Here is a 72,089-nt window from a genome sequence, read left to right as displayed (position 1 = left end):
AATCAAATGTATATGTGATATTTAGTTCAGCCAACAGTCTTTATTAAGATAATAATCTAAGATTTCTTTTTAAAGGATTTAAAATTTTACAAGTTGAATAAGCTCAGCATATAGAAATGTTCCCTTGAGATGGAGACATTTTTCTTGCCAAAAATGGAAGAAAGTTCTGATAAGTAGACTGTACCATGATTGAATATGAAAAAGGCCTATTTTTCTAAAACCGCAATGTTCTAAATGCGAGCCTTTTAATTCAAGGAAGTGTGGGTCCACGGCAGCTCCACATTTGGTTGTAAAGTGAATGCTTGATGCTTAGGACAGGCCCTCCTCATCAAAGTGATGAACACCTCCATTCTGAGCTGCTTTTCCACTGAGTCAAATAGTGCACAAAATTCTTGAAAACATGCTAGTTTTTCCATGGAGGAATCAATTTATCTCCTCGTTTTGGTGCGGGTGAATTCACTAGATCTTTCTGCCTTCTATATGGGGAGAAATGTATTTCCCTAAAATCAAAATCAGTGTTTGGACCCTCGATGGCAGAGATAGCAGCATGAGTGTTTTTGATATTGTTCATACAGATGCTCACTTCTCATACAAAGTTTCTCTTGTTCAAAAACTAAGCTGTATAATTAATAGTCAAATCTGGAAATATTTTCACAGAAGCATTTTAAATATTGAAAAGAATTAGAGAAACAGCAGTTTTTCAGTTAGTGAAATTTGTTTTTTCTTGGTAGTCAGGCCTCACAAGAAGAAAAATATATATTTATATATTACCTTAATCATACATGGCAAATGTGTTACAAGATAAATAAGCCTCAATTTAGAATCAGAAGTCTCAATTTGAATGCAGAGCCCTCTTTTGACTGGTTTGGTGAAACTAGGTATAGTTACTGATTCTCAGTTCTGCTGTCTATAAAATGGTTGTTACTAAGGGAATGTGTTCAAATTAAATGTATGTGAAAACACTTTTTAAAAGTAGATGTCTTACAAAAGTGCTAGTTACTGTTGTATCATTAGTAGAATATTAATAAAGTGTCAAAAAAAAAATCCCAACTATTATAGATCAGGGCTGATGTACACCATACATTATCATTTGCTGGAGTCTATTCCAAGTGTTAAGTATGTGGGCCATACAGATTATTAAATACTTTTAAGAGCAACCTTTCTATGGAGCATTCTTCTTCCTGTCATACTTACAAATGTTCATTTAGAGGTAACTGAATGTTACTTCTCTTAAATATCAAGATATCGAAGTTTTTACAAGTTGCATTGCCATAAATTAAATGAGCTGCATTTAGACATTCTAAAAAATTGTGCCGGTAGTAGTCAGAACCCCACTAGATTTACAATAAACCATAGGAATAAATGAGGTATATTGGATCTCTTTTAATATGCAAAAAGCTACACAAAAAATTGTGTGAATATATATAATTATATTATACAATTATATATATTTTGGCAAATGTGAATTTCTGTACAAAAATGTTAATAGTAACATATAACATTAGCTATATTTTTATTTTATATTGATACTCAACTAGCAGAGATTCTGTTTTCAGCCAATTATATTCAAAGAAGTATCTCTAAGTAGCTGTTCCAGTGGGTTAATTCTGTCAATACAAAATCTGCCATGAGCTAAAACTTCTCCACATTGCTTGCTTATAGGACATGTGATTGAAATACAAGATGAATAGCACATTAAAAAAGAATGACCACCATGGCTTCAGGAAAGAAAGATTTCAAGCCTCTGGTTTTAAAATGCCAATACAAAGCTTGAGCATGTGGAACATGCAAAAACTTCATTTTATAAAGCTTTGTTCAATTGCCATTGCCCAAGTAATATATTTCAATAACTTAAAATTATTTTAAAAATATTTTGAATTTCATAAGTAGTTAGACATATGCTGGAATAAAATAGACTTTTTTTTTTTTTTTTGGTGTAATTTGTACATTTTTCTTGGTCCTGAATAACTACTTGTATTTTTCATCATGTTATGGATTTAGCTAAAATTTTATTCTGTTCTGGTCTGTAAAACTTAATAAAAAATAATTTTCATTTCTGGGCCAAAAGCCTAGAAAAGTTCGAGACACAACAGAGTAGTCTTTGGGAGCAGGGAATGAAGAAAACTTCTCACTGAAATCGCTTCTAGGTAAAGAAATTAGAGAAACATTATCTTAAATAAGGTTTGATGACAGAATTTAGTAATTTCTCATTTGCTGGACGTGGAATACATGGTCTACATATATAATTTGATCTAGTTATCACTATAGTCTTGTAAGGTAGTATAATCTACTCTGTTTTATAGATGAGAAAAAGTTGAAAATTTAAGTAAATTATCTAAAATATCAAAGCTATTAGGTGGCAGTATCACCTCATTATCCCTCACTTCCCTGTATTTTTATCCTTGGTTTAGATAATGAGGTCCATTATCATAACTAATGTCTTGTAAATACCTACACCTCTTTCGATTTTTATTCCATTCCACTCCAAATGGATGAATCCAGTACCTTAATTTATTCAATCCTGAACTCAAGAAATAAAATTTCTGAACAAAATGGGGAAGTTTAAATCACTTCAAACAATTTCTCGAATACAATAGAATACAAACATTCTATTGTTTTTTTGTACTACTAAGAAAGAAAAGGAAGGAAGGAAGGAAGGAAGGAAGGAAGGAAGGAAGGAAGGAAGGAAGGAAGGAAGGAAGGAAGGAAGGAAGGAAGGAAGGAAGGAAAGGAAGGAAGGAAGGAAGGAAGGAAGGAAGGAAGAGGGAAGAAGGGAAGGAAGGAGGGAGAGAGAGAGAGAAGGGGTCAATTAAACACTGGCATATTGTTTTAATTTTCTATTGCTGTGTTACAAATTATTATAAGTGTAGGTGCTTAAAACAGAACACAATCATTATCTCACAGGATCCAGGAGTCTAGACACAGATTAACAATGGCATCTGCTCAGGGTCTCACCAGGCTGAAATGAAGGCATCCGGGTGCTGCCTCTAGTATCTGCCACTGCTGCTTTTACAAACTGGATATTGTGTCTGCTGCCGTTCTATCTAAAACAAAGATTTCCACTTCTTTTTTTATCTTTGTGTCATTAGATCCTGATTTAATCCACAAAGCAGATGGCTCTGATGGCTCACTCTAATTTGTGTGTCTGTGCCTTTGTTGCAAGGGAGGCTGGAAAATCTAGCATATGGACTGTGGTCTTTGTTACATACAATAGAGTCTCTTCTGCTTGTTTGAACAAAAAGGAATTTACTAAATAATACTAAGTAACTATATATACATATATACATATGTATATGTATGTGTGTATATGTGTGTGTGTGTGTGTATGCCTCTGCCGCCAGGTGTATGAAAATGTCTGATCATTATGCACATAGCCTTTAATTCATATGCATCCAAGTCTTATATGAAGCTATAAGATTGGTAGAACCTAGGTTATATGCCTGCTCATTAGTTGCAAGAAAGTATGGGGAATATTTCAATTTCCCAACTTCTAAAATAGAAGACAATAAACCCATTAGAATGGATGTCGAGTGAACCAATCAATATATTATAGACACCATAGACGTAGTTGGCATTTTTGTTTGTAATGAGAGGAATGTTCGGCTTCCCATCAAGACATATGAGGTAGTATAGTGTTTCCTGAACATAGAAATAGGTTTCAAATGCTAGAGAGATCCCAAATAATCTGTGTTCTCTAGGTGAGGTGAGTAAGACACTCATCTCACGTATAAGATTTTAGTATCGAAGAACTCAGAAATCAAGATCAATAATATTTTAATCACATGAAAAAAATAAAATTAATGCAAAGAAATCCATAATGCACTAAAGGTCAATTTTTTAAATAAAAAATCTGTGTTCCTAGGGTGTGAGCCCTATTGGAGGCTGAGGCAAAGGAAAAGCCAGTAATACTGACCCTGGGTAAATCTCGTGCCTGAGGCAAGTGCTTCTGTCACCTCCCTGCCCAGCCCTGAACTAGACTAGTCCCACCCTAATTCATATATATTTTTTTTAAATGGATGCCAGCTCCACTATACTTTTGTAATCACCAGCTTAGCCACTACGGTGAAAAAAAAAAAAAAATTCTTTTCTGGCATATATATGTGAATCCCATAGAATATACTCATCAATTCTGCTTGAGTCATTGCCCTTTTGTGAACCAAACACTTTGACTGAAAGAAAGAGGATACTCTGAATAACCAATCACCTTTGGGCGCTAAGACTAATAGTCTCATCTAGGATATTTGGAAGGGGAGGAGAAATTCCCCAAAGGAACTAGAAGAGAAATAAATGTAAAAGCAGATTGGGCAGACGAAAACTGTAACATGACTGCCTAATGTGTTCAGATTACTCTGAGAACCTCTGTCCTGACCTTTAAATGTCTATTCTTGCCTTTTACTCTCTATTCTCTATATAGTATCCAGTCAACCTTTAAAATGCAAGCCTGATCACGTATTTATGCTCAAAACCCCTCAATAGCCTCTCACTGTACTTAGAGTATAATATCAAATCTTTGTGTGATCTACTAAACTCTGCCTGACCTTGCTTCAGCCTTACTTCTCCAGTTTTATTGTATCCCACACTCCAACTTATTCTCTAGGCTCCAACAGTCCTGTCTTTACAATGTTCTGGTACACTGACTTCACATTTCAGGGAATTCACACGTGCTTCTCACCTTGATAACCACACATTCTTTACATCTGAGTTTAAATGTCACCTCCTCAGCTAAGTTGTTCCTGACATGCTAATTTAAATTCTGTTATTTCTCTTTCAGAGCACCCTTCATGGTACTTATATTTCAGAAGCACATAAGTGTTTTGGAGATTATCTCATGTATACTCTCTCCATCCCCAACTCTACTAGACTCTAAGAACAGTAAAGACAGGCACATAAGTATTTTATTCTCTTTCTCCAGTCCCCAGCCTTGTACAGTGTCTGACACAGTGATTAATAATAATTTTTTTGAATTAAAATAGAGCCCTGATTGAACATAGAACTATTCTTTCCTGCTTACTTCTGAGGTTAATTTTATATCCTTCCTATTTTTATTCTATAGGCCACCATCATCTTTCCAATGAATTATCTTTTTTTTATATTATTCAGAGTTGGTTTCTATTGCTTGTAACCAAAGTAGTAACTTTGAGTGTTAAAATCTTTAACAAGAAACAGAGATTTTGGGGAGCAACTTAAAGGCAATGGGGAGTCATTTTTCCTTTGCAGCATTCTCTTTGGTCCCTCAGTCTCTGTTCTCACTTGTTTCCCCAATCCCTTTCTAGAATATCACCACCTGTTACCTTAGAGAAGACCCCAAACTCATCCCAGTGGAGACAAGAAGAGTGTCACACCCTTAGCCCTCTGGCTCCCTGCTCACCAACCTAATTGAGCTAAATGCAACCATCGGAATGTGCAGGATGATCTCAGCCATCTAGGCACATGTTCCTTCTGTTTGGAAAGACCTCATCCACTTCTCTCTTCCATTGGTTCACTTTTCGCTTATCTTTTGAGTCTGAGATTAGGCATCACCTCCTCTGGAAAGAATTATTTTTTTCCATCAGAGATTGTATTCAGTGTCCTTTTATGTGTTCTTACAGTTCCTTGTACTTATCCCAATTATAATACTTACAAGCTGTGTAATTGCTTGTGTACGTGTCTTCACCCATTCTCTTCTGTGGACACAACACTGTTGCAGCGTACATGTCCAATGCCTCAGACCCTAATATTTAATAATTGTCTAATAAATATATATACAGAATACACAAAGTAGAAAAAACTTTCAAAATTCCTCAGTGTTTATTTATCTATTTGAATTCTCAGTTTTTGCAAAACACACACACACACACACACACACACACTCACCCCGCACAGCTTGACATTGTCAATATTGACTGGCATATGCTTTTCTTTTCTTGCCCCCTGCTTCATGGTCAGCTGCCAATATCATACACTTTATCAACCATTTAGGTGGATATTCTCAGAGATCCTAACCCTTGCCTAATATACACACTCCACTCACTTTAGTGATTTGGTAAAGATCTGTGTAATATGATTGGCAGTGAGAATGTGCAGGAATGAACATTAGAAAGTTCAGAAGAGAAAATTTTGGTGACAGAGTTTCAGATGGATTGAAGAGGAAAATAATTAAATGTAGGAAGGTCTGTGGAAGCAGGAGCTGTAGAGTACAGTGATGTTATATGTGCACCAACCTAATAAAAAAGGTAATAAATGCACATGTTTCAACCTTTTGCCCAGAACATCTTTTTATTCTTGCAAAATCTTCATTAAGAGATTTCCCTGTATTGCATATTGCAGAACTGCTTCCCAGTGTGTCCATTTTAGTTTAGGTTCTCTCTGAAAGTAATTGAAGATTTGTTAAGATACTACTTCAGTAACATACTCCTTGTCCAGTATTTCTTAGTCCTGTATTTATAATAACTTACTCATAAAATGTATTTGTAAAACTTTACTATTAATTCAAGGTTGTTCCATTTATTTTTATTGAAACAGTATAATTAAAGGACCTATTGAAAATGTAATTGTAAGTATTAAATATTAATTTCATGTGAGTATTAAATATTAACTTTTAGAAAAAAGTCTTTGCTAATTTATTGATGCCAAAGTGGGCCTAGGTTTAAGCTATATAACAATTCATATTTTTTTCAGGAAATGAGAAATAAGAATATTAAACAAAAAGAATCCAATGCTTTCTAGCATCGAACTATGATAATTGGCAGTATATTTTTTATAAGTGAAATTATTTGAAATTGTTTTATTTTTCTTTTAGTCATGAAAAACACTGTACATTATTTTTGAATACCTTATTTTCTTAACTTACCTGTGCTATATGACAGTGTGTTCTAAGTAAAACAAAATAATTAGGGTACCCATGGTCTACATATCATACAAAAAGGGGCCTTTCCATCTTCTCTCTTGATCTAAAGAGCCTGTGGTTAAGTACTTTAAATCCCCTTCCCTTCAAAACCTTTTACTGTGTATTTTATCCTTGGGACCACTCACATGTTTTGCTATATTGAAATCTTTGTAAAATAATAAAATGTGTCAGAACCATGCTAATGTTATAGAATACCTCGAAAAATATATTTTTAGTAAAATTCACAGTAAAACGTTTATATTTTCAAAACTGTTTTTTATTCTATCTCTTACTGGTAAACACAGTAAGGAGCTAAAATATCCTGCCTTGTACCATTAATCTTACAAATAGACTCTGAGTGAATAGCAAGCTATTGGTGTTACTTGGTGACAGACACCAGAGCTGGCTAGCTACTTAAATTGCTTCCGTGTCTGTGGCCTAATTCTTAGCCCAGTGTTTCTCGACTCAGTCAACCACTTTACAACAACACATCTACAACAACCAGTGAGTTTAGGGTGAAACAGCAATGATACAGCTCTCTATGATGTTTCTTCATGGCGAGTTCTATGAGATGTTGTAAGAAATACATTCCTGAAAAAGTGAATCTGCAATTATGACAGCAGAAATTTCTTTGAGATGTTGCTTAGAAAGAATATAACTTACATTTAAATTCACCACAGCACGAATTTGGCAGAATAATATTCAATGTGCCTATTTCGGAAACGAGCGGTGTGCTGTCTTGCCTACTGAATATGGAACTTGGTAATTTTCACTGTCTTTCTTTTTTCTTAATGAGAACCAACTTAGGTGTTTTATTTGTCACACGGTTTTAAGCAGAATGGTGAATGACTTTGTGATGAGATCAGTTGAGATAACTGTGTGCGTGTGCACATGCGTGTGCATGTGTGATGACAAGAGACTAAACTAAAAATTTGGAGATACTTTTGAGACAATAAATATCATAATAAAATATTGAGACTATACACTATCTCAGGCTATGTTCTATGTGCCTTATATGCATATAACTCTATGGGGTAGATGGCATAATTATACTTATTTCATAGAGAAAGAAGTGGAAGACTAAAGGGACCAAACACCATGCTCAGTGTCATCTGATCAGTTGCAAAGCCGGGGCTGAACTGATGCCGTCTGCCTTCAGTGCTGATGTTCTTAAGCTCTTAGCAAAGTAAGCTGTACATTGTGCTCATTTCTGAGATGCTGTGTTTTACAGTGGAAAGATTGCAGACTTGCAACTTAGTTAAAAGAGCTAGAATGCAGAAACAGCAGCAACAAAATTTTTAAAAGAACATTCAGATTAGGATGCTATCACTCAAATGAAAGGGCATTACCCATCTCTTCCTTTCCTACTTCATTTGCTGATGATTCAGTGTGCTAGCAGAGAACAGCATCCAGCCAATCTTAGATCAGATGCCTGCCCCCGGTATGTGCCAGGCAGTGAGAAGAAGGATCTTCCACTGAGAGAGTTGAATGCCTTAGTTATCACCCACTAAGACCATACATAGTATTTGGTGAGATAATTTTCCAAAATGAAACCAGGGTATTATTTAGAAAGAGGTCATGGATGCTAAGTGGTTAAAAACCAACAAATATTCATGACACTGGTTATCTTTCCACTGCCTATAAGCACTGGCATCAGTTGGTAAAATGTCTAAAATAAACATCTCCTATCTACTAAGATAAGTTACTCTCTTAAATCTGAATCAAAGTTCATTACTCTTTTAAAACATTCACTGAGTAAGCAAAATGTAGTTCACTGAGTAACTAACATGCCACAAGGTTAGTAGACAAAGAAGAAAGGAAATCTATAAATAGTCTACATCAGCCAGTATTTGATCTCAAAGCTCCCACATTTTTCAACAGTGTTCTGCCTTTTTCTATGATCTTTTAGTTCTTCTGGCTAAAATACAATTAGGTGCTAATATGCCGTTACCACTTCAGCTTAACATTGTTTAGTGACTACTGATCTCCTAACAAGGAGTGCCAACGTGCAGGGTGCTTATAGGCGGTAGCAGTAGAAACAGCTCCGAGAGACAGAAAGAAACAGGGTGAAGCAGCACTAAGGAAAAGTTCAAGTGAAACACATTCGAAATGCACAGTGTGCTACTGAAATAACAATACTAAATGGCTTAATTAATAGAATATACAAAAATACCAATTTATACACAAGACATGTGCCACATGTATTTATTTCATGTCTAGGCATAAATGATTATTAACTAATTGATTATAAATTTACTTTCAAGCATGTCCGTCCCTTCAGATTGTAAATTGCTATGAAGCTTGTATAAATTGCTATCATTAGAGAGAAATGTGCATTTATTTCAAAGTAATTTGCAATGTTAAACTGGAAAGAGCCTGGGTGAGAAGAAGAAGGTGAAAATCAGGAGATGCAACTGGCACTATTTTTCATAGCACTTTAAGTTGTTAAAAAGAATGTGGCAGTCCTAAGTCTAGCTCCAACTAAACAGTAGAAGTATAAAGAGAACAATAAAAATACATGTCATATTGGAAAGCTAAAGTAATAGTTGAAGGGTGACTAGGAAAAAAAATTGATGAAGACATGGATATGTAGTTAGATATAGAGAAGAGTACAGTGGAAAAGAAAATGACTGCTTGGCAGAATAAATTCAAACATGACAGCCTTATAAAATAAGCCACAAAAACATGAGAATCTGATAGAGTTGCAAGGAATAACACTGTATCTAGCAGCTCTGCTTGAATTCCCATTATATCGTTTAAACACCCTGGGTCTGAAAATTTCAGGCATCTTGCTTTTGCAATGATTCTTTTTTGAGGACTCCCTCTAAATGCATGAGAAAGAATATACTCACTTTCTAGGTAATTGTTTTGTTATAGGTTTTCTTTCGGGTGGTTTGCTTTCTATTTGGGAACTTCAATAGGAAGTAGAACACATTTATTGAATGACAGTAATGCTTTCTTCTTCATGCACTGAGACAATATATCCTCCCCTTTGTGAGTCAGTGTCTCACCAATTCAGAAGCAGATGCCAGGCAGAAAGGAGAGTTAGGGCAAGCATTACTCTTGCAGAAAGTGGAGTCCAGGTTGGTCACAAGTCAAGTTTAAAGTTCATAAATTTTTTCGTTCATGGATGGGGAAGAGCTAGGTTTATAGAGACCAAACCCAGGGTGTCATTGTGAATTAGGAAAAGGCTACAATACAAATTCAAGAAAGCAAACAGAATTAGAAGCCGAGGGTATCCAAATAGTTAGGGACACTGAAAGCTAGTGCTTTGCATGTAAGTCGAGTCCACATTTTGGGTTTTGTAAAATCAGCACAGCAGAGGAAGCAATGAATAGGGCTTTGTAATCTGATCCAAAGGCAGAGGTTGTTCTACTTCTTTCTCTATGCTCTTCTGACATGCAAAGACAGGAACAGGATTGCGAATGTGTATTTACAGACAAGGACGACAGAAAGACTAATCGCTAAGAGATTCCAATTATGCAGTAGTAGTGTCTAAAACAAGTATATAAAAGAAGGTTAAAGACAAAAATGACTACACAGGTCATGTAGGTTTTAGTGCACGAAGCCAGACTGAGAGCACAGACCCCATTTTAAAGGGGGTAGCTCTGCTTATGACCAAAAGGGATAGTGAGCCCAATTTATCAAGTCTTCTGATTTTTCAAGCAAAGCTAAATATGTATTATTATAAATTCTTATTATAAATATATATTCTTATTAAAAAGAATTGAATATAAATTCTCATTTATATTCAATTTATCTATCTATGAGGGTGGTTCAAATATTGTGGCCAGGATGGAAGTATTGATTATCCCAGATAATGTATAGTCCAGATGAATAATAGAAAATCAATAACACACCCAGTGGTTAACCTGAGCAACACAGGTTAGTCTGGGCATCATGTTTTTTGTCAAAGTTATCACTGAATCCCAAAAGACTATAACCAAGGGCTAAGGGGTACTGGCATCAATAAAATACAATCCAGAGAAACTAAAAATAAAATAATGCTTAGAATAATTAAGAGACAGATGCAAAAGGTTAGTACAATTGATAAGTTTCAGATAAAGTCAGATGCATTTCAAATACAGTATAATTAGTCATCTAATGCTACAGCATCAAACCTATGTATTGAGATCTTGTCAAAATTTTGACAGAAACACAATTATAGGAGTGTTTAACATACCACTGTTGTTTCATGACAAGTAAAGCAAGTAAAAATTTTTAAAAGACTGTAAAGGATTTGAGCAATATAATTAATAAAGATGAAATAAAAGACATATGAAAGATTGTCTCCTACAAATAGAAAAATATGCCTTTCTATTAACTTTTATATATAAACTATAAAATTCATTTGTACCACTCTAAAAAGAAAAAAAAATGCTTCAGAAAAGAAAGACATTATCTAGTCTACATTCTCTGATCAAAAAATCATGAAAAAAGTAATTGAAAATATCAAATCAAAAAATGGATTAAAACTGAACTAGTAGTTGAAGAAAGGAAAAATACTCTTGTAAGTAACTACTAAAGCCAAATAAAAAATATAATTTCAGCATATACAAGATATATTAAGAATAAGAGTTGTGTTTAACAAACTATGAATTCCCTATACCTCTCCTCAGACTTAATATATTCTTAATCTTTCATTATAACATAAATAAACATTCAGTTCAGATCCTAAGATACAGAAGAGAAACTCCAGTAACACTAAAAGGGTGGTATTAATAAAGATATTATTCGATGAAAAAATATAAAAAGTGGAATAAAAAAATTAAAGTCTAATTTTTTAAAATAAAAGGGGACATTAGTAAATCTAATTAAAAATAAGGGAAGCAAAAATGAATGAGAGATTAAGGAAACTATTAAAAACAAAAAAGTAAAGATTCATGTGCACATATATACACACAAACATCAAATATTATATAATTAGCATGTATTGTGTGATTTTATGGTCAGAAAAGTAAATAAGTATTATTTTTCAAAAGGAAAATGTATCCATTCAGTAAATATAAAATTTAAAAAGTATCTTTGTGTTTGTGTGTGTGTGTGTGAACACTTAACATAAGATACCCTCTTCACATATTTTAAAGTGCACTGTAGCATATCTCTAACTACAGATTCTACGTCAAACAGCAGATCTCTAGAATTTATTCATCTTGTGTAAATGAAACTTATACCCACAGAGCGATAATTCCCTGGATATGTTCAGTGCCTTGATTGTGATGATGATATCATAGGCATATGCATATACCCAAACTCACAAAAAAATGTGTACATCAAATGTGTACAGTATTTTGTATATCAGTTACAACTCAATAAACCTTTAAAATATGAACTCCTTAAGGATCCTAAGAAGAATAGTTTCATAGGAATAGGATGGGGAGCTAAGAGGTTAGAAGACACACTTAGGTTGAAGTATGAATGGATGATAAGAAAATGAAGACTGTACATTAAGACTTGATACTTTGGCTGTAGATTTTGTGTGTGCGTGTGTGTGTGTGTGATTGAGAAGCCAATAAATCGATTTAATATGGAAGAGGCCTATGTTTTCTTTGGTTAAATATATAGAGGGAGAAAAATGGTTAAAGAAAAGAATGTAATTGATTGAACTGTTCTTAGAAAAGGCTGGATAGGATGATATTCATAGTACAAATGAGAAATAGTTTTAACAAGATGACTGCCTATTTCGTGCAGCTAGGAAGAAAAGAGAGATGGAAATACCATTGAGTTAAGGTGGGGAGGAGGTGTGGTAAAGTAAATTGAGGAAGTTTTGACTAAAAAACTTACTCTTAGTAATACAGGCTGTGAAGAGTAAGGCATGGGCATGGTGTGATAGTAGGGACAGTGGCGATAGATGGCAAGCAAATGGAAGAAAGTTGTGATGATTTAAAACATTGAAAGGTCATATGTCCTGTCATCTAGACTGGATAGGAAATTAGCTGTGGGATTAGGAGAATGTAAATGCTGAAAGTTTTTGTATTGTCTGGAAATAAAACACACACACACACGCACACACAAAAGTAAATATTCTTCCCTATATAAAATGTCATAGCTCTTCAAATTGACATAAGACCAGCATAGCCCTCAGCTTTGGCATAAACTAATCACTATCTCTTTGACGACCTTGCGGCATGGCTCAATTGAACGCAGCAGGATGCCAAGGAGCAAAAATCTGACTTTCAATTTCAGTCACTCATGTTCCAAAGTGTGTCTTCCTAGCTCCAGGAAAAGTAAGGATCCAGGTTTCAAGAACCCTGGCTATAAGAAAATTTAAACTTACAAAATCTATAAATTAGGAGACTATTACCCATATCCACATTACAAAAACAAAGCAAAACAATACAATATTTCCTTAGCAAAGTCAATCTTTCTAATAGAATGACATACTATTGAATATCTTTCAGAAATGATTTTCAGAAGTACATCTGTGATAGAAGAGCCTTAACATATGACAAAATATGCAAATGTTCAGCCTTTAAACTTCCAAACCATTTCTGGAATTATAAAATTTCTAAGTGATTTAGTATTGAAAATTCACTTACTTTTTTTTTTTGTCTATTTTCTCAGGGTCTCCATTTCCAGCTACTGGAGAATGATTTATTGATTTTCATTAATTAGCAACTGTAAAATGATGTGAGCCACACTAAGTTACAAAGAATAAGCTATGGAGTAACATGCAGTAATGAAAAATCCATAACCTAAAGAGCTAAGAGTCCATCTCTACCAGTTATGTCGTAAACTTAGGCAAGCCCTTCAACTAAATTCAATCCCAGTTTCCTTATCTGTAAAATGGAAACAATAATATTACTTACCTGAAGTTCTGTGAATTATTATGAGAAACAAGGTACATAAAATTATTTTCATAAATTTCAAAACCTTAGATAAACCTTAGCTGCAAACCACAGGGGTGGGAGGGGCTAGAAAAATCACAAATCAACAATTCTAAAATCAGAAAGGACTTGTCAGCAGTCAAGGTTATCTAATACATTCACCTGAACAAAAGATATTGAACTCTTTCTTTTTTTTTTTAATTGTTCAGCCTTGGCACCCACTAGACAGAAAGGGTCACCTTCATCCTTAGTTAATTGAATATTTTGGCACAGGCTAGCACCAGCTTTAGCTTCTTCCTGTGGGGGCTAAAATGACAAAGAATTCTATCACAGGCAGAGTTTAATAACAAAAAACTGAGTTACTTAGATTTTTATTTACATTAAGCCTTCAGGCCAAACCAAAATTCTCACTTCCTATCAGTAGTGTCAGTTATACAGAAGAAAATAGTCTAACTGCAATTGCTATTGTTCACGCTGTTTTGTTATTTTAAAGAGTCATTCGGCAGGGATTCAGCCGAAAGATAGGAGAAATAATGTCTAAAACAATAACCATAAATAAAACATGAAACCTACAAAATAGAGTGTTTGATGCATATCTGACCTGAATACTGCATCAACCTTGAAGAGAACAGCTGGATCACAAAGCAAGCAAAGGCTTCACCAAAGGTCTACCCATCAAATGAAATAGAGAAAGGTAAATTAAGGAAAGATTACTATTGTTCCCGCTTGCAAGTTTTTCATTTATACAATTTCTACAATGCAGAATTTTTCACAATCTAATTTTGCATGGCCCAACCAAGTAAATTTTAGAACTTATCCTCAGGAGTGCTGATGGCATGTGGGCTGTTAGAGTTACACATTTAAAGGAAGAATTTCTATTTTTTATTTAGTGCATTGCACTTCAGATTTTATGTTAAAAATGTTAAATTATCAAAATGTAAAATACAAAAAAATACTATTGCATATAAAGAGAAATCACTGCCAAGAGCATGTAGATGATTATTTTTAACATTTATGTATGTGTGTGTTTATTTCTGGCTCTTGTTTTTTTATTTCTCCTGATATATATGCAATTATATACATATACATATACACCTACATATACACATACACATATATATACATACATACATGTATAGAGAGAGAGAGGGAGAGAAGGAGATTAACATATAGACATTCTATATTTACATATATATGTAACCTATATTAATAATGTTTGAAAAGATGATTTTTAATGGCTGCTTACTATTTCATTGTATAGATCCACCAAGTTTCAGTCAATTGTTTCCTTCTGTAAGGCATTATTTTCTGTGTTAATCATTTTTAAATTATTGCAGGAAGCATCCTTTTACAGGGAAACAGAGTTATATTTCCTTAGGATAAACTTCCTAGATATGTATACCCTGGGATGAACTCGTTCAAGGCTCTTGATACAAGAGCCATCTGCTTTTATACAACATCACTATATAATATAAAAAAAGGGTATTTAAAGAAAATGGGGCCATGCCAAAGAGGGAACAATTTGGTTTGGTTAAGACGAGTAGGATCAGCTGGATCAATAAGGCAGAAAGGACATTAACAGTATTGGGAATAGTTTCGAAAGAAAGAAACAAGATTTTTAACCTCCCCCTTCCACTTGAAATAACTGGAATCCTAGACATGTTAGTGTCCAGAAAGTCTGCTTTCTAAAGAAGTTTATGTACCTTTTTATGTTTATGTGTACAAGTTTATGTTTCTGATACTTCAAGGCAGTAGAAAATTCATATTTATCATTTGCTCAAATAAATGGATCCAAAAGTTCACAAATTTTTTAGAGCAAAGTTTAAAGGCTCCAAAGTTATCAATTCTGAACGTGTAGTGTATTTATCGTGATCGTGGTAGGAAACATGTGACACGCTCAGGAGAAAATGTAGAAAAAGATTTCAACGAAGTTAACTATTTCCAGAGGTTGGCAGAAGTAAAGGGACTAACAAGGGTTGAGAAACCCTCAGGCACTAGTAAGAATGGGACCCATTACAACTCAGGGCAGAAAGGTTCTGGAGGAGAAAGCCATGCTACCTGAGCCCAATTCAGAACTGTGCCTGCTGGAGAGAGGCTCTTGTCTGAGGACACAGCTACTGTCAAAACCACAGCTCAAAGAATAGGTTTAGGAAGAAGATATCGGCACACACCTTGATCTCTCTTTCTTGCCCGTTCATTTCCTGTTGTGGTTTCCACTGGTGTAATCAAACCAGAAGCCAGAGTACAGTTAATACTATCTGTAGAGCTTGGCTGTCTTGAGAATGGATCAGGGGAGAGGTAGTGGGGTTCCTTGGAACTAGATCCATAACTCTGACAAGACCAAAGTGATAAAATAGAAAGTAGAAAATAAGGTCTACAGCCATGCCACCCTGAACAAGCCCAATCCCTTTTGATCTCGGAAGCTAAGCAGGGTCGGGCTTGGTTAGTACTTGAATGGGAGACCACCTAGGAAGACCAGGTGCTGTAGGCATTAAAACAAACAAACAAAAAAGTAGAAAATAAGAATGGAATTAACTTTCTAATGAATACAGTTTTGTTTCATCTCATGTACTTAAGACCCTACATCTGAATGTCTTGCTCTTAATTAATGCAGTCGGGGTCCTTTAAAAACCCATGACTTCAGCCCCATGGCCAAAGCAGAACTCAATTAGACAATTTATAAAGCCCAGTTTTGTACCAGTTTAATCAGTAGATTAATATAACAACCAGTTTCAATAACTGGGCATTTGCTTTGTTCTATGTAACCAAGAATTCATCTTGTATGAAGTTCCAGTAATTGCCTCTGATTTGCAGCCCCCACTTTGTGCCTACCTCAATTCCTACTTGGTACATTAGATACATACCAGAAACACCAGCTAAAATTTAAAAAATAATGAGAAGAAATTTACTGTAGATGTAAGTGTATGTGTGTGGGCGGTTCATAAATATACACATATATTCATGCAATTTTATATCTATCCATCCATTCATTAGTTTATTTGAATAAACTATTATTATTCATTAGCATATGTGTTGATTAACATATGATGTATTATAAGTGTAAAAAAAGTGAGGATTAAACAAGATAAAGACATTGCCTATACGCAACTGAAACAGCTAGAGAACGGCAGGAAAGGTAAAGAGGAAGTTATTATATACCATAACGAATATTTGGGGGAAAATAGAAACTACTATGAAAACACATTGCTCAGACTTCAGACTTGAGTGATCAGAAAATGTTTTCCAAATGAGGCCATTAGGTCACTTAGCCAGAGACCTAAGGATGAGGAGGGGAGTAATCAGGAGAAAATGGAAGTGATGGGCGAGATTTCCAAGAAGAGAAAGAGGAAAAGAAGGAGGAAAAGGGAAAGGGAGGGGAGAAGGAGAAAGGGAGAGAAAGACACCACAGATCGATTCTAGGCAGCACTGAGAAATTTGTTAAGAGTCTTAAATTTATTGTGTGGTTGACTTCTGAGAAATTTGAAACTTCAATATATACCTTAGGAAGAACTTCGCTCTTTTTATATGCGTGACGGAGATATTTTCCTGTATTCTCTGGCTGACCTCCTTATTATCTCCCAAGTATTTTGTCCTACAGGAAGTTCTCCCTGATGCTACACGCTGATCCTTGCCTTTCTTGGAGCTCCAGTGGAATCTGTGTTGTACTGCATTTATCAGTGTATGTGTCTGTCTCCCTACGAATCTGTGAACTTTTTGAATGTGGGGATATACCACCTCCAGAGCAGTTCTTGAAAAGTCACCATTGATCTGAATGGCAGCTCCTTAGGCCATCAAGATACATGAAGATGTCTAATGTAATCATCCTGGCTTTTTCCAGATGGGTGATGGGAGCTTGAAATATACTCCTTCCTCTCAGGAGATCTACCAAGCCATCTGCCTGAGGAGCTCTGCATACCAAGGCAGCATTTTCTGGGTTGAGGCCAATGGTTAGTCAATCTTTCTCATCAGACTAGCTTAGATTAATGATGAGCTGCTTGTTTTTTTCAGACCAGTGACTGGACTTACACCATTATGAGGAGAGAGTTCATTTCTGGACTCAGGCAATCCTTTTAACAGTACCAACAGGTGTGGTAAAGGAAAACTGAAAACTACTCTCGAAGAAAGAACTACTATGAAAACACAGTTCTTATACTTTTGAGAAGGAGTGATTTATACTCATGTCTAAAATTAGTGGAACTGAAATTCAAAGATATCAAATAAGTTACAGCTAATTTAGTATTTGGGATGGTAACAGATGAAGAGCTGTCTGATTCCAAAGCTTGATCTTCTTCTACTCTGCCTAGACCACACTGCCTCCCAAATCAATTAGCTTAGCCACCTGCTAGCTGATGGACGGCTTCATCATCACAGCGTGATGAGCTAAGCTCAAATTCTTGGCAGGCAACAGTGCAGGGAGTTTCTCAATTGTAGGGAATCTTCAGAAGTCCTGATCTGTGGAAACTGTGTGTGCGCACACGTGTGTTTGTCTATGCACCTGTGTATGAGTTCACAGGCTCTTGTGGGAGCTCTGGGGTGCTTCATTCTTTTTGTTTCTTCTGCATAGTTTTTAAATTTTTTTTTATATTTTCTTCTCCTATGAAGCTCTCAAGTATATAAGGGTCACTGCCTGCCTCAAATATTTTTAATCTATATTTGCTACACAGTTAACTAATCTTATGCCCCTTCCTTACTAAATCTCTTTTTTTCTGATTCTGTTTAGAAAAAGGGTACAGAGACTAGGAAGGAATCTAATAAAACTATTATTTATAATATTCTATTCAAGACAATTGGTATGTGAGAGACCACATGCAGGGGAGACAAGTTATCTAAGTAGAGGCCATATGAAACCATTCAGCCCTGAGCTGACCTTCCAGCTGACTACAAAATCATAAGCATATTCAGCTGAGATCATCCAGGTCCAAATCAGTGGAATCACGTAGCCAACCCAGAGACATATAAGCTCAATAAATTCTAATCATTTTAAGCCACTCAGTTTGGGGAATGATTGTTAATGCAGAATTATTGACTCAATTGATTTATTTACTTATCTTGATTTCTCAGATCACCTGTAAAACTTTGAACCAGAGTTACCCCTTTTGCTCTTTCTGCTCCAGTCACTCTAAATAGAATTAGCTACTGACTTTGCTTTTGTCCCTGAGTCCCAAACTCTATCTAGCCCAGCCCCAATTGGTGAGGATCTCATAAGTCCTTTCCCAAGCCCTGAGAAGAACAGGGTTGTTCAGTAATAAACTATTTTTCATAGTCTTCAAAATGACCTATCTTTGTTTATAATAACCATAGTTTTGATTAATGTCACAGTCTGAAAAGGTCTTTATAATATCTAGTAATAACACTTATATAGATAGGTCAGATTTCAAATAAGTAGGCTGTACAGCAGTTAAATTCATAGTTGAGACTTGGTCAAACTTTCCATGAGGACTTAAAACTTGAAATCTCTTAAATTTAATGCATGGAAACCATCTGGTATTCATGTATTCTAACCCATTTTGGCATTGTTCTGGCCTTGTACTACAAATACAATATTTAAATATGCTGGGCTTACTGGTATTTTCAAAAATTTATTCTATCTTATTACGTTTCCTGAGTACCTTGGTATTCCTTCCCCCCTCTAGAATGAGTTAGTGTCATTCGGCTGATAAATAGTTCACAGAGGTACAGGATACAAGTAAGATTGTTACATGAGATTTGCACGGAGTGTCCTATGGTACAAGTTTCATAAACTAATTTTAAATGATCTCTTTGGAGATTTATGAGTATAATAAATATCCATTTTATTCATTGTTTATATCTATTTATACTATTTAAAGACTATTTAGTATCTGATTAATTATCATTGGAAAAGAAGACAGGAGATACGTTTTCTAGTTCTATTTCTCACATTTACCCATTGTGTCAACTAGGACTCTTCACTTAAGGTCTCTAGGTCCCATAAACTCTAAAATTCTATGACCCGTGTCTTCAATAGTCTGTACTATATAACGATAGAAGAATTAATGCAGCCCTAAAATGCAACTCTAAGATTATTCTAGGAAATAAGGATATCAGAGTATATCTGATGAGAGTAATAATCATAAACCAGAAAACCGTGGCCAACAACCTGAATATTCTGCTGTTAATAACAAACTACCAGATGACATGATATAATTATTCTATTTAGTGGCAATATTAAGCCAAGAAATATAAAAGTTTCTAAATAAAATCAATTTCTGGTAAATGGTATGGTGCCATGATACTTTCATGTTTATTAAGAAACCATATTTATTTAATGTTTTATTAAACTATGGAAGGGAATATTGTAGCATGCTTAATTCCTCATCAGAAAAATTGTACACCAGCAATAGAATGCAGTGTCTTTGGGCATAATCTCTTTTATTGGACCTCTTTGTCTACCTGTCGCATCTATTTTGTAGTTCTCGCTGCCCTTCATGGAACAACATCTCTTCTTATGTAACCTTCTCTCAACTATTTCAGTTTCTCTCGGGAGGGGAATAGGTACCTTTAATTGTAGTATACTACAATAGAAATAAAACATTTTATTTCTAACTAATGGTTTAATCACACCACCCGTAAGTTGATGACACAGAAATCCATGTCTCTAGATCATCTTCTGCCAAGGTTCCAGACTTTTATGTTCACCTTTCTATTGAACATGTCACCTGAAATCTGATGGCCACTTCAAATTCACCACATCTACATCTAAATTTGTCCAAACATCTCTTTTCTCAATTATTCTTGATACACACACACACACACACACACACACACACACACACACACACACTCATACATACACATATATGTATTTGTCATCTTACTACTGGATACCAAAGCCAAACCCTAGAAATAATGAATGCATTTAACTTTACTCCCCCTCATTCCTCTTATCTGTCCCTTTCCAAAATCTTGTCAATTTTTACATTTATTTTTGAAATCTAGCCCATTTATTTTTACCTGTTACCACTGCCTCCCGAAAGGCTTTAGGTATCATTACTTTGATAGCATCACCATCTAGCCTTCTGACTAATTCTAGATCATGTGTTCTATTACCACCAGTGATTTTTATAAACCATGCATTTAACCATGAACTTCCCCTGCTTAAACATTTTTCATTTGGTAAGGCAGAGTGGCAAATGCCTACATAGGTCAACCAGGTACATAATTTAGTGAAAAAAGGAGCAGGTTAACTTTGGCCATCTGGAAAGCATTGGTTCCACCTAAAGGGGGCAGTAATTACTCAGCTCCAGCCATTGTCACAGAAATGTGGGCCCAGTGTAGCCCGATGATCTGATGTATCAAGAGAAGCCAGAAATTTGTGTGACGTCTCCCAATTTTTAAATGATTGCGGCGAATTAATTTTTTGATGTGTCTGGCCTAAAGGAGAAAGTTAAAACTCTTTAGCATGTTAACAGGAATCTGCATGAAATGGTATACCTCTTTGAATTTCCTTTTTCAGTGCTATTCTCACAATTTACTCTTTAGTTAATGGATATTATTTGTTGATACCAAATAGTTCCAAGGAATTTTGTGTTTCCTTGAATGCCTCTACCCTTCCAGCTGTCTGTTAACCATCTGTGTATTCCTCATAGTTAGATGGGACAACTTCTCCTTAGCCCCTTGAATATTACCACTCCCTAATGTGTGCTATTTCTATATTTTTTTCATAACACTTGCAATTCTGTAATTACAATTACACATTGGCATTTCTATCTCCCCATGACACTGTGAGCTCTTTGGAAAAAGAAAGTGGGTCTTACTCTTCTTTGTATCTCCAGCTTTAATACAGTGACACTTTATAGGTACTCAATGGATAGTGAATAAATGAAGTGTCAAAATGAATAGCATAAATATTCTCTAGGCCCTGTTTAGAAAATAAGGTTTTCAGGGACAAATCTAAAGAGAAAATTGGATCTCAAATATTTTTGTGTTAATCAGAGTTCTGTTGGCAGACAGAAACCACACTGATTATTTGAGCAGGTATAAAGTTGTTAACTAGGTATCAGAAAAGACAAAAATAGAACTGTAAGGTATCACAGTGGCTGCATTATCTGGACGCAGCCCTGACTCGTAAGTCTACAGAAATAAAAGGAAGAAGTTTAAAATTGCTAAAACTTAGCAGCTAAGAAGAGGAGGGGGTCCCACAGAGTGAAACTCAGATCTTTTTTTTTTCCTTTTTGGCCATATTTTATTTTTTTTAAATTTTGTTTTATTATTAGTTTCAAGTATATAGCACATTGGTTAGACATTTATATAGTTTATAAAACGATCTCCCTAAAGAAGTACAAATTAGTACCTGATAGATGGTCACGGGGGTGGGGAGCACGGCATAGGGAATGCAGTCAAGGAAGGTAAGGGCTGTGTGGAGAAACTCAGATCTTTGAGGAGAGGGTTTGGCAGAGCTGGTGCTGAAGCCTCTGAGCTGAAGGAGGGTTCCTCGGACCTGGGACCTAGATCTCTGAGGAGGAGGGTCCCAGTCTGGAGCTGGTGCATGTGAGGGTGTCATGATGAGGTCTGGTTCTGTGAGATTTTGAAAAACCATAATCTGGATTCAACTGCTGCTTCTGCAAAGAATTGTTACTGCGGAGTGAAGAGAGGTTGAGTGAAGCTGTCAGGAGTGGGGGATGGGGTGGGGAAGGGGTGGTAAAGAGAGAGGAGTGGCACCTTTTGCTTCCTCTGGCTTTAGAGTCTCTCTCTCTAGTGCCTCTTTTTGGCAGAGCCAAACACGGGGTCAGCTGACAAAGAAGATACATGGTTTGCAGAGTCCCATCCTCAGCATCAAACTGATGAGTATATAGGGGTGAATTTGAAGCCGAGATAAGGTAAGTGGTATAAAGTCTTGAATAGATAAATGGAAAGACTGAGATAAAGAAATAAGCAGTTTACATTGAGTAACAGCTCAGCAATGACACAGCTAAGGTATTAATGATTGGCTTTCTGCTTTACTCGTGCAGTTTTTTTCTATCTTTGTATCTCCTTATGTGAGATTGAAACTTATCATTTCAAAATCTACCTCTTCCACAAAACATTTTTTAGGATAGCAAGGAAAAAAAAAATTACCCTGCTCCAAATTCCATCGAATCTCTTTATTTTGTTATATTATTAAAAATTAATTACCATAGGGTAAGGGGGAGGGAGGAGGGGGTAGGTAGATTGAATGAAGGGGGTCAAATACGTGGTGACAGAGGGAAATCTGGCTATGGAAGGTAAACACACAGTGTAAAATATTTACTGTTAAAGTGTACAGCTGAAACTTATTGGATTTCATTAAGCAATATTACCATAAAAATAAAAAATAAACAGACAAACAAACAAATAAATAAATTTATTTTTAAAAAAGAAAATTAATTGGTACTACTACTTCTTTTTGGATCTTGGATCTCCAGAAGGAAGGATAATATGCACATTTGGATTCAGTTATGTATAAGATATAGTCAGGCTGAAAATCGGTCAACATAATTCACCATAATCACAGGCTAAAGAAAAAGAGGAGAAGAAAAAAACACATCACGATATCTGGGTGAATCTCCAGAGAATTAAGCTGAGTGAAAAAGTTAATCTCAAAAGGTTCATGTTGTATGATTTAATGTATCTAACATTTTTGAAGTGACAGAACTAGAAAAACAGAGATGAGATGAATGATTGCTAGGAATTAAGGACTGAGTAGGGAAAAAGGAAAATGGGTGTGGCTACAAAAAGGCAATATGAGGAATTCTTGTGGTGATGAAAACATCCTATGTCCTAACTAACTGTATCCATGTCAATGTTCTGGTTGTGCTATTATACTGTAGTTCTGCAAGATGTTACCATTTGGAAAATGGGTAAAGCACACTGAGAAACTCTCTGTAATATTCCTTAAAAGTGCATGTATCTCAAAATAAAGAGTATAATTAAAAAAATAAAAAACTTCCTCAGTGATTCTGAAGTGAAGACAAGGTTAAGAACCACTGAAAATTTAATATATTCCTTACCAATTCCAACTGTCTCCTCAACGCCCTAGTTGGAGCTATCATTTACCTTAGATTAAAATTACCAGCAACTAAAATGATTACCTCTTCCCTTTCTATCAATTGCAATTGCCATCTGATCTTTGAAAGCATTAAACTTCGTAAACTCTGGTCTAGCCATGTGGAGTGTGTGTGTAAAGGCTGGGTAATATAAGAGTTAAAATGCTTCCATGTTCCTTTGAAGAAGAGGAGAAAACGTGTAGTTCTGAAGGATACTTAAGACAACGGCATAGAGCAGACTAAAAAGGGAATAAAACAGTAATATTAAAATATAGAAAGAATGGAAACATACCATTTGAAAATTTTCTAGGCTTAGTCATCAGTGCCAATGTTTGTATGTTGTAGTGGCATATTGATAGAAGGAGTAATCTTTTAATCAGAATAAAGGAATAGGGAGCTAGATAAATACATAGATACACAGATACATAGGTACATGGATAAGCATGTAAAAATATAGTTATGTAGATAGATAACTAACTGTTCCAAGTTAGTTGTATAAAGGCCAGTTATGATGAAATGATGGATGAGCTCATATGTTATTTGGGCTGTGACTTTTAAGACTAGCTGCCTGAAGAAGTCTACTACTTGCTAGGGTCGAGTTACTTAACCTGTTCAAACTTCAAATTCTTTATCTTTAAAACTGAAATAACATTAGTATTAATAGTAATTAATTTATCATTTAGTACAGTGCCTGAAATCTAATCAGCACTCAGGAAGCAAATTACATTTTAGATCTCAATAATTCACTTTATTTTTCTTAGATATAGAGCAAAGATCAAACAACAGACAAGAGACATGAGTGAAAATAGAATTTGTTCAGGGCCTGGCTCTCTGCTTGTCAGCAGGCAGCAACATGCAGAAACAGTGTCTGGAATGAGATTGAAACCCAGGTATAGCTTGCTTATGCAAGAGGTAGTAGTGAGGAGAAGTAGGAGGTCCTAAATGCCTACAAAATAGCAGGCACTTCATAATTATTTCGTTTAATTATCACAAATTCTTCTATCATAAATATCTTTATTATTATTTCTTTATGGGTGATGAAACTGAGGATGAGAGATATTGCCTCAGCATCATTGTGTCTATAGGTGATGGGAGTCTAAATGGGAATTCAGATCTCTTATTCCAAAATCCACATTCTTAATGCTAAACTTGGGTCTTCAGGAGCAATATATGCTTCCAAGCAAAGGATTAGTTCTCAGTGTGTTTTATCCCACTGTGTTGGAGAAGATAGAGTGAGTAGGGGCAGGGTATTTCTACCAACTACCAGTCTGAAAGAATGACACTGGCACCAGAAATACAACTGAGATTATAAATCAGCACTTCGCACCTTGAGTGAAGTGGAATTTGAAGTTCAATGTATTTTTTCTGGACAGTTCTCATAAAGTTTGTGATCTATTCATTGAAGACCTGAGTAGCACTGTAGTACAAAATAAGTACCCAATAATTAGTACCTACTCTGTGTTCTCTTGGCATTCTGTGCATATTACTGACACAGTATTTATCTCAGTGTATAGTTACTACCTGTTTACAGGCTTGTCTCTTCAGCTTTGACTATGCATTATTCTACTAAGGCAGGATTGTGCCTTATTCTTCTCCTATTTCCAGTAAGTAACTCGATTCCTTACACATAGAAAATCAATTACTGTTTGTTGAACACGTGGGCAAAACCACTATAACATTGTCATACGAATCTAATAGAATAATGTTATGGAAATGCTTTATGAATTTGGAGAGCTAATAAATCAGAGGTCAGCAAACTATAGCCAGCCCAGACCCATTGCCTGTCTTTGTGAATAGTTTCATTAGGACACAGGCTAAGTTGCTCATTCATTTACATACTGGCTATAGCTCTTTTTGTATTGCAGTAGCAGAGTTGAGTAGTAGCTGAAGAGACAATACAGACCACAAAACTGAAATTATTTACTTTGCGACTCTTTATAGAAAAAAAATCTGTCCACCACTGTATTAGATGCTAGTTGTTTAGATGTAACATATTTGGTAGTTCTATTCTTAGATGCTGGAAAAGGGAGAAACTGGGATTAAAGAGGTTCTACAATAGCCTAAGCAAAAGGTAATTATTTATTTCCACCAAAGCTGAATAAAAAGAAATGCATTCTGATTCATTTAACAAATATTTATTTGGTACCTACAGTGTTCTATTTCAGGCATTCAACAAGTTTGCTCAATAAATAGTTTCTGAGTACCTACTATGTTCAAGCACCATTTCAACTCTCTTGGAGCATATGGTCATTCTAGTGAAGGAGAACTAATACTTAAAGGAAGAATTACCTAAATAAAGTAACACATTGGATATAAGCGTTGAAGAATTGGAAGACTCATATATTTCTATCACATGTAATGTATTAAGCTATATTGTATCAGCTGTATTTACATATATGTTTCCTTCTATTTGGTTGTAAGATCTCTGAGGACAGTTCACCCACATATTTGTCTTTATAATTCCAAACTTGGGACAATGCCTGGCAAAAAAAAAAAGAAAAAGAAAAAAAACTTATTGAATGAAATAAAAGGTTGGAAAACTAGAGAGAAAGTTGATGGTAGAAGGGAAGACTATGAGATTCTATTGCTTGAGGCAGTTAGGTAATCTGACAAATTAAAATGCTCCTTGTACAAGTGTAGATAGAGAAGAGAAAGATTCAAATCAAGAGGCAGAGCCCATATTTTCTGATTTTCAGATTAGCACTGTCTTTATATGCATTCACCCAGTGAGCAGCAGTCAGTACAAATGCTTACTTCTAAATGGATGGGAAGCCATGCTGAATTCTCACTAGCATAAAAAGTTATAATCATTATCATTACATTATTTAGAGACTATGGAAGTTATGAGGTATTGGCTTCAGCTTCCCTATTCTTGCTTCTGTTCTTACCACCCAGTCCATTGGCCTTAATGGTTCATTGAAAACATCTTGCGTGGCTTTCCATTGCCTTTGATAATGAGAGAAAACACAACTGTCAGTGAGAAATATTATTATTCACTAATTGTACACACTTCAACACTAAAATCAACGTTATCACAACACACAACTTGTTAAAACTAAGACATTCTTTTTTCAGTCAAGTTTTGCTGAATATCAATAGGGTAATAGCTATAGCAGTTTTTTTGCCAATTAATATACATTTCTTCTGATGGAATTCAAACCATTTTTCTTAATTAATCCTGACCTTTCATCCTGCATTTTATAAGCTTCTTAAGAAGTTAGAAATAAATAATTCAGTCCACATATTTTCTGAAAAGAGACAAGCTGTTTTATTTTATCCTCAGAGAATAAATTAGATAGCTATTCAGATTAAGCTCATGAAAAATTGGATAAACAAATGCAAAAATCATGATTCTTCTGCATGAAGCACATAGATGGAAGCTTTCTGCTGCTGAAGGAGGCCAAGACGATTTCTAGAGATTTCGGAGCAAGACAGGGCCTTTGGGAGATATTTTCACATCTTGTATTAGTTGAAGAGGACACCTAGCTTTTAGGATCTATAAACTTTAAAGCTCATAGTGTTTGAAATTTAAATCATACCCTTGTGTTCTTCTATGTTTTCTTACCTTCTATAAAGGGAATATAAAAGGTATGTGTCACTAAATCCTTCACATATTTTTAACATATTACAGACATGCCTATCTTCTTCCCCATCATGACAATATGGCCTCATAACAATACTATCTCATTTTTTAGAGTAGGGCCAAAAACATAAAGCTCTTCTCGTAGTACTCTCATACACTTAAATATTCAGAGTTTCCTATTGCCACTGAATGATTTTATCATACCTCACCTTTTCAATCTTATCTCATATTATCTCTCTATATATATTCTGTCTTCAAGGAAATTTGCAAATTCCTATTTATCAAAATATTAACCTTTCTTAAGGCTATTCTCTCTGTCAGAAATATTTTCCTACCATGTAACAATTTCTTTCCATTTCCTTATCTCCACAAACATCTCTCTGGTGAAATATTACCCATTCTACAAGGTCTGGGTCTTTAAGAGAAAATTCTATAATCCCTTCAGTCAGAAGTGTTTCCTTCTACCCCTGTGCCTAAATTCTCATGGCATTGAAATTACACTACTCTGACTTATAGATTTTTATGCATATAAAATCTATATTTACTTAACAACTTAAAAGCTCAATCAAGACTTTGATTATGTTTCCCAAGCGGTTAGGAAAGTACCTGCTACATCGGAGGATTTCAGTAAAAAATTTGTTCATTGATTAACAGAACCTCTATGTATATTAAAGGAAAGCTTGCTAGAAAAGAAATAAGAATTGTATATAGCAAAGAGTTCTTTCTTTAACATTTTATATAAATCTTGGTCAAGAAGACAACTTTAAATTTTTTTTTAAATGAAAATAACGCTCTTCTGATGAATAAGGTTGCAGATGTTTTCCCTATATAATTTTTAGTGAAATAATATAAAATGTTATGAGCTAAAAATGGTTAAAGATAATTAAATCCATTTTGGTGACTAGATTTATTAAATGGCTTGCCCAAGACTGCATGAGTCAGGGGTTAAATAAAGATTAGAACCTTGACCTTTCAGCTTCTTATTTAATTTCTAAGAACTATTGCTCAACTATCTTGTCAAAGAAATGTATTTTGATTGCTAAATCTGAGCAGGGATGAGAAATAAAATGGAAAAACCTATATCCTGCATTTATGAGAAAACTAATGCTCATGTACCAAAATTTATGTTCCAACATCAAACTCTTCACCCACTGTATTACCTCAGTAAACTGATAATCTGAAGATTCCAGCCCCATTTTAAATGCCTACACAATTTATTTGGTCAAATTCATGTTTTTTGATGTTCTATGACTATTGAGTTTTATTAGCCCAACAAGTAGGTGAGATATGTTTTACTTCCCTTAGCTATTGATACTTTTCTTGTGATTTTGTTCGACCCAACAACGTTTGTCTGTTTTTGCTAACAATATGACTTGAGAATTTATTGTCTTTCCTATTACATTTAGTAAGACATAAAATTTAGTTTCTGTCTTTTTTAACATTTTCTTGTACTTTTATTGACTTTTAACAAAAATAATTCTATAAAGATTTTAAAAACCTAGTCCTGCTTTAAGTTTTCCAGACCCTATCATGATACTATTACATTTTAGAAAGATACTTTTTTACTATTTGCTCAAAATTCTTTGGTAGAGGAATGACTTAAAATAGATATTTATTTAACATTTACCTTAGAAGACAATGTGTCGGAGCCTGTGATCTAGAAATTGTTTTTAAAATCTGAGCTCCATTTTGACTTCTAGTCTTGTGTTCACATATAAATAGATGGTGTTATTATCACTGGCTAATCTCTTCAAGACTAAAATCAAAGACTCTTTTCTCTAAAATTTACCTATACCGTTAAATCATCACAGTCTCAGCTAAAGAGAGTATTTGGTGATCTCTGGATCGAAGATATTGGCACATGCCAGAGATATGAAAATGTTTGAATATGAGAAAGCCATTGATCTAATTCATCCTGACCTTTTATTGCAATCAAGTCACAGAGATTGTTTTAGTTTACTGCTTTGTCAGCCTGTGATGATTGGCAGAGCACTTTATAGCTAATAAATTATTATTGTGCCCTTGGCTTAGGGCTGACTAGCCATGGCTAATGCTGATTTCAAAATTGTACTTTTTCCCAGATACCATGTTACTCGTCATTTGAAAAAAGTAAGGTGTATTTCATTTGGTTCACTTAACATTTTTTATGAATTTAATCCTCTGGCTTATGTCTTTATGGTAATTTTAGAATATTGGTTCTCAGGAGGAAAGTATTGCCACTCAGGGAGCAATTTGATAGTTTCTGGAAAACTCTGGGTTATAGCAATAATCAGGAAGCTCCATGAACATTTAGTAGATAGGGACCAGGAATGCTAAAACCTCTTCAATGCAAGAGATAGTGAGCACAATGAAGAATTGTTTCATGTTCTGTGTGATTGTCGAATGTCCTAAGGCCATCCATGTAGATTAAAAATGTTTTAATAACGATCTGAGCCCAGAACCTAATTCATTTTTACACACAAATCCAGATCTTTTAGCTGATTTTTTATACGCATTATTATATTCCCCAGACACTCAAAAATTGTGAAAATCAAGGGAACAATGTGTTTTTTTATATTTTTGGAAATTTATACCAAAAATTATTTGTTGTTTTGGAAAATATTTTATTGAGAAAAAAATAATTTTGAAATTCAGATCATCAATGCCCAGAACTTTACTTGTCTTCATTTGTAGCTGACATGTAAATAATCATTTTATATATAGGTACGAGCATCAACTATTTAATTAAATCTTCTGGTATAGTCATGTCCAAGCATTTAGACATGGAGATACATGTTATTTAATCATAACTTAGTTTTCTCTTCTTTCTCCTTTATGTTATGGTTAGGGCTTTATATCAATTTTATTAGAACGTATGTGTGTTGGTATTCAATAGTATCTTATGAATTTTATTCGAGGTGCTGTTTTAGAAAAATGTTGTTAAAAAGGACATCAAGTGTAGTGAGGCTGAGAGTCACTGCTCTAGTCAGAATGGATTCCCTTTGACAGAATGTAAATAATGTTAAAGGATTTTGAGATCAGTTACTTTCAGTTATGGTTCATGCCAAGACTTAAAACCAAACCAAACCAAACCAAAACAAAACAAAAACCTCATGTGCTTTGAAGAGAAACTATATCTTGTGATCGAATTGGTAAGATTTACAGTTCATGGAAGTATTTGCTTAATTTAGGGGTCCTAAACTCAAACTTAAACCCTCTTCTCTATGTTCTTTGGTTTGGCAAATTTGTTTTAATTTTAGTGACTTCCTATGAGGCACACACTTTAACACTTTAAGCTGTACCAACCCTGCTGGCATGTACCAAAGGAACGAAATGGTAACTCTCCTGCACAGGAACACGTTTTTTTGTGACTTTTACAAAATTGGCTCCCAGCGCAAAAAAAGGGGAGGGGCTTGGGAAGTTGTCGGTATTTAGAAATTAGAAGACTATATGTGAAATATACCGACTTCCAGTCAAACTTGAAAAAAATGGAAGATCTGGCAACGCTAGATTTTTATTTTCCTGTGGCAACAATAATGTGGGCCTGAGAATTGCTGTCTCAGTTAAGAGAGGCATCTACTCCCCAGGGGCACAGGTCTTTTTCGTCTCTCTCATCTGTCCTGATTCATTGATTTATATCATCTGCTACAACCCTATGTTTGTGACCTTTGGCTTAATTGGGTATAAAACTATGTACCTGAAGAAAAATAAAATATTCAAAGTAATTGGAAATGTGTAGAGTGCTATAAAATATCAGGTCATATTTCATTATAAGGTTATATGTTAATTATGAAAATAAATAACATCTTGTAGTATGATATAATGAGGGAATAAAAACATCAAGAACAACATAGGATTTACAGCCAGGGTCCTGTATAATATGTTTTACATCTTTACCTGTGTATGGCTGTATATAAATCATATTTCTTTCCCAAACCTGTTTTTTCAATTTTGATCATGAGATGATAAAACTTGACTGTGGTATACAATGTTTATACTCCACTCATATGTCTTAGGATCATTTTTTTTTAATATTGTTTTGATCTATCCCTCTCTCCCTAATTCCAGCTTCTTTGTGTTTCTGCTTCCAACAGCAAGCAAAGGACTGCCCTTGGGCTACTGACACTGTTTTTCTTTGTTGTTATTCTGTTTTGTTTGTTTGTTTTTGCCTGAAAGTGGGAGGAGACAGCTACCTAGACAATTTACATTCCCCTTGGAGATGCCTAGCCAATGTCTGAAGGCAGAAGACATATGGAAGCTCAGATTCTTTATTTTAGGTCAGTAGAATTTTGAGGCATAACTTATAATACTCTAAAATTGCCATGCAGATAAGAGTTAAGTTATCCTCTACTTATTTTTCTGACATCACACCCATGCTAGGCTTTCTTCACTTCCTTGGGATTTCTTCCCTACTACATCTTTTGTATACAAAATCTCATTGTAGACAGAATCGGATTCTGGGGAAGCCCAACTAAAACTCTCCCAGTAACCAACCTCATACAACACTAGTGTGATGTATGAAAATGGAATTTTAAAATATTATTATAAAATGCTTATCTTAAAAATTCTTGTTAAATTTTCAAGGCAAAATTACAATCTTTTCTCATGCCCAAAACTTAGTGAAAGAAGTAACTTAATAGAAAATATCATGAAATATCATTGAGCAATCTGTTCAATCTATTTATACCTTCTTAGATGATGAAAACGTCAGAAACTCAGCAGAAGGCAAGAAGTGCTGTTTTGATGACAACTACATCACATCTGTAACCAGTTTTATTTGACCCTAAGACAATGATGTGGAATGATATGGCATTATGGTTTTCTTTCTGCTACAGTTTTTTAAACTCAAATTTTAGATTCTTTTTTGGAGTGAAACAGGCTCTTCACTGTTTACAAGGTTATTTCTGAGTTGCAAAAATTCTCTCTCCATATTTTTCACTGTATGACCATGGGTTTTTTTCTGTATTCTCCCATTCAATCTTGGCTGCTACGATCAGACAGAAAGTGCAAGGACACATTTTTTCTTGCATCTGTAGTGAAAAACTTAGCAGCAGACAGTAACTGTACCAGGTTGCCAAAAAGATGCATTCTATAATTTTGATCATGTATTCTACATGCCCAATATTAGGGTTTTTTTTTTTTTATGATTATCTTACTATTGCCCTATGGCAATCACTGTTTCATTACTGTATCCAACTATCCTCAAAGTTAGAATCTACTTTCATTGATAAAATCTGAGAACCAAACTTTCAGTTCTTCTTCAGTAGGTGTGAATCTAAGTGGGCTAAAAAGTGACACATTAAGCCAAAACTAACATTTGCAACTCTTTCGTTAATTTGATTCGTTGTAATGGTCAATCATCATGTGTTTAATGACTCAAAAGCAGACAATTAAAATATAAAACATTCAGTGGAAACAACAGTTGTTTTCATACTAAATGACTTTTTAAAAATCCATTAAATTAGTCACTTGTTTTACAAAGATAATTTCAGTATAAAAGATTTGTTTGGTAGGTTTTCCTTCCTCTGTCTTATATATGATAGGGAACAGCTTGGAAAGAAATACTCTAGCCATCAAGGTTAACATCTTTTGGTGTTATCTCTAGAAAATGATTTACTTAAAACCAAAATTCTTTTGGTTTTAGATGCGCTTATAAATAATAATTTAAAAAAAAAGCCACTCCCAATTATTCTCCATTTTGGAAGACATACATATCTTCACAATTATTTATGGAAAGAATAATGTATGTAATGATCTGGGAGCCATCTAGCTGACTGCATAGACACAGATATTAGTATATAAAAACTTACAATGGACACTATAACATTTATTTTCAATTTAAAATTTGTCATACCTTGAAGCATAACTTTATTATGAAAATTCAATAACTTTTGTTGTCAGTAGCCATAAAATTTTAAATCATATTTGTATCTTACTAGCTTTAAGTTGGAAACTATATGTAGAAATTCTAATTACATACAATGCATATGTAAGTAAATATATACCTTCAGAAAAAGGCAAAAATGTGATAAAAATTCGCAAATATTTGAGGACATGGCTTCTGTCCTCTAATGTAGGGTCTAGTTCTGTAGTATAGTATAACCTATAAACCAAAAGGAAAACTACAGGGTAATATGTGTTTTAAGGTACGTGATGCTATAAGAACACATACAAGGGTAACTAATTCAGATTTGGGAACTCAGAGAAGACTTTTCAGAGTATGTGCAGAAGTCATCTGTATGAAGATTTTAGGTGAGAGTTTTCCAGAGGGACAAAATCTGGGAAACTACAGGTGAGTTATATCTGTGCATAAGAGAGAAAGGGAGACAGAGACAGAGAGAATGAGTGTTTTAAGAGTGGAAAAAACATCAGTAGAACATGAATCTGTGTGAAGGAGGGGAAGAGGTATGGGATGGTTATGAGAGATAAATTAGATTGCAGAGAAAAGCAAAAACCATTTAGGCAAGTCTATTAGATCAATAATTTGTCCCTTGTCTTAAAAGAGATGAAGGAAATAGGAAGCCTTTCAAAGGCTTTTAGCAAGAGGCTCATATGTACATTTTAAAGAGCTCACTCTGATTCTACTGAGGGAGAATGAATGATAGGTGTGGGGCAGGCAAGACAGAAGGCAGGAGAACCAGTTAGAAAGCTGTTGCAGTCAACCATGAGAGAGATAATTTCACGTGTACCAAAGGAGTGGCAGTGGGAACAGATAAATCTGAGAGATAGGGAAGAGAAAGAGACAGGAAGATCTGGTGATGTCTTGACTATGAATGGAGGTGATGGAAAAGGGAGGGAGCATTAGAAAGACAGTGAGGCTCCCAAATGGGCAATCGGGAGCACCATACTGTGGTGATCTACTGAGAGAGCATTCTTAGGAGAAGCAGACATTAACATGCAAGGCTTAGATTAATGACCAGACGTACAGATTAATTTTTTAAACTAAAGAGTTGTGATTTTAAACTTCTGCATGTTAGCAATATGTCTTCCTCTAAAGTAAACCTTAAATTTAGATTTAATCTCTAATTTGGCCTACGGCCTTGGTAGCAGAATGTAGCTTGTGTTCAAGTCCTGGAATGAACACTTATAAACTATATGACGGTAAATTACTAAACTTCTCTGAGATCAAGTGTTTTTTTTTAATTTTTTAATTTATTTTTATCTGCTTACTCGAAAAATGTCATCTAGCTTGCCGAGTTGTTTAAAAAATTCAGTTAGATAATGTATGTAAAGTACCAAGCAAGTAAACAAGTAAAATTAGTTCTCAACTCCTACCCCCGCTTTTATGTCGATGTTCCTATAATTGTAAATTCATCATTAATGCACACACACATATATACATATATACATATGTGTGTGTGTGCGTATAGTCCCCACAAAGGTGTCCACAATTCGATCCCTCAAACCTGTGGATATTCTAATTTACATACAAAAGGGACATTTCAAATGTTATTAAAGTTTGGGGCTCTGAAATGGAAATATTATCCTGCATTATCTGGGTGAGTTCAGTGTAATCACACAAATCCTTAAAAGTAGAGGACCTTTGCCTGACATATACAGTCAAAGAAAAAGGGAGATGCGATGATAGAAGAGTTAGAGAGATGCAAATTTGCTGGCTTGAGAGGAAGGAAGCCATTCCCCAAAGGATGCTGATGGCTCCAAAAAAGGCAACAGAATAGATTCTCCTTTAGAGCCTTCATAGAGAAACATAGCCCTGTTAACACTTTGATTTTAGCCCAGTGACAGTGGACTTCAAAATAAAATAATAAACGTCTGCTTTTCTTAAGCCACCAAGTTTATAGTAATTCTTTATGTCAACAATAGAAACTTTATATATATATCTAATATATTTCGATTAATATTAATATAATCAACAAATTTTATATAAGTAAAAGTAAATGGTAAAATTTTAAAATAAGAACAAGGAAATATTTAGAGATAGCAGGATAAGAGCCAAGAAGCTATATATATCCTGGGCTTCAGACAGATTTGTGCTATCCAACTTCTGACCTCAAGCGCTTTTTGCCCACATAAACATGTCCATTGAGACTTGACCACTTGACCGTTGAGTCTCCTTTTCCTGTTTCACAGATATTTCCATGACCTCCTGTCTCAGCAGAGGGTGAGGAGATGTCATGAGGTTGTGAGATTTTTCCTCAGTATGATCCCAGACAAGAAAATAGTAGCCTTGACATGTGTTTTCACGTTTGTATGTGAGTAGAAAGCAACAACCAACCTTCCTACTTGATTCCAGGACTGAAGAGAGAGAAGTGGCGGTGAAGGGGCTTGAAATGAGGAGGAAAAGTGAGGAGGCAGCAGAACTTTGGAATCTGCGTATGGGCCTCTTGTCATGTTCTGTCAGGACTTATTTTCAATTGTGTGTCCTCTCTTAACACCTCCCACCTCTCCTTACAAAGAATTCTATGATATTTTTTGAAGAAGGCTACTAGGGGCCAATGAACACTCAACTGAGCACTGTCATGTAATACAAGTTCAAAAATATTCATTGAGAAATAAAAGTATAGATTGCCTATATTTTAATCTAAAGGAAAGAACTTTAAGAGAGCCAGGAGACTAAACAAAAGGTTGTTATATTGTTATTCTCTAAAATCACACTTTTAAAGTCTTACATTGTCAAAGGCTGATTTTTTCCCAAAATATGATTGATCAGTTTGATCATTTTTATTATTTTATAAATGTATTTAAAAGCACAATATTTTCATGGTAGACAAAAATACTGCTCTGGGGGGCTAACAACGGGCAGCACCCAGTTTTCCCTTCTCCAATAACAATCTCAGAGCTTTTAGAGAACAAAGTATCTCACAATCTAGATTGAACTGCTGCTCAGAAGCTCATTGAAATCACATTCGGGTTTTGGTTTCTAGTGTTTAGGACCATTACCTATATAACATATGCTGGAAAGTGCTTATAATATCATGTTTAGGTTTCTTTAAAGAGCCATATTTTAAGACTCATTTCTTTTGTCACTGATAAATGTGGTTAATACTAGTATTATATTCACATATGACTACTAGTATAATCATTTTCATCGCATTGGTCAATCATTCTTTTTAAATCATGTATAACAAACATGTTTTCTCATAAAATGAAACTTTTTCCCCTAAATCATCTCAATTATCTATTTTGGCTTTCTTTAGAAAGAGATTCATAGAAAGAGATTCATTTTTCTGTAAGAGTTAGACCTAGAATTTGATATAATTTATTACAAAATTATGAAATATTTCAAACATGATGAAAAGTGTAATATTATAATGAAAATCAGTGTACCCACTATTTATTTATAACGACTTCTAATTTTGCCTTATTTTGCTTCAGATTTGCTTTCCATTTTCCAATAAAGGAAACATTTCAGATGCAGTTCACCTCCCATGTATCCATCCTTGATTACATTCATTCCCTTTTATTTCCAAAGGTGACCTTTCTCCTGAATATGGTGTTTATTATTCCCATGACTGTTCTATACATTTTTACATATGATGTGTCCAGGTCAATGAATGGAATTTTTATGAAGGTTTTTTTTACATGATATAAAAGATCACTTGGTACATATTTTGGAACTTGTGTCTTTTATTAATATTGTTTGATTGCGATTCACCCATGTTGATAGATGCTACTCTAAGTCAATTATGATATTTATATTAAAGTATATCAATAGATGCATATGCAAAATTTTATTTATCCTCCTATAAGACATTCCAAAATTTTCAATATTGCAATGTAGTTCTTGAAAATGTATTCTTGTATATATGTGTGAGAATTTCCTCCACACTATTTACCACATGGAAATGCTGGATGATGAAATATGTCCATCTTAAAATTTATGAGACAGTTCTAAATTGCTTTGAAAAGGGAGTGGGCTGATTTATACTCCTACTGGCCATGTTTGAGAATTCCACTTCCTACATATCCTCACACACACTTGATCTTATTAATTTTAAAAATTTTTGCTCAATTGCATGGCTGTGAATGACATCTTAGAGAAAAGTAAGAGTAAAAGGAAATTGATCACCTTCAGGTCAAGCCCCATACTTTCATGGAGAATAAACTGTAGCCAAGGATGGTAAACAACTTTTCTAAATTCATAGATGTAGTTAACAACAGAAGCGGGATGTGAATAGAAACTTGCCTTGAATTCAAAATTTAGTTTTGGCTTTCACAGATATCACTAGTATATGTTTGAGTGATTTGTGAGGAGAAAAACACATGTATTATAATATGTTGCCAAATTTAAGAATTGTTTTCTATATTTTTATTGTCTTATTTCCCCCTCTCTATTTTTAGGAACTAGACAGATTATGGGCCTTTGAAAGTGACTATATGTTCATACTCCTAAATAATCAGCTGAATTTGATTTTATATTAAATATGAATGTCTAAGTATCACTTATTATGTTTTTTTTTGAAACAATAGATTTAAGAGTTATTATTCCAGAACTAATCACACAAAAAAGATGGCGTTGCTTTTGATTTTTAAATTCCATTTTATATAACACTGAACAATAGATGTCACTGTTTTGCCAATAAAAAAAACTATGAAATTATTTCATTTGATTATTTTTCTTCATAAACAATCCTTGCACTGAACAGATAAGTTATAGGGTTCTGGTAGAAAAATCTCACAGTGGCAGCGTCTTTTAAATATTAATATCTGCTAGTATTTTCTCTAAAAAGCAAACTAATATACTCAACCCATTACTTTCTAAATCATTTTAAATATAATTAATCTAAAACGTCTCACTTTATACCTTTATATTAATGTCTTGACAACTCGGTGTCATTACAAGGAGAGTTAGAATAAGGATATTTGTGGAGTATGGGCTCAGGTCAGAGAAAGAAACCTTGCAAGAAATGATTTATTATATTTTAAGTCCATGTAATATCTAGTAAGCTGACTTGATTGACAGGGAATTCATACAAAGTGGAAATCAGGGGTAGAGAAACCAAGTAAGAAGAGATATTGAAAGGAATGCAGTTGGGTCCTCTTTAAGGATGGCCAAGTGAGGAAACTGTCCTCCAAAACTCATGAATAGAATCGAGGCCATATTCAAATTTATATCACTTTTTGCCTAAATGAATCAGAAGTTATCAAGAAGCTAAGGTCAAGTTGCTAAGCTGTTGGCAGCAATAAGATGACCTGTCGGGAACAGTGGAGAGTGTTTAGAGATTGCTTAATTTAACGATAGTGTGTATTTTTTTTTTTTTTTTACACCTGGGGTATGTTATGGAAGAAGATTAGTTTAAGGTACAAGAAGACTGTTAAAATTTAAAAACTGTTTCCTTAAGTTCTCCATCGATTGTTACATACTCCTCAGCTAAAGCTCTAGAAGTATGTGCCAGATGCACCAGTCCTCCCTCAAAAAAAGAAAAGAAAAAGGATAAATTCAGAAAGTTTAGCAAACAGCCCGGCCCTGAATCTAGCAAGCTGTCTATCCTGATTGTATTTGTAAAGTGGTTTAGGATTTATGAAGCACTTTCATACTCATTATCCAGGCCGTTCTCTGACTTCTCAACCCGTTGCAAAATGACTTCTGAAGTGAGCATTTCACTGAAGCTGATCTCTCAAGTGTTATTAATGACCTAGGAAATGTCAAAAAAACACTGACCTTCTCTCAAGTCTTTCTTCGATTCAATCACTGTTTAAAAAATAAATAAATAAACTACTCTCTCCCTTTAAACTCTCTCCTGCCATGTTTTCTGTACTAATTTCCCCCATCCTGTTTTTTATAAACTTTTCTGACCTCTCCTTCACTAACAATTTCCCACTATCTTGTCCCTTAAAGATTCATGTTCTAAGATTTCTGCCTCTGGCCTTTTTCTCTCTGAATGCTTTTCTGAATGATTGTATTGGTGGGAAATATTTGAACCACCTTATATACAATTCATCATTCGACAAATATTTTACCTTATGTACCAGATGCTGTTTTAGGTATTGGAGACACAGAAGTCAGTAAAAATAACATTATTTCTTCCTTCAGCCCTTTAGTTCTTAGAAGAAAGAGCGTGTGAGGGAATATACTGAATTAATGACCAATGTTTCTACAACTTCTCCTTAATCACCCTCAGCCTTCAAACACACGTTCTTATACTCTTAGTCCTTACCCTAGCAGCTAGGAAATTATGATTACACCTTTTGTGAGAGAGTTATTAACATGGAAATTCAAGGAAAAAGAAATGAGTTAATATTCTATTTCTGAGTATTAAAATAGACGTTTGGAACTGACAGTAGAGATTATGGTCTTGCAAGACAAGGCTTGTAAAGGTACAAGAGGATGAATTTTTAATTTTATAAAATAAAGACCTATAGGACTCATACCATAAAGTTTATTCTGTAAACAGCAGTTTTTCCTGCTTGGCTGCCCAAATAAGATCCCATGGGCTATTGAATGAGAGAGAACAAGAGAAGGACAATAGAGGGATGCGTATGATCTATGTCCTCTTCCCTTTGAGCTTTATCCTAACAGGTGGGGGGTTAAACCCTACAAAGATTTAAGAATCCAAAGAGTAAGATACCTATGTTCAGATACCTGATCTGGTTCTCAGATGCTGCCAAGAACTCTACAAGTGTAGAGACAGCTGCATGTGGCCAAGTAAAGGTTGAATCCAAACCTACAGAGCCTCAGGACAGATCTCTGGTAGGTGGTAGCTACATATCAAATGTTCCTCTGTAGGGCTGACTGTGGCAGAGATGTGACAGTCGATGCCAAGGACTTGGGGAGCTCTGTGGCTAAGACAAATGAGTAGCATAAGCAGATATGCCATTGAGTTTCTTGCTAGAGGTCAAATTAGAGAGATGAGGCCAGGCAGGTGCCAGTGTGAAAATATGACCCCCCTTCCTTAAACCAGCTGTTTGCCAGCACAAGCAACTCCTGAAGACTAGGCATTTACCTAGGATAACTGCCCATGTGAAAATTTTAGTTTCTGCCATTGGGCAGAATGATTTCTCAAAAAAAGCTTTAAAAAATTAAAGACAATTATACTTTTTCTCCTACTATAGGTAGGTGAAATAGATGGAAAATATAAATGTCTCCACAGAAGTGTTGAGTACCTATGAAGTGTCAGGGATCACATGAGATGCTAATGATACACTAAATAAGATATCGTTCCTGTCTTCAAAGATCCTAAATTTCATTAAAAAGACAATATTGAGCCAACTTTTGGCTGGTTTTCCTTTACTTACACCAAAGAATTCAGCCTACTTACTGCTTCAAATGTCTGTCCTTTTATTTTTGGTCAGCTGGGGTGTTCTTTCATTATTCCATACTTAGGATTGAGTCACTTTTTTCTGAAGTTTTCCCCTGTTCCTTTGGCTAAATTAACCATCACCTTCAAGATTCCTATGGCCCCTTTTATAGCAGGATAGTACATTTTTTCTACACTTCTCAGTTGTGCAAGGCTTTGTCTCCTTACTAAAATGATAAGCTTCTTAAAGGCAGAGACAGTTATATACCTATATTTCTGTCTTTAGCATCTAGCACATAAAAGGTTTCAATAATAAAGAATACGGAGGGTCAAATTATTTGTTTATAGTTACATAGCTACTAGATGGCAAAGCTTTCAATTAAATGCAAAATATCTGACTCTAAATCTGGCATTATTGCTCACTTAGCTCATTTCGTTTCAATCTCAGCATTTGGAACCATGTCCAGATAGCGTAAGATCAACAGTTTAGATTCATTAGTGTGGCCATGTGTAGCCACCTTGTTCCTGTCCTCACAGACCTCATAACAAAAATAAGCCTGAGTATGGTATATGATGTGACACCATGCTATAACTTTTATTTTCAATCATTTCATTGTAAAATTCTTTGTACTCATTGCTTTGATGATTTCTCCCATTTTTTTCCCCTCCGGGTTATTCCATTCATTCCCTCCATTACCATCCAAGCTCTTGTATTCTGGTGGATGGCTCTGGGAGACAGCTTCATTCATGTTCAGGATCACCTCAGAAACGCAAGTATAGAATGCTGCCTGGATCTGTCCAGTTTTTAGCCTTAATTATTGATTTGGTTCAATATCTTCTTTAAGCTATTAAAACCTTCTGTCTTTTTTCCTTTTAGTTTCTGAGATTACTTTATTTAAAATTAGAAAAGGAATGCCTTGAATAGAAAAAAATACCACATTTCAGAAAAATGACATGTTAAAGTTTTCTATCAGCAGTTGTTCTTTTGCAGAATAAAAAGAATTGCACAAATATTTCATAAATGACAGGTTCGCTTTGAAGATAATATTCTATACTTTGAATAACAGGCAATGTTGACATTTTTAAAAGCAGTACATGCTAGAACTGTTTCAGCTATTAGAATGATATTTTAAATCAGTAATCATATTGCAAAGAAAAAATAATTCATTCATTTAACCATACATAAATATTTATCTAGGATTCTCATACTGTTTTTTTTTAATGTAGATTGTTAAAAAATAATTTTACTTAAAAAAAATAACAGAAGAATATTGTAAAACCTTACTATCACAGAGTATTTGTGGGAAGGAGAATTTGAAATTATGAAACCTTAAGTTCAGTATTTTAAAAGTTTTATTAATTGCAAGTTCATCCAGCAATTCAAAATGAGTTTGTCCACTACAGAAATGGAGAAAAGCTGCTTTAATTAATAGATAAGCATAGTTGTAATTAGCATGTCAACTTTTTGTGCGCAAATGGATGTTTCCAAAGTATTGAAAGTATTTATTTTTTCTCACTTTAGGAGCATTGACAATTTCCAAACACTCTTGTTAAAGCATTAATTTTCTTTAAATCATCCTTTTAAATAAACTTCAGGGCATCTGTGTGAACTGTCAGCAATTCTCTTTTAGTGGACCCCAATTAGTTTATTTTCTGAGATTTTTCACTTACAGAATATCTTATTTTCTAATATTCATATTAAATTGTATGCTATGTATTTTGAGACCATTTAAAGTACCATGTATGTTCTCAGAAAAAAAATTAACGTCGGTGCAAATATCAACGTGCACTTATTAAGGAAGAATAACAACAGAAGCAATTATACTAAGACTAGTTAGCAAGCATTTTTGTTTGGTTGGTTTTTTACTAAAGCAGAGATTTTAAGTTGTTCTGCAGATGTGGATGTAAGAATCCATAAGAAAAATCTATAAGTAGACATGTAAAATATGTGTACACGCACACACACACACACACACACACACACACACACACACCTGCACACACACAAATAGGTTTGTTTTTCACAGCCCTTCCAAAGGAAGAGTTAAGAAAATCTGTAGGTGAATTGCTCTCAGGAATTTCCTTTGTTTTTGGAACTTTCTGCAATTTCCAAATCTGCAACAGATAAGCAAAAACTAGATATAAACTCACTAATAACCGATGCATTTAACATTGTTCTTTAGTTTCTGTATTCACTTTCCAACAGTGGGTACCACTGGTTGCCTATGTTTATATACTGGTCTCCCTAACTTGCTAAGTTTCAACATAGGATAAAAATCTTAATTTGGTTGCTATTGATTAGAACTTATTATAAAAAAGAAAAAAATCGATATGTACTTTGTTTCCAAAGTCAAGTATAAAATGCATAAATCATTATTTGTGTTGTTTATGTCAAAAAATGTAGTACCATCAAGATAGAGTAACAAACTATTTTACTAAGGTCTCAATCAAGTTGAATAAAATGCCCAAATACTGCAATTTAGGAAGGTATCAAAGAACAAATAGGTAGTTAGGATATAAGGGGCCAAAATTGCAGATAGCTACAGAGATAGAAGTAGATTAGTGATTGCCTAAATCTAAGATATAGAGGGTTTAAGGGATGACCTTAAGGGGTGCAGCGGTTCTTTGGGGGGTAATGTTTTAAAATTGATTGTGGTGATGAATGCATAACTCTGAGTATACTAAAAGCTTAAAAAAAAAAAAAAGATCACAGAGAATGACTTTAAGATGGTCATTACATTCACTGCTATTTTTTCCCCTAGGTGCATTTGCTGACTGGAGTGTGAATAGTAAGCCCAAACAAAGCAGTAGTCAAATAATTATTGTTGCAGTCTCACAGGAACATAGTCTCATAGGAGTCCAAGACTGAAGTGCAGGCCTAAAGCCAACGGGACTGATTTTGGAGAAAAAGGAACCATAGAGAAGTGAGACATACATTCTGTGAGCAATTCTCCATTGTCACGAATGTTAGAAAAATGCAGAATTTAAGGCAAAGAAAATTACAAGAGACAAAGAGAAAGAATATTAAAACTGAATTCAGCAAGAATATATAACAACCCTAAATTTATATGCAACAAGTAACATAGCCTCAAAATACATACACTGAAAACCATCACAGTAGCAGCAGCAACAGCAAAAAACCTATAATCAAAGTTTGAGAATTTAACATCTTTCATGATAACTAATAAAAGTCACTAAGTATTACAGAAGATTTGCAAATATAATTTACAAAATTAACCTAAAAAGCATAGGGATGTAACAATTCTTTTAATAACTCAATGGCAAAATAAATAGAAATAATAAAAAAAATGAATATTTTGAATATTTGAGTATTCAATCTTTTGAATAAGAAAAACATGACATTATAATGTAGATTAACCAAGGTTTAGAAATTTATAATCTTAAAAGCATAAAAAACTGACAAATCCACAATCTAATTATTAAGCTCAAAGAGTCAAAAAAAAAGGTGGAAATGAAACAAAAGGAGACAAAAGTGAAAATGAAACATGGAATTAATAAAATAGAAAGTAAGTATACAATAGAGAAAATAAAATGGCCAAGGTTGTTCCTTTGAAAAAACTAATAGAATTTATAATCATATTACAAATCTAAGGGAAAAAAGGCACAATTTAGGATCAGGAATGAAAAATTAAAAACCAATAACATAGACGTTCAAGATAATGAGTATACTATATTTCCATGACAATAAATTAACACAACTTATTAAAGCTGCTATAAGGAAAAATACTAAATTTAAATCTGAATTATCTTATGTCCATTAAATACATTGAATCTGTAAAATCTTCTCATTGGATCGATAAGACTCATGCAGTGAGCAAATGATGAAACAGGAGGCCTTTAACTCCTGTTCCTCCCAATAAACAATAATATCACAACCATCCGCAGACAAAAATGCCTTTGTGAGAACTTTAGGATCCAGATAGGAAGTTATGAAATGCCAATGAAGGCCAAGACTAAGGAGAATTGCATGATGATTTCATGATGATTTCAGTCAGAATAGTCCTTACTTTTGATGCAAGAAATAATTGGTGAAATGAGGCAGAAATGAGGCTTTTGAGACACTGGTTCTATTCTACATCTTAATATATGTGGTGGTTATAGAAGTGTATTCACTTTATAAACATTCACGAAACTGTATAATTAAGATTTGTACACGTCACCGTGCATTCTACTTGATTAAAAATAAAGTACAAAAAGTGATGTTATTGAAATCAGAATGTGGAAACACCTAGTAGGCCACCCAAACTTGTGTGTATGGCACTAGTGGTGGTGTAGGGTATGGAGGGTGGGAGGTAGGGGTAGTAGAACAACAAGGACGATGACAACAACAAGAACAATAATAAATAAGCACTAGTCATCAGCATAACAGAGGGGAATGAGGGAGAGAGAAAAGAAAACCACCTTCCAATCTTTCGAAGGTGCTGTAACTACTGTAGTTCATTAAGAAGGAAATAGCTCAGTGGGGCTAAGGTATTTGCCTAAAATTACAGATATCTATATAGTAGAAATGTGACTAGAACCCAGTCAAGATTCTTAACCCTGAACTTTTTCACTGCATTAAAAAATAACAATAAAAATTTAGATTAAATACATCTCATTTTGAAAGGAAGGCCATCCTGTGCCAAAGGAAGGACAGATTTCCAAGTTTAGTTTGGTTTAATAATAATACATATCTTTACCTGCACAAATAAACCATCAGAAGGGAAAAATATTTATAGGCCATAATACTGAGTAATTACTAAAGACCAGATGTTCCTGATGATCCTGATTGTTTTATACTAATAACTTTTCCCTCAGACGTTACTATTCTATTCCATGGTAAAGTTATGTGTCAGTTTTTCTCAGTTCCAGTAAGTCTTTTGCAAATTAAAGAAAAAAAAAAGTTGGAAAGAATAGGCCTTGTCTGCCAAAGATAGTAACAGTATGGGGGCACTGATTTTCTGTGTCCCCAAATTTCTCCAACCTGCCTTGAACCTTCTTTGCAAATCATTCCATCTTATTCTTCAAAGAGTTTGGAATTGCTAGACTTGGAGCCAAAAGAGCTTTAATTATTTTATTATAGCATTTTGTAAATAAAAATATGTTTGCTGAACATAGATGTATATTACATTATTTATCATATTTATATTTGCATATCAGATTAGTTTTTAGGTGGGTTGTTTTTTTCCCCCCCAAAAGGGTGAACTCTGTGATCTCTGAATCAGGAAAATTTTCTCCTTATTGAATTGATCTCCCGCATTGATATTTCTCACATTCCCTGTGAGGCCTTTATGGAATGTGTCCCATTTCAGGCCAGAACTTCTCTAGTACTGCTTTGCTGACTTGTTTCCTATTTTAAATGATGGGGGAAAGCTTTTTATGTGAATCATGTAAGCACAAAATTTGATAAACAGAGTGAGAGGGGAAAAAAGCTTAAAGACACATTAGTCAACAAAACCAATGCTTATGCAATGCACACATGCACTACTGTGCAATCAACTCAAAGTGGAAAAATAAAAATCCCTCTCAATTATTGGATCTTATACAGAGTCTCATAAAGAATATCCCTCCTTTCCCCATCGCCCTCCCCCACAGTCTGACTAGAGCTCAGAAATGATTTGAATCTATACATCAATGCAGCAGAAAAAGATTCATGAGTAGAGATCATTGGATTTACTCCATTGTGTAAATCTTTGGTGTGTTCCTACTCTAGTCCCTTTATGTGCAGTATTTTGCCTTCTTGGTTATAAATCCAGGGTATCTGGTTTCATCACAGCTAGGTTCATCTACAGCAGGGTTACTTAACCTTATACTATTGATATTTTCAATGAGATAATTATTTGTTACAGAAGGCTGTTAAACATCCTATGATAACAGCATCTCTGGCCCTCTACCCACTATATGCTATATCAGCTCTCCCCCTATACCCAGTTTTGACAACTGAAAGTGTTTTCAGACATTGCCAAATGTCCTTGGGAGGCAAAATGGTTCCCAGTTGAGAACCACTGTCCTACAGAATGAAAATGTACTATGGAAAGACAGAGGAAGAAGAAAGAGGACATTTCTAACAAGAGTATTTTAAGATGTTTTAAGCTTTCTGGAAGGATTTTTATATCTAGATATTTTAGACAATTTTTCTTTTAAGAGAGGTAGGAGCTGCAGCATTGTATCCATCATTTCAGGTCTGATCTATTGCCATGGGCATCATTCTACCTTTCTCTTCTTTTGGAGGTTGGCTTGCAATAATTTCAGTTTCTTTTGAATTTCAGTCAGAATACCTATTTTCTGCTCCAAAATGGACAATAGCTGGGTAATGCAAAAATAAACATCATAGTTTACCCCATCAGTTCTCTCCTGGATGTTGTCCTCCAGCCCCTGGCCTGATTCTTTCCATGAGCTCGTTGTATTTTCCATTGATGGGGTGGATAACGTTCCAATTTCGTTAGTCTCTTCCTCTTCCTCACTCTGTATACAAGGTATTTTAATAAATTCCTCTTTCCGAAGGGGCATTTCTGAATTCCCAATGTGATTTTCCAACATCCTTGGCACTTCTTGTCCAACCTGATAGAGACAACGATGGTGGGACCTTAAATTTAGAGTTAATTCTTTTACTCTATTTGCATACCTTAAGGTGTTGAGGGTGTTTTCACAAGAAGCCATCCCTGGAGAAATAGTAGCAATCATGCAAGTGAAGGAGTTCTGGCCGATAAAGGAGTCCCGGAGCACCTGTGTGAGTTTGCTGGCTCTAAACGGGGTGTGAGACTTGTTCTGACCCAAAGCTCGGATGCATTCCTTGAGCGCGAGGAGACTCTTATTAATCTCCGCCCCCTCCAGCTGTCTTTGCCGGTTGACCTTGGCAGTATCTGCTCCCCTTTCATTCCCAGCTAAGTCAACAAGAGAAAACTTGCCATGCAGTTTCCCTCGCGACTTTAGGATGATCTGGAACACGGCGTGGCTCCTGGAGGAGTGGGCATTGACCGATGTCTGTCCAGAAGTCCGGCAGCTGTTCCCCAGTTCCACGAGGTTCAGCACGTCCTCCACACAACACACCTCCTGCTCCTGCAACCCGACTACCTGGATTTGCTGATTGCCATCCTCAAGGACCTGCAGCTTCTTCTTCCAGTTCAACAAATCATATACTTTGCCCCCATAAATCTCAAAAAACGTCCCATAGACTTTGAGGTCCAACTTCTTATAAACCGAAGTTTTGAGCAGAAGGAAGACATCCTGCGCCACCAGTGAGTAAATGCCTTTCGAACAATCTTGGTCCCTTCCTGAAAAGGCTCCACCCATGGTGTGTGTTTTCCCACTGCCTGTCTGCCCATAGGCAAAACAGGTGGCCATGCCCTTGCGGAAGATGGACTCCACCAGCGGCTGGGCGGTGAACTGGTACACTAACTCGTTGGAGGCCGTGTCATCGAAGGCATGGTCGAAGCAGAATGTCTGATTTTCCAGGTAGCGAGTGAGGTCCACCTTCTGCTTAGACTCATGCACCATGACCACATTGTGCGAAGGGATGGTGATGATATCCAGGTCCTTCATGGTGGTCTCCTGCTGGTTGAGAGGCCGCTTCCTCACACAGACATAGATCCGACGGTCTTCCCGCGGCTCTAGGCTGGACATCTTGCTGCTGTCCAGCTGCCTGCGGTACTCGTCAATCATGCGCATGATCTCGTAGTTGGGGTTTCCCGTGTGGACGTTGAGGGCGCGTTGGGCTCGGATCTCCAGCTGCAGCCGTCTGCGCTTCTCCCGCTGCTTTTGCAGTTTCTCAATTTCTCGGAGGCAGGGAGACTTTTTCTGCTTCATCAGGCAAGGTCTGCTGGGGACTTTCACCGTCAGGCGGCTCTCCTCTGAAGGTGTTTCGTTTTTCTGTGGGATCGTAGCAATCCAACTCGTAGCCATACATCGATCTCGGATGGTCGAAGAGGGCGCTACAGACAAGGAAGCCAATGATCTGGATGGTTTGGGGTGTTCAGCAGAGGCTAGTGCTGGATTCAGAAGGAATATAGTCTCTAGATCAATTTTTTTGCCCTTTTTCACTCCTTTTTCGACCCACTCCACCGTGACGCAAGAGTTTTCTCTTTTGAACTCTGTGATCAGAGCAAGGTGGATCCGCCCGTCGCTGCGCTGGATCGCCACGCAGATGCCCACTTGGATGTCTCGGAAGTGGGGCTTCACGGTTTTCAAGGACGAGAGGCTCGGGGCGACAGGGAGGCATAACTGGCTGGCCATGGTGAATGATGGAGGTGTCAGGGCTCACTTCTAGAGGTCCTTGGGGTTGGAGCAGCAGGACCTGAGCCTAAGCCAGCCTGAATTTCCCAGAGCACTGAGCGCACTTGCGTTTGCACTTGCCTTTGTGAGCCCTGAGTACCAGGGCTCCGCCTGGGGCCACTCACGTCACAAAGGGAACGGGGAGAAGGGCGACAGAGCTGAGGGCCTGTAGGTGAAAGATGGACGGAAAAAATCACTTTTGTGGTGCTAACTGCTAGTGCAAAGGCAGCTGGAATAGCGGAATTGTTCTCTACCACTGAGAGTGTGGGAATCTGAATTGGGAGTAAGGTGTATATTCCATGGACCTTTGTGCCTTAGCTTTAGAAACATCCATTCTTCCCTGAAATCTTAACCTGCAATCTCAAAGGCTTTAGTTAAGAACAGGTGACTTCCCAAACTTGAACCCTCCAGTGGAGGGAACACGTGAAAGTAGAGCTGTTTGCAAATCACAGTTTTCTAAGGACAGAATTCCAGAGAGACTCTCTCAAACGCGCCACCCTTCTCCCCCAACCCCCACCTCAAAACTTGTTTAACAGCCATAATTTAAAGTTAGCCCTGTGTAATGGGCTTTCTCATTATAAAATCAAATGAATTGGATGCAGTCGGTTCTTCTGGTAATTTGCTGACAGGGAACTTCCTTTGGTGCAGCATCTGGGTTTGCAAACAGGAGATGTTTATCACGTTCCAAGTGGCTCCGACAACTGTAAAGTGAATTTTGTTGAACTGTAGTCACCAGTATTTTTGAGATTTTTCAGTAATTACCTTTCCAAACTCATTCAGTAATTACACTTCTGGCCTCATTATCTATAATTTGGAGAAAAGGGAGAGACATTTGATGGAAAGAGGTAATTCATCTTACACCCTTCCTTACTCTAAAATTGTGTGTGTGTGTGTGTGTGTCTGTGTGTGCATGTGCGAGTGTGTGTGTTCCTTAGTTGTTTTGAGTGGAGTCAAGGGGTGGGAAATGGGAAGACGGCTAGATAATCGGAGGCAAAATATATTTTGGCAAGACTGCAAATTTTTCTGTAGGATGATTTGCTTGCAGACAACAACAAAATGACATCAACTGCCAGATAGGCCAATATTGTCTCTTGGGCTGTGAGTCTGGTGGTAATTACAGTGATACCACGGAAGTAGCATGGAGTAGCATGGTGTCCTTACAACCCTACTTATGACCCAGTGGCATTATAGAAACACATTCTTATTATAAACTGACTTCTTTTTAATCGAAAGTTCATCTCGTCAGTAAGTTTAGTAAACTTTGATTATAAAAAGATAGTGTGGGGCTATTGGATAAGTTGGATAAGCCTGCAGTACTCATTTCACTTGTCCTTTTATGATTATTAACTTTTTTATTTGCCAAATTATCAATATTTAAAGTTGTGCTTTTAATCGGTTGTTTTCCCTTGGTTTCAAGAGCATTATGTGAATGTTGTTATTCCCTCTATATTTTAGTAGGTTAATTTACATTTTTCAAAATCAACAATGCATCTCTGGCCATGCCATCCTGAACAAGCCCGATCCCTTCTGATCTCAGAAGCTAAGCAGGGTCAGGCCTGGTTAGTACTTGGATGGGAGACCACCTAGAAAGACCAGGTGCTGTGTTAGTACTTGGATGGGAGACCACCTAGGAAGACCAGGTACTGTAGGTGTAAAAATTTTAAAAAATAAGGGATTGTAAACTGACAAGGTCTTTGTAATCAGTGAGGTCAACCAAGAGTCGCCTCGCCTAAAAAAAAAAAAAAATAGCATCGATGGTCTAGAGTTTTTAATAGTTTTCTTTTTTTGTCTTTACTTTTGAAAAATCTAGGTCTCTCTTAAAATTATGCAGACTCTACCTCTTCCTACATTAATGATATTTTTACATCTAAGTCAATGAATTTTGTGGCTAGACAAATGGCTAGGTCCATGGTGGTAGTATAAAAATCTAGCCTACTCATAAAGGTTTTTTTAGCTATTTTAGAGTTTGTTTTCCTTGATTCTTATCTCTCTTATACAGTTTTCTGAACATACTTCATTTGATCCCACAGTTTAATTATATATTTATAATATGATACTATTATATAATATTATTATAATATTACATATATAATATATGCAGAAGAGACACCTTTTAGGTAGTTTTAATTGCTTTTAGTAGCTTCAACATCTACCCACTGACAAAAGCCTAAAAAAGAACTTTGTCTTTTCCCCTGTCCTCAGCCAATCCTAATTGGAGTTAGGTAGTCCTTTCTCAGCATCTAGAAATCTATAACTGTGACATCTTTTAATGTCCCAACCAATTATTACCTTGTTTCCTTGGGCAACCTCATTCTATCAGAGGATCAGTTTATTTCTCACACTGTCCCTAGAGTTATTTTAGCAGGTAATTTCTTAATAATTCCCTGCCCACAAACATTTCAGTAACTCTTGGTCGTCATAATTGATACTGTACAAATTCCAGGAGGGCACATGATGTACATTGCCATCTTGTCTATGTTTTCATTTTTGAGCTTTACCACTGTCCACACTTAAGTTGAGCTATACTGAAGAACATGAGGTCCTTCAAACACAGCATTTTCTTTCAGATTACTATTTTCTGGCCCAGAGGTTCTCTGTGAGGATACATAAAATTCACCTATAGGACTTGTTAAAACACAGATGGCTGGGTCCCACCCCAGAAATTCTGATTTAGTAAGTATGAGGCAGGGCCAAGAATTAGCTCGTCTGAAAAGTTTCCAAGTGATGCTGATGGCGATGCTGCTGGTTTTAGGACCACACACTTAGGAATTACTGTGTCAGCCCTCTGACTAGAATAGCTTATCTCTACCTTCTAATTTCTTCAAACTCTTCAGTACCTATCTCAAATATCACTGCCTGTAGAAAAATCTCTCTGACCCTGTTGATAATAATCATTCAAAATAACATTAAACTGAGACATCCTTTCTAAGAAATAGTATCTATTATTGGTTGGGTTGGTTTGATCAGGGGAACCCAAAAGCTTTATTTTCACTAGTGACTATAAAAAAAACTACTATAGGTAAACATAATAATAATCTGTTTGTAGAGAGTCATTTGGGTGCTTTTACAATTTTGATAATCTGGAACTTAATTTGCAGCAATGTCTTTTTTTTTTTCTTCTACTGGTACAAAATTCAGAAGTCAAATTCCATCTATATAACCATCTCATTTTTATGGAATTTAAGGCAACACCGTGAATCTTTAAAATGACATAAGTGTAGTATTTTTTAAAATGTGAAGACCTGGGTAGAAATTATAGTATCATTCTTAGCCATGGCCTGGATGACCATTTGATAGATAAGCAGTTTCTCCCGATTAGAGACAGAAGCCACCATACTATTTTTTGACTGCATATAACCATGAGATAAGTGTATAGGAAATGCTTATACTAAGTTATTTCCTATGCCAAAGAAATTCTACCCTCAGGTGTTCACCACTTACACATTTTGTTTCATGTACCTACTAAAAAACTCATGCCTTGACGGACAACTAATATATCCTTTACATTTCAAGTCTCTTTTTTCCAAAAGCCTAATAAGTATCAGATGTAGCCCCACAAGATAGGTAGTGTGGAAGGCAATGAGCATAGGAAATGAGTTTAGTAATTTTCATTTATTAATTATAGGTATATTCCCTGTCAGAGCTACTTTTCAGGACAGAATGTGATTTCTAGTCTCATTTTAGATACAAACCTCCCAGGACAAATGCATCAAATATGTGCCTTTCCAGCACCATTTTTAATGGACATCTAGCAGGTGTTTGGTCTGTTTGATCACCTTGGGGGTTCTGTACTTTTCCAATATGTGGATACAACCTGAGATTGATTTAGTTCTTCAGAGGAGCTCAGTAGATTTTCCCAAATCTCTTTGAAGAAATGGAATTCATCATTTCCAATTTAAAAGTTATTTTTTGAAGAGTAAAGTGGTATCTTACTAAGTGTATACCTCTAGAAAACAAGGAGAAATTTAACTTTTAGATTGAGAATAGCATTTTACCATTACAGTTAGTATCTCTGTCTTCTGACATTTCACAATTTTCCCCATGCACTATGCTTAACCAGAAGAGTTCTTTAGCTCACTCACCGATTTAATAGGCAAGCATTGTTTCTATGACAACTTCAACTCAGTAATCTTTCACAGCTTACTAAATATCATTGCTTGCTTGAGAATATTTACATGATTCCTATATATCTGTTGATTGTGGAAGTTAGCCTATGAAGTTGGCCGAAATGGTAAAACTAACAGTTGTTGGTGTCTCACTTTAAACCCATTTGATTTGGTCAGCTTTCGGCTTTCAATTTTATTTAGCATGCTGAAGGGAGAGACTTGAGCTTTGCTATAGTGTTATTTGCTTGTAATTCACACTACAACAACAGAAATTATTCTGCTCACGAGCAAGGTAGGTGCCTTTATAGTTCAGCTACAGCTCTTTAACTTGAAAGCCATGTGCTATATTCCTCGACTTTAGATTCTTCTTTAGATTATGCAATGTAGGGTATTTAAATAAATTTGCTATGGAACAAAAAAATAATAAGGGATACATAATACTTGTATGAGAAATAATTGTAGGAACTTGGATATACTCCTAGGCGAATTTTGAGAGACAGACCCCATAAAAGGCTACCCTATAGAAGAGTAACTTAATTTGTTCTATTTGATTTAAGGTGTGTGAACATTTAACAAGTCAAATGCTAAGCCATCAAGACTCCACTCAGCATAATTTCCCTTGAAAAGCATTCCTTGACAGCCACAGCTTTTTCCCTCTACCTCAGTCATAGCTGCCTTCTTCTCAATTCTCACCTTTATTCCATACTTATTGACATTGCACTTACCATTTTTTAATTAAAAGAATTTCTCTCTAGGTAAATAAGAACTTCGAGAAAAAAAGAATACTCATGTTTGTATATCCACTGTCTGGAATATGGACTTACTAATTTTTCTGGAACTATAAAAATTAGCACAATAGATGGATGTTTCAGAGAGAGACTTCAGGTCAAACTAACGAAGGACCTCATTCAATCAGGTATACATTTAACAAACCTTAATGACTAGCTCCTAAATGTCAAGGTGTGAGCTAAGAGCTCACTATGAAATAGTGAAAAAAAATAGCTCCACACTTTTCCCTCATGGAGCTTACTGCTCATTTTTGGAGACATATGTTAACAAATAACTATACACAAACAGATGTATATATGTGTACGTATATATGTGTGTGTGTGTGTGTGTGTGTGTGTGTGGGTGGGTGTATATGTGTAATATAATATATATATTACAGATGTATGGATAACATTTTAAAACTATAGCTATCTAAGAATCAAAGTCCTATCCTAGTGTATATTAGAGAAGGGACTAAATGACAAAATGACAACTTGTTGGAAAAGATAGCATAGGCCATATTTAAATAGTAGATCCAGGAGCTGGGCTAGATTTGTGTTCTCAAACTTGGCCATATATCAGAATCATCTGGGAATCTTTTACAAAGTACAAATTGCCTGGCCCACCCAAACCTCTTAAATCTACCTCCAGTGTCCAGAGCCTGGAAATTCGTTACTAAAAAGCACCCCAGGTACTTCTTATGTTACAGTGAACCCAGGAAGCATTGGACTGAATACCCTCTAGGTCTCTTCTATTCAGAGGTTTTATGGTCCCAGTGAATAAAAAGACAAATGATCCTTTGATACACCTGTGACTATTGCAATTTCTTTTTTTTTTGTATTTTGAATATTTGAGGATACTGCTTCAATATGAATGGACACAGTGCAGTTTTATTGAGAACACATCTTATAGGTTTCTACAAAAGGTTTGCTGCAAAATCTAATCTTTGGGACATAATATGAAGTAACAACATGAAGTAAAATTGTATGATATCAAGACCTCATATCATTAAAGGAGATGTAAAAGCATGAAGGCATACCATTTAATTTTCTATCTCTCACAGTGCTTTAGAATAGTACCTTGTACATAGTGGATATTTTATAAATCTTTGTTAAATTGAACTGTTGGATAATATGAGGTAAATATATAATTTTTCAGAACACCCATGGTTTTTGGTTGCTTTTGCCTATTTGTTAAGTGTATAAGGTGAAAGTTATACCAAGACTGAGAACCCTTATCTTTGTACTATATGTCAATATGATCCCTATAGGAATATTATAAGTACTACTTATCATTGTTGGAGCCTTGTATCTGAGTGTCATAGTAGCATATATTTACCATTTTGCAACAATTTTTATATTCTTACCTGAAAATACAAAGCAAGAAGACTAAAATTCTAAGGAATAGGACATGATGTCAAAATATCAGTTGATTCTGGGGGGAAAATTCCTTTAAATAATTGATTCGTTTAACAGAGATAACCTGTTGATTAGCTTATATTTCAAGTACCTGTATCTACTGTTATACAAGCTGCTAATATTCAGGAATTATTGGGAAACCACTAGATTTAACCTCTTGCTATTAGTGAATATACATTTGGTTTAGTAAGTAATGGATATTGCTGGCATAGCAAATTTTGGGCAGGATTGTATTCTAAAATCAGCACTTAGTAGTTGCTTAAGGAAATGAATGAATGAATAAATGGATAAAGAAATGATTTTCAAATATCAACAAACATGGAATTTTCAGCCCAAGTAAACTTTACAAACATAATTCAGATCATATTACCAAAAAAAATCTTCTTTATAAAAATCTTCAATAGCTCTCCATTTCACTGCTTAAAAACTCAACACTTTTTTCATGGCATTCAAGGCCCTGAATAATTTGCCCTTTGCCAGCTTTCTCCGTTATCTAGTTTCACCCCTCCCCCATTTTAAAAATGATATTCCAGCCACACCAGTCTTGTCTTCGTTTTTTGACACACGCAGCTTTTTCTCGACACAAGGACTTAGCATGCCTTGCTCTCCCTGAGACTGGCTCTCTCTCATTCTCGTCTTCCATTTAATAGCTGTGTGTCTTTGTCTCCTCTTGGGTTTGAATATTGACTCCACTGCTTCCTAGTTTTATGACCATGAACGAATGACTCAATCTCTCTGTGCTTCAGATTTTTCCTCTATAAAATTTACCAATTGTATCTTCCTCATATGGGTACTATGAGGAATATGTACAAAATTAATGAAGAAGTGCTTAGAACAATGCCTGGCACACAGTAAAAACTTAATATATGTTGCTTATTATTACCATATCTTGTAACTGAATTTATTTGCTTGTCTTACTGTTTACTCTGTTTCTCCTATTAGATTGTCAGTGTGTGAAAAAAGACGACCACTAAGACACAGAGCTTTAATCCAAAGAGTGTTAGACCCAGAATAAGAGGCCCAGGCTTTTTTATCTGATCATGAGCAAGAAACATCACTTTTCTGAAATTCCATTTTCTCATATTCGATAAAAAGTGGGGTTGGGGGGCAGACCAAATCTCTCGATTCTTCTTTGGCCCTTAAGTAAGAATGTTGCTAATTTGCAAATAATTAAGCCTCATTCCAAAGGTGATATAATTTTTTCCAATTTATAAAAGATTCTTGACAATGCATTTTGATTTACCTAAGAATTATTTGCTGAATTATGGTAGAGAAACATTAACAAATGTTTGTTCATGAGCATGCATAGGTTAATGGATACCTGCAGACGCTTACATGTATTAACATGTTTAAAAGATCCTGGGGGATGAATTTTTGGTGTGGTAAAATGAAGCCCTGCAAAAAGCAGATAAAGAGCTTGGTCTTCAGTCTGAATTTGAGCCCCTTTGACAATTTTTATTTTGGCAAGATTAGTGTGTTGGATTTATTTATCAGGTATTATGTTTTTAATCTGAATAAAATACATACAGAATTCAGTTTTCATCCAGATTTGATTGACTATAGGTAAGTGTGACTGTATGTAATTCAATTTATTCTCATAGCCTCATTCTCATAGCACGGTACTGGTCTGTGGCTCGTTAGGAACCGGGCCACGCAGCAGGAGGTACGGCTGGTGAGCCAGCAAAGCTTCATCTCTATTTGCAGCTGCTCCCCAGCGCTAGCATCACCGCCTTAGCTCCACTTCAGATCATCAGGCATTTGATTCTCATAGGAGCACTGGTCCTCGGTGTCAAAAGGTTGGGGACCACTGGAAAACTGTTGGAGAAACATAATAGACGATTCATTAAATATTTTTAGCAAATTCTGCTTTCATCTCATTGAAAATTTACCTTATAAGAAAGAAAATATTTGAAAGTGGAAAATAGATAGAATAGCAGGAAGTCGTCCTGGAATATTTCTACATTGTAAATGGGACCTTTGAGACAAGCCTTGTTTCCTACTTCATTAGAATATAATATTATATAAAAGAGCTATCTCAAATAGGATAGGAAAAAACATTCTCAATTTCATCGGGTTTTATAATTACTAGATTTATTAATTAAATAGATACATTTTATCAAACCAATAAAAATTAAGCATTATAATGATTTACCAAAAGCTGAAAGTATTGTATTATCTATTTGATGCTTTCATGAGGCACAGTCGATTTTTTATTAATTTTACATATAAGAAAAGTATTAAAATATTACTAGGAGAAAACCTGCATTTAACATTACTGCTATTAATTCTTAATCATGCAGAGAATCTATTACTTCAAATTACAGTTTAGTGTTAACTTCAATCTGTGAGCTAATAATAACACCATCAGGTTTCATCCTTGTGTAATTATTTCTTTACTATTTACAAAGTACTTATACATACCATATCATTTTTAATACTAAAGCAAACTTTTGAAGTAAACAGCATAGATATTATTTGTTGTATCTTACTATTGAGAAGTTAGAACCCAGATAGTACCTTTACAAATTCACATTTATAAAAAGTGACTTGAATTGGAACAAGGCACAGATATTCATAGTAATTTTAGAGATCTCTGCAATATACCACAGAACACATAAAAAAAAAAACTACAGTAATCATAGTTCTCAAGTATGAACTCTGGAAAGTTATTATCTCTCAGATGTTTTCTTTTTTGGCACGTAACGTAAGTGTAGTAACTAAGGTCAATTTTGCTGTGGTGAGGACAGCGTGTGATAAAATATGTTACACTCAGCGTTGAACCTATCTCATAGTAAATATTCAACAAACCATATCTTCAAGAAAAAATAATAACGTGAGGTGTTCAGGGCTGATACAAGGTGAACTGGTTTGGTAAGATCTTGAATGTTTCTGCTTTATATGATCTAGGACTTGAAATTTATCTGAAAGACATCTATAAGGCTTAATCTAGAGCGTGTCTCTATAGTTTCTTTTTTTTTTCAGGTTCACTTGTGAAATAGTGATTTTGTGGTGTTATTTGTCCAGAGGGACTTGTGAGTCTTGGTAGAGTTGTAAAATTTTAGATTTGAGAGATCTTAATGATTCATATTGTCTTTCACTTTGCCCTACTTTTGAACACTCTGCAGACAAGCATCCAAACAATTAGCCCTTCTGGGTGGAAACAGATGGGTTTTGAGAACCTGCCTAGTCAGTAAAACTGAGAGCTGTCATTTATTCAGTGTGCATTCATTGAGCATCTATTATGTACTAGGCATATATTAGGCAGACCATTAATGTTATAATCTTCCATGTGACATGCTCTTTGCCTGGAAAAAGTGTTTATATAAAATATATTAAAAATTAATATAGATATATTTTAAAAACTAGGGTTATTTTCTCTGGTGTGGGAAGCATTTGTACATATAAAAGGACAGTGGTTATATCTGTTACTTTAGTGATTAGTTTAAAAGATCCCTACAATAAAGACTTGGCTGGGAGAATAATGACAGTTGTAATTCATATCTGTGTTTGATAAAACATTGAATGGTGAAACTAGAACCAAGATGAACATGACAGTAGCTTCAGAAAGGCAAAAAGAACCAGGAACATAGAGTGTTAGAAGAAAAAAATATATATATATGCATTGAATGCCCCTAGTATATTAACTACTTTACATCTTACATAGTTTTGCCTTTTAAAGTTATTTCTCGTTTTCCCTTTCTCAATGAATCTACCCAATTCCTCAGGCTCCAAACCTAGCTCTTTTCTTATTTCCTTATCTAATCATTAATTACTCTGTCAATTTTACTTTCTTGAAACCTCTTGAATCTGTCCACATATTATTGTTCTTTCTGTCACTGTCTTAATTTGGGCCACCAATATCCCCTATAACTTACTTCAGTAACAACCTACTAATTGGTCCTTCTTTCTTCAAGTTTGTCTCCAATCCAGTCAGTCCCATGCATAAAGCCATCCAATATTATTTCCAAACCATACATCTAAGGCACTTTCTTCCCTTCCTCGAAGTTCTGTTGGCAATGCCATTCATTCACAGCAGTGGTGCCTCCATCTTTTCCTTCTCAGCCTTCCACTCTTACTGCTTGTCCCACTATATGCTCCCAGCCCATGATATGCTAGTCCCAAAGATGCTACGACACTATGCTAAGTAACCCATGCATTACAGCCGGGTAGACAGAGTATCAGTTTTATAATGATCAGTTACTGATCTTGAGGTTTAAATGAGATATGTAAATTGCTTAATATAGTGTATGACCCATAGAAAGCTCTCTAAAATGGCTATTCATATCTTATTTTCTTTGCCTCAATGTCCCCTCCACATAGAACTCATCTCCCTTATTTCTTTTGGTTACCTCCTTGTATGTTTTAGATATTTTATAACTTACATCTCATATGTAAGATGGTCTCTCTTAGTTCTTAAGATTTCATTAGATAATCTCCCATGTACTTCATTGTTTATGTTTATTGAAGCACTTTTCTGAATTTGCCACTCACATGTTTTCTACACTACTCAGTAAGCTCCTTAAGTGCAGTGACTATGTTCTTTACTAGTTATTTCTAGTGCATCATATAGGTGCCACTCAAAAAGACTTGTGAATGAACAGTGAATAAATGCATGCCAGAACTAATAATTATAGATACTATTTATGGATGTTTTATCATGTGCCATACCCTTGGCCACATTCTCAAGTATCTTTCTCACTTTCTCTGTCTCTCTCTCTCTTTCTCTCTCTCTCTCTCATGTGTACATATATATTTGTCTCTCTTTCATGCATATATACACATATATACATATATCTGTATATGTGCATATATACATAAATACAAAAATAAAATATTTTATATAAAATTTTATATATGATATGTATTATATGTGTATATATATATTTTTAATTCCATTTAACTCATAAAGCAATTTTATAGCTCTCTAAGGCATTACTATCTTCATTTAACTGATGAGACATTTGAGGCTCAGAGATAGTTATTCTTCACTGCTGAATAGTGGCTGGGATTTAAACTTACATACAACTTTATGTAATGTTTACCAGACCACACTGTCTCCAGTTCATAGTCTAAGTGTTATAGTGAAAGCAAATTCTGTTATGAAAAGGAATTGAAGAAAATAGAAGACAGCACCCTGACACGTTTGGAAGATTACAGTAGCGTGATATTTTACCGGGCTCGCATAATTGTTCAAAGCCATCAGTAACTGGTATTTTTAATTCATAGAAATCAAAGATAATAAATAGGTAGGACTCGTGCTGTTTTACTTTAGGTTATATAGTTCTGAGATGGGATCGGACACGGCAGCCTTCTCTGCTCAGCCTTCATTTTCATGTACCCTCCATGGGTCCCCGTGGTTTTTAGCCTTTCTTCGCTTGCAGCTAATGTGTTTTTATGTATATTCTCACAGAGAATATACCCGAGTCTCTCAGCAAAACACAGCTGAAGAACACACACAATGGTGCTGGAAGTATGTTCTCTAACAGGGGAACTGTTTCACTCATCTGAAAGAAAATTAACCTTTTGGTCGAGCACAGTCAGCTCTCATTTTGAAGTCTGGAGCGTGACTCCACGTGGAGCTAAGGTTGCACGACCTCCTCTGTTTTTGCTTAGAATTTTTTCTCTTTCTCCCTTCTGAATCTGTAAACAAGATCTTTTCTCTCGGCCTGCATAATTCTTATAGTGAGTCTCCAGCCAAAAGAAAATGATTCTTCCAAAGTGTAGAGAGAAATTGGCCAGATTTGAGCGTGTTTTGGATTAAAAGCGGCAATCATGTGCCAAAATCGTAAAGAACATACACGTCCCCTCTGCTCAACTCATTTGTATATAAATTATGGATTGTGTGGCTGTGAATCAGTTGTGCAGAAAGAAATGCACAGCTTCTCTGGCACTTTGTGGAAGAGACCAGTTTCTCACTTTATGGTGGTTAGATTTTATTCATAAGAATGTTCCCTCATGTTTTGCAATTTAGCTACAGCAATTTACATGTCAAAACACACCACCATTTTGAAGCTGTTCCATATCACAACTAATAATAATTCTGTTTCTTACACCAGAAGCTCAAGCTCCTATTTAAAAAGATTCCACAAATCAGTAGATCTTATAGCAAGGTAAAAAGGGCTGGTTTCAATTTTGACACAGTCTTTTAACTAATAAGAAAAAACCTAAATAACGTTCTTTGACAAACCACTATGAAAAAGCCCAAAAACAAATTTTACAAAATAAAGAAATAATCCTGTTGTTCCTTTGTGTTATATTGATATAGTGCTTTTCAATTTACAAAATTCAGTTGCATTTATTGGTTCCCGTTTAACAATTTGGATCAGGCCCCAAATTTTGAGTATCTACTTTTTAGTAATCATTGAACTAGGCTCATATAATCTTCACTATAATCATGTGAGGCTGGCTGTATTTTACTTGCGATAAGTATACTGTCTTATTTCTTATACAAGAGAGGAAATTGAGGCTCAAAGAAGTGAAATTATAAAACCAAAGTCAAGCACAGCTAATCATTGTAAGAAAGAGGATTTAACACTCTTTTTATGAAAAATCTTATACCTGTTTTGTGATATTTTGTCTCTTTTCTACAACTAGACATAACTCCCTTAGGAATGAATACCAGTCTTAGCCACAGCCAAATTATTTAGTAACACTGCAGAAAACAATTACTCCTTAGAAGATCTAAGAATTTCCCAAAATGAGCTATTTGGAAAATTTCCAAATTATTCCTATCTGCTGTATGTTGAGCAATAAAAGAAATTGTTTTCTTGCATTTTTCCCCTTTGTGTTTGTATACCTGCTCACAAAAATCATCTTATACACAATGCAAGGTAATAAACGATAGCTTGTAATGGCTACAAAGCCTTGCCCATGTGGAAATAGAACTGAAATTCCATTAATAGCAATGTATCCTTCAAACACAATCAAGTTTGACAAACATTAAACAATTGGGGCAGGCTCTAGTGACCAATGTTTCCTCTGAGTGCTTTTTAGGTGTCTCATCACCAAGCTATTATTCTAAAATGCTGAGAAGAATAAGTGATTTCCTTCAGGTAAATCACAGTGGATTGAAATGCCACATAGGAGTAACCATTGCTCATTTTCTTTGGGGGAAAATAAGGTGAGCATCCTATTCATAAACTTTTTTTTTTCTTTTAATGCTGGTTCTCTTGAATTTTCATTTTCTTTGAGGCTCCTCAAACTATGTTGCCATTTGATTATAATTTCAAATAAAATTGTCATTTTCTCAACAAAATAAGCATATTCTTATTCACTCATGAAAACATAACTATAGCTAACTGATCAATGACCTTTTTCCCTTGGGTATGGAACAAAATAGTTTGTGGCTGCCAATGGACTGGAGAAGATTTCTTTAACAGGAAACATCTCACCTAACTAAATAAAGCATCTTGCTCACACAAACCAATTTTAAGCTCATTAAGAGACATTCTTTGAGAGAATCTAAATACATCTGCTTTTTAAGCCTTCTCTGGCTATTTTAGATGGGAAGAGACCTTAGAATCTATTGTTTAGTTCTTGAGGGAAAAAAAAGCTTCATAATGACACATTTTTATCTTTGAAATGCACACTGAGAGACCTCAGTTTTTGCCATTATTATCACAATGAGATGAATAAAATTTTACAGTACAGACTATAAGTAGGGAGATTCAAGCAACAGACACAAGAGAACACCATCTCCAAAAGTTATCTGCTTCTTAACCACGTATACTTTTTCGTTTGGTAAGAAGAAAGCTTTTCTTTCCTCTTTTTTCCTTCTTCCTTTCTTTTGCTTTCTCTCCTTCCTTCCTTCCTTCCTTCCTTCCTTCTTCCTTCCTTCCTTCCTTCCTTCTCTCTCTCTCCTTCCCCCTCTGTCTCTCCCTCCCTCTCTGTCTCTCCTTCTCTCTCTCTCTTTCTATCTGTATGTCTCTCTCTTTCTTTGCATTTTTTTTTTTCATTCTGGAAAAATTGAAACAACTCAAAAAATACAGAGAATAGGATAATATACTCATCACCCACAACAATTTTTTCATCTATATTCCTTCCTACTCAACTTGATCATCCTTAGATTATTTTGAAGCATATCTCATTTTATTCATAAATATTTCAGAATATATTTATACAAGATAATCACGTTATTTTAAATCATATTATTTTACATCTAACAAAACGAACACTCCCTAATATCACCAGTAGGTAATTATCGTCCAAATAGCCCCAATAGTGTCTCTCCATTTGATTTGTTCAAATATACTGAATTGCTCTGAGATTTCTGTTAATATCTTCTCATCTGTATGTTGCTTCTCCAATCTTTTATTTTTTCAATTTATTTGTTGACAGAAACCATTGTTCTGTAGTACTCTTAATATTCTAGATTTTGTCAATTTCTTCCCTGCGATACTATTTAAAATCTTCCTCTTTCACTTTATTTTCTGTAGATAGTTTGATATAGAGGCTTGGTTAGAATACTACAGAGTTTGGGTTGCATGCTTATTTGGTCTCATTAGAAGGCACATGATGTATGGTTGTCTCTCTCTTTTTGTGATATTGTAGTAGATCCTATTAATTCAAAAATTATCTCTCTGTCTTCCTCATACTTCCTTCTCCCCACATCTCTACTCCACTGGTGTTGAGATTAGCCAGTTGACTTGCTCTATTTTATGGAATGTGAACGAATACAACATACACCACATCTGCACCATGGCCTCAAATGTATTTGCGTGGTCTAGCTTAGCCTTCTAGAACTTCTGCCTTCCGCCATGTGCATATTGTGTTTCAAATAATTCCTGCTTCTTCCATCTTAGGTTATACATTGTGAAGACAGAGGAGTAGGCCTGAAACCAACTCACAGTTTGAAATTAAGTACAGCTTAACATTAGCTGACCCATAGACCCAGCTGTTTCATAACCCAAAAACAAACTGTTGTTTTACGCTACTAAACTTTGTGATCATTTCTGAAATAACATCATTGCAGCAAAAACTTAATGATATAGGGATAAAATTGATCAGTGGATTGAGGCGTTATAGTATTACTCTGTCCTCTTTTAACTTAATGATTTTGGCAACTATTGATGATTATTGCTTAGAGCCTTCATTTTATGATAGTTTAAAAAGTGGTGATATTTTAAGTCTATTGTTTCTTATTCATGCATTTCTCCCAGAAGGGAACCTGAGGACGTACTCTTAGTGTAAGGATGGGTCAAGAGAACTAAATGTTAAATCAAGATATATGCAGAGACTGCAGATATATGTTTATCAGATGGTGAGAAACCTACAGACCAAAGGAAGATTCCTGCTACCATTTCTAACAAACCATTTACTGATACTGTGAAGGGAAGACAGTCATTCATTCCCTAGGGCTAAAACCATGGGGAACCTATAGATCAAAGGCTGTGGATTACCAGCAGACTTTCTCACCGCATACCCATTTTTTCATACTACATACTTTTGTCTGTCACACTGTATACCCATACCATCAAAGGAAAATGGGTAAATGAAGTTTAAACTGTAACTCACAGAAGCTAAAGAATGATATATAAACTGAATTCCCCAAACACTCCCTCTCATTGTCTTTGTTCCTGTCATCATTTCTGTCCCTCTCTTTGTCACCGTTCTTCTCATTGTCTTTTCTCTCTTGGCTTTCTCACTCCTTGACTCTGAGAGGAGACCATGCTCTATTCATGGAAAGTTACCCTTTCTGAAAAACACTTTCTTTTTGATGCTAACACTGGTGTACGCTTGAATTCTTTCTTGTGCTCAGTCAAGAACTCTTTCTCTTGGTGCAAGGCTTGCCCTCCCCGGCCCTGGGGGGAATTTCCCTGTCTCACATCACTCTGAGATGGTTTATAAAGGAAAATCAGGGTGATTTTTTTTTTACTATTCTTTCCATTTATTTTCTAGTTTTAAGAATAATGATCTGGTTCCCTAGCATCCTTCAAAGTTAATGAGTTTGGTTGTGTGTGTGTGTGTGTGTGTGTGTGTGTGCGTGTGAAGAATTAGGTACTCATGAATTTCATCACTATAAAAAACATTAAACACTATGTGATGTACTTTCACTAACTGCTAATATTAATCTCTTTGATGGTCATATCATCTACTCTTAAAATGTTACTTCTATTGATATGTTTCTTAAAACAGAGAGGTGGAGTCCTTCACTTTCATTTTTCTAGTGGAGCTACTTTTCCTTTCTCTAAAACATAGAAATCACTTCTATGGTTTAGGGAGTCAGAGAAATTGCTGACAGTAAAATTGCTTAATGGACTAAGTTAAAGGCAATGGTTACTGGCTGTTAGAAAATCCCCAGAGTGGGGTGTAGTGTATTGCCAAATAGTTCAGAAATGTACTATCTAAGATTTAGGGACCGTACAATGCATGAAGTTCCATTGTTAGAGGATTCTTGACACAAAGATGGAGTCTCAGTTAAGTGATTTTCAGTAAATGACAAATAAAGGAGTAACTGCCTGGAGCATTAGTCTCACTAATTCAGTATGTATAGCCATTCAAGTTATTAGTTTTTTAATTAACACTGAAAGATATGAAAGTACCTAATTGTATTCTATTCTAATTATGTACATACATGAAAATTAAAATTCTGTTTTTCTAATGTTCACTTTAAGAATGTGCAAATAGAGTTGATATTTTCTTAATAAATGTCTCTCAACTGTTATTATGTTTCTAAGCAAAATGGAAAAATATACAAGTTAATATTGTTCATTTAAGTATGTTGCATCCAGTTGGGATTATAGAATTTAAACAGGCTTTACATGAGGGTATTAGAGATATACCATGTCCATTTATTTAATTCACTGTAATAATAATCTGCTCATTGAATTATTTAACACATCTTTTTATAAAAGATGTGCTTTTAAGTTTGAATGCAAGCAGATTAGATTGTTACATTTGTTTCCTTTAAGACAAAAATCAACTGAAAGGGCTGGCTCAGAACCTATAGAATAAAAATAAAATGAAGGAAAAGAAATACAAATTTGAGAAAAAGTGTAAGAGTTCTACTTTTGACTCACTGATTGCAAACTTGGGCTCAATTTTAATGATATTGGTTTAGGAATATTACTGAGCAAAGTCTCTCATCCTGAAATCTTTTCAGTTCTTTTATTGAAACTTCAAGACAAATTCTTGTTTTAAGGTTTTTTTATACTTTATTTTATACCTTAAGGATACACACTGTCTGTGCTGATAACATAATCTAATAGGTATTTGATATAATGATTCAAATAGTGAGCCAACTGCAGTGTGTAAGAACTGGGGCAGATTTCTGTGTTGGAAATTTCTGTGTCAGCCCAAGAGGATTTGATTTGACATGTGTCTGGTCTAAAGAGATTTGACAGGATGATATATAAAGGGTTAACAATGTTGCCCTGCCACACCTAGACTTAAAAACTTTAACTACCCTCCATCTCCACCTGAGATATGATATAAGAAGCCCGCACTTCTCCATGGTGAAGAAAAGAAGTAGTCACATAATTAGAGTAGAAATAATTCATGTTTCAAAATTCATAGTCTTCATTCTGATGAAAGACAAAACAACTTGGAAAGAATCATTGTTGAGATGGCCGTCCCAACCCTCACTTCAGCTACCTCCACCTCTTTTAAGTAGAAAAGCAGGACAGAAGATAGAGACCAAGGTTTTACAATCCTTTACAACCTTCAAAAGAAGGCCATATACCTTGCCTTCCTCACCCAGTTAAGTATATGAGATATTAGTTTTAATTCTCTATTGCTGCACAACAAACCACCCCAAAATTGTGGCCTAACACAACAATTTATCATCAATCATAATTTCTCATGATTCTACAGGTTGACTAGGTTCAACCGGATAGTTTTTATGTTCCATACAATGTTGACTGGGGCTGAAATTATCAGGGGGTTTAACTGGGTTAAATATTCAAGATGGTTTAATCACATGACTTGTGCACTGATGATAGCCAGAAGACTGGATTGAGCTAGGCTAGAGCACTAAGATAGCTTGGTCCCTCTCTTTCTTTTTCTCTTTCTTTCTGTCTGTCTGTCTTTCTGTCTGTCTGTCTGTCTTTTGTAGTCTCAGGGTTCTTTCATCTTTTTCTCTCAATATGTTTTCTCCAGCAGTTTAGCTGGGCCGCTAACATGGCCACTTAAGGCCTCCAAGAGGACAAAAGTAGAAGCTTCCAGTCCTTCTTAAGGGTTAAACCCAGAACTTTCACAATGACACTTTGGTTATATTCCATGCACAGATTCAGCATTGAAGAGGTCTTCCACAAGGGTATGGATGTGATGCATTGGGAGTCAACTTTGAAGAGTAGTTACCGTGAGAATGGAAATCCCTTTTAAATTTATGAATCTGAGAAAAGAAAGGATATGGCATGCTTTTTCCTGCTTGCCCTTGGAGGTGGCAATCCCCACACTTTTTTCCAGCAATCTCACAGACTGGGTTGTACAACTTAGGTTTGTGGATGTACTGGATAGATGGACCCAAGAGGACAACCTGAGCTTGGCTTTGAAGGGAGTCAGTGAACCAGGAGAGGCTTGCATACTGGTGAAGAAGTGCTGGGTGCTGTATCAGACAAATGGGGATTTACACAGAGAAGTTCCTAGGCCTTTATAGAAAACTCATAGCTCATAGATTATAAATGCCTCTGCAAAGCATGCATTTCATTTCTCTCTAGAATCAGACTTATTCTTATCACCGGCAGTCAGTTGAGAACCTGATGTTCTATAACTTGATCTATAAGGTTAATTACAATTTCTAGATAGCATAATACATATTTTTTTCTATTCCAGCATGCTGAAAAATGTGTAGCCATTAAAACTGTGTTCTGTCAGAATTCATTTATTTATCCAACAAATATCTATGGGGAACTTAGGCACTGTTTTAGGAGACACAGTAGTGCCGTTTATGGAAGGCTTTCATTTCATTTATTCCTATGTAAGAGGAAGCAGATAATACAGAAAAATAGAATTTATAGTATGTGTGATACGTTACATTAAGAAAAATAAATCAGGAAAGGAGTTACAGTGTATGTATGTGGGAGGGTGGAAGTGGAGGCCATGCTGAGAATATGTCATTAAATATCTGCAGGAAGGAAGGGCACCATCCATGCAGATATCTAGGGGGACAACACTCCAAGTGGAGGGAACAAGTGCAAGGACCCAAAGGTGAGAACATGTCTCACTTGTTTGTGGAATCACAAGACAGCCTTTCATGCTGCACTAAGATGAGCAAGGAGGAACATAAAATATAATGAGTTAGGAGAGGTAAAGGAGAGCATGTTGGAGAGTAAAGAGTCTGACAGCCTTTCTTAACTCTGCAAGAGAATTATACCATATAAAAATGATTTGAGTGACTTTTTTGTCAACTATTTCAAGGATGGCACAAAGCTAGTACCATTCCAGATGCATAAAAAATAAGTAAATTCATGACATGCAATGGAGGCCTCAGAACATCAGGGCTCAATTCGTTCAGGAAACCTCAGTTGAAAAATCTTGGCTTTCTAGGTCACTACAAGGTCTTAGATTTTACTGTGAGTTATATGGAGGGAGGAGTGAGGTTATCTAACGTACATTTTTAAAAAATCTATGTGGATTCTGGTAGTGTGGAAAATTTCCTAAACTTCTAGTCACGTATTTTAATATATCTTATGCAGAGGAAGGACATCAGGATTGCCTCATTGAGGTACTAAATATATCTCAAAATTTTAAAGGCAAGTTCATTGAATATAGTTTTGTGTATGAGACTAAATCCAAAGAAACAAAAATATCAGTATAACTCATGAACTAAATAACTTTAGAGTATGTGTAGAAACCATGATGGATTTCATATACTTATTTATTAATGTCTGTGGGAATATGGGAATATGAGACTAAAGTTCTACATTTTAAATGAACTTTAGAATGTCATAGCTCTCATTCATTTGTTCACTCCTTCGATATAAATATCTATTGTGCTAATTTATGGTATTACACAAAACAGAAGTGACTCCTATAGGAGAAAGACAGAGAGAGAGAGAGAGACAGAGACAGAGACAGAGACAGAGAGACAGAGACAGAGAGGTTGGAAGCTTGATGCCAGTTCCTGGTTCCTATTTTTCCTAATATCTGATTGTTCATCAATAGACGTATTTTTTAATCTCTTGGCTATACCAGTATACTTTAGATAAATGTTCAGTTTTGCTTAGGCTAGTTTATTATGGGTTATTTTTTTCTATCCAAGAAGCATCTTAATGAAAACAACTCTTAGCTACAATTTTCATTCTTGCAAAGCCACAGTGTTACATGACTTCTACTTGCCATATTGGACAGATAGAAAGGAGTTAACTGAGTGTGTTATTATCTTCAATCCATTCATTTAAAAAAAAACATCTGATCCAATAACAAGCTAATTGATTTTGTTGTGTCAGAAATGGCCATCAATTGCCCTCTCTGCTTTTCTGCTCTTCAGAGAGAAAATTTTCTCTAAATGGATTTCAAATGGTGTTTGTTGAATTTTTCTCTGTCTGAAGTGCCTTCTAAATATTTCAGTGGTGATCGCCTGCCAGGCTATGATAATTCATCATTATGAAGAAGGAGGAAATATTTTTGTAGGAAATATATTTAAATAATTCTGCATTGTACAAAACCATCTTGTTCTGATTGCTATACAGCATTCCTTATATGAATGTACTACCATATATATGGTTTGGGGTTATGAAATTTTGAGTTATGGAATTGATTCCAGATTATGAATCTGAACAGGACACTGATGACGATGAATGGGACAGAAAAGATATGACACTTGGTTGCAAGTTGGTTTCCCAGGAAAATGGCCTCTGAGATGGTGATGATTGCATAGGAAGCTTATTGGAATCTATTCTCTCAAGCAACACCTGGGGGAGAGTAGAAGGAAGTAGGATGAAGCAGAGTTGGGCTGTGCTGTTGTCATAACATGGCCTCAGCCAGCCCCACCTGGGATGATCCTTCAGAATGGTCTTAGTTTCCATCAAGAGAACAAGGCCTTTGTGGCTCCCCATCAACCAGTCATTAGATTCATGCTACCTATGAAACAGAAATGATAAAATTTTGAAATAAATACCTAAAATTAAATAGTTATTTTGTGGTGAATGCCATGTGTTCATATCTCCTGAAGACCTCATTGACTGCATAGTGGGCTTATGATGAAGGAAAAAGGAAAGAATCTAATCAAATTGCCCCACCTTCGGTGCTATATCTCCATGTCTGTCATTCATGGTGGAAAAGAGGAACGGAACAAAAAGAAGGTAAAGGGAAGAAACATGAGAAACAACATTTATTGATCATCACCTAATCCAAGTTACTCTACACATTTTACATATTTTGTCTCACTAAACCCTCATCACTATGTGAAGTAGTAATTATTATCCTCACTTAAAGGAAAAAGAAAATGGAACACTATAGATTGACATTTAATAAGTGTTATAAATAAAACTCACACATATATTCATCTAATTCCAGTTTGTTTTTTCTTTCAACTAGACTTTCTTTTCAAAGGATGAGAGGAAGTGAGCATACAATGTAGGAGACCAGGTGAATACTTTTCCCTTACTTGCAACTGAGTATGCATAATTTAACTTACAAGAACCAGGCGTTACTTACACCAGATCTTTCTCCGACTTCAACCCTGCTTTTGTGTGTGACAAACACATTTAATGCACCTTCCCACTAGAAAATAAGCCCCATCATGACAGAGACCTTGGTTACTTCCCTATCTCCAGCATCTAAAGCATGGCTACAGGGATTTCAATAAATATTCATTGAACGAATAAATGTACTTATCAGCTCTCATAGTTCTGTGATGCTTAAATACCAATCTGATATGTATCTGATGAAGCCAGTCAGTTAGGAATAGATATGAAATGTGGAATTTGTACAAACATTGAACATAACTCAGGAATTTCCCCATTTTCAGAAAACTAAGGGAGTTACGGCATCATCCAAAGGTACACACTTACAACTTAGGGTTTTCAACATAAAGAACCCTTTCAATGGAAGGTAACTTTCGGTTTGTTTCTGTCTTTCCCTGCTTTCTTACCTTTTCCATTTTTCTTCATAACTTTTATTATATATATATACATACATATATATTAAATAATATATATTTATATCTTATATATATATTTATTTTTTACACACACATACATATATGTGTTTGTGTGTGTGTGTGTGTGTGTGTGTGTGTGTGTGTATAGTGGAATATACAGTGTGGAAATATATAGAGAGAGTGGAAATAACTTCCGAGAGAATAAAACACCAAAGCCATCAGAATCAGAGACTCTGAAACTGATGGGGAAAGCAAGGACCAGATGTGGCAACATTTCCAGAGGTGGCAGCCGAGGAGTTGCAGCTAGCATAATTTATCTATAGTTAAAATAAAGTGAACAAAAGATCCCTTGTGAAGATGTTGACTGTGAATTTTTATTTAAAGCAAGTGGAATAATAACACACATACCCCAAATAGGAGAGAAGTGAACTTAGAAAATCATTTTGATAAGAGGAAAAAAAGAACTTTTGAAATTATGCTGCCTGGTATTTTGCTGTTGTGAGGTTCGTTATCATTGGAAAACTAATTGAATTTCAAGCACTCCTGCTTTGGGGCATCTACAAGGACCTCATAAATATCAAATCCATTTGCCATATAATAAAGAAAACCGGTGTCACTGATACGCCACTACTGGATCCTCAGAAAGGACAGAAATTTGATCATTGCAAAAAAGAGTTTGATCTACTTTCCTTCTTTAGGGTTTAAGCCCAAGTTCAATAACTAGCTAGTCACTGTGCCAAACATTTTCTCATGCCTGGAAGGTAGAGATGCCCTAGCTTACCACACTGCTCCCTCCAAGTGGTTTTCCTGTCTACCCATGGTCAGAGTAAGAAAACCACTACATTTTGGATAGCTCTAATAAATGGGGAGTGCTACCTTATTTTAAGCTAAAAATCTGCTTTCTTGCAAGTAATTAGCCTGGTGGTTCTAGTTCTGTCTTCTAGAAAATTTGGAAGAAGATTAATTCCATTTCCCCAAAGATAGTTTTTAAAATAATTAAAGTCAACTC

General features: G+C 35.3%; 1 protein-coding gene and 2 pseudogenes across 1 annotated transcript; 2 read left to right on the top strand and 1 right to left on the bottom strand.

Annotated features, from left to right (window-relative positions):
- Nucleotides 1-16,064: 16,064 nt before the first annotated feature.
- LOC112473415 lies at nucleotides 16,065-16,183 on the top strand (annotated as a pseudogene).
- Nucleotides 16,184-46,679: 30,496 nt separating this feature from the next.
- On the bottom strand, nucleotides 46,680-48,707 carry KIF2B (kinesin family member 2B). The gene has a single exon (XM_006924848.1). The coding sequence runs from the start codon at nucleotides 48,705-48,707 to the stop codon at nucleotides 46,680-46,682; it is 2,028 nt and encodes a 675-aa protein (XP_006924910.1).
- A 1,528-nt stretch (nucleotides 48,708-50,235) lies between these two features.
- LOC112473388 lies at nucleotides 50,236-50,353 on the top strand (annotated as a pseudogene).
- Nucleotides 50,354-72,089: the final 21,736 nt, after the last annotated feature.

Source organism: Pteropus alecto, unplaced genomic scaffold, assembly GCF_000325575.1.
Source record: "Pteropus alecto unplaced genomic scaffold, ASM32557v1 scaffold98, whole genome shotgun sequence".
NCBI classification, from domain to species: Eukaryota; Metazoa; Chordata; class Mammalia; order Chiroptera; family Pteropodidae; genus Pteropus; species Pteropus alecto.
Note: the sequence above shows the minus strand (reverse complement) of the source record. Positions and strands in the feature narration are given on the sequence as shown.

Coding starts and splice junctions, on each gene's coding strand:
- KIF2B (XM_006924848.1), bottom strand. CDS start 48,707: ATGGCCAGCCAGTTATGCCTCCCTGTCGCCCCGAGCCTCTCGTCCTTG.